At 36.2% G+C, this 72,089-nt stretch overlaps 5 protein-coding genes and 1 pseudogene across 5 annotated transcripts; 4 read left to right on the top strand and 2 right to left on the bottom strand.

Annotated features, from left to right (window-relative positions):
* Positions 1–10,853: 10,853 nt before the first annotated feature.
* On the top strand, positions 10,854–12,110 carry LOC131614394 (F-box/kelch-repeat protein At3g23880-like). Its single transcript, XM_058885984.1, has one exon. The coding sequence runs from the start codon at positions 10,854–10,856 to the stop codon at positions 12,108–12,110; it is 1,257 nt and encodes a 418-aa protein (XP_058741967.1).
* An 899-nt stretch (positions 12,111–13,009) lies between these two features.
* On the bottom strand, positions 13,010–14,314 carry LOC131614393 (F-box/kelch-repeat protein At3g23880-like; annotated as a pseudogene).
* Positions 14,315–28,004: 13,690 nt separating this feature from the next.
* Positions 28,005–28,538, top strand: LOC131614391 (uncharacterized). Its single transcript, XM_058885983.1, has one exon. It carries the CDS (start codon positions 28,005–28,007, stop codon positions 28,536–28,538), a length of 534 nt encoding a protein of 177 aa, XP_058741966.1.
* Positions 28,539–44,542: 16,004 nt separating this feature from the next.
* On the top strand, positions 44,543–45,814 carry LOC131614390 (F-box/kelch-repeat protein At3g23880-like). Its single transcript, XM_058885982.1, has one exon. It carries the CDS (start codon positions 44,558–44,560, stop codon positions 45,812–45,814), a length of 1,257 nt encoding a protein of 418 aa, XP_058741965.1. The 5' UTR covers positions 44,543–44,557.
* A 9,225-nt stretch (positions 45,815–55,039) lies between these two features.
* Positions 55,040–56,293, top strand: LOC131614389 (F-box/kelch-repeat protein At3g23880-like). Its single transcript, XM_058885981.1, has one exon. The coding sequence runs from the start codon at positions 55,040–55,042 to the stop codon at positions 56,291–56,293; it is 1,254 nt and encodes a 417-aa protein (XP_058741964.1).
* A 670-nt stretch (positions 56,294–56,963) lies between these two features.
* Positions 56,964–58,553, bottom strand: LOC131612132 (F-box/kelch-repeat protein At3g23880-like). The gene has a single exon (XM_058883949.1). It carries the CDS (start codon positions 58,493–58,495, stop codon positions 57,092–57,094), a length of 1,404 nt encoding a protein of 467 aa, XP_058739932.1. The 5' UTR covers positions 58,496–58,553; the 3' UTR covers positions 56,964–57,091.
* Positions 58,554–72,089: the final 13,536 nt, after the last annotated feature.

Raw genomic sequence — 72,089 nt, 5'->3', positions numbered from 1 at the left:
CGGAAATTGTGTCGGTGGGCCGTATCTCGATGAGGCGTAGATCGGTTAGGTGGATTGATTCCACGGTTTATTGGTACCACATGCATAGTGTCAGTTGGTCACATGCATCTTTGCCATAACATGATTGAATTGAATTTCAGTGTTATGTTTGGTGTCGTATTTGTTGTAATTGTTGTATTTGTTGTGATTGATGAATGATCATTGAATATCTGAATATATGAAGAATTGGGTGAATGATATATTATGATGTTTTGTTTCTTATGAATGCATAACATTGATTAATTGAGAATGAGACTCACCCTTACTTGTTGACATTTTTCAGATTTGAGAAGTAGCAGCATTAGTGCTCGGTGAGGATGACTCGTAGAGTTTATCCGTTGTTTTGGGTCGTATCGGTCATGCTCTGATCTTGTAACAATGGGGAACGATAGTTTTAGAGTTTTAAGAGATTACTCTATTTTATTTGGTGTGGGATTATATTTCCATTTGGCTGTATTGACGTTGTTTCCCATTCCGCTGTGATAAATATGATTATGTTTTGGTAAATCGTTTCCTAATGAAGCATGACTTCGACCATAATTGGTTTATTTGTTTTTAAATAATTGTGGCACCCTTGTATTTATATTTTTACTCTGATTATTTATTAAAATTTCCGCGGGGTTTAGAAGGGTGTTACACACATCCAATTGGTGTAAATATAAATTCAAAGAATATGCAAGGGCAAGAAGTAACCTTACAGACGTTTGTTTCGCAGCAGGTGAAAAAGTGTCAAGAAAATCAATACCTTAGATTTGTTTGAAATCTTGAGCAACTAATCTTGCTTTATACCGTTCTATGGTACCATCTGAGTTGAATTTAGTTTTGTATACCCACTTACCTCCTATGGCTTTCTTGCCAGGAGGAAGAGTGGTGAACGACCATGTGTTATTAGTTAGACGATAGGAATGGTCTAGAGGGGGTGAATAGACCACCTTTTTCCGACTTAAGAAAATTTTAGCTTTTGAAACGTGACTTCCCTGAATCACTTAATCGTCTCCGAGCGATCGCGTTATCGGGGACCGGATATGTGCAATAAACCGAACGGATGAAAAACGGCGAATAATGAATTACGTTTTAACGAATTTATCAATTACGTCAATTACACACTTAATAGTATATTACTCACAATGAACGTTTATCCCAAAATTTGAACAAAAATTGATTGAGGAATTTTATCGAACACTTGGTGATCGATATTTACCAAACCTTAATTTTTGTTCAACAATGGAAATTTAACAAAACGAATAGAAACAAGATAGAAGTAAGAACGATAAAGAACACGAGATTTGTTAAGAAATTCAAGTGGAGCAAGAGTGAGCCTACACTTTACATCAAGTCCCAAGGTCAGTACACTCTCTTACTCTCTCTATATGTAGACGACCTTATCTACACGGGAAACAATACTAAGATGATGATGGAGTTCAAAGAAGACATGATGAAGACCTTTGAGATGACCGACCTTGGTTTGATGAGTTACTTCCTCGATATAGAGGTAAGTCAGAGAAATGAAGGGATAGTCATCTCGCAAAAGAAATACACAGAAGGCTTACTTAAGAAATTCAAGATGTACGGTTGCAAACCTGTCGCTACTCCACTCATAAAAAATGAGAAACTACAAAAGAATGATGGAGCACCAGAAACTGATGCATCTAAATACAGAAGCCTAATTGGAAGTCTTCTATATTTAACAGCTACACAGCCAGATATAATGTATGCTACAAGTATTCTATCAAGATTCATGCAAAGCCCAAGTCAAATACACTTTAGAGCAGGAAAAAGAATTTTGAGGTATCTTCAAGGAACAAAAGAGTTCGGTATATGGTACACTACCAAAACGAACTACGGATTACTTGGCTACACCGACAGTGATTGGGAAGGTTCACTAGATGACATGAAGAGCACCTCTGGCTATGTTTTCTCTCTAGGATCAAGAATTTTTTTCTTGGGCGTCAAAGAAGCAAGCTACAGTCGCACAATCAACATCAGAAGCAGAGTACGTGGCAGCTGCTGAAGCAACGAGTCAAGCTATATGGCTTCGCAGGATACTCGAAGACATGAGAGAAAAACAAGATGAGCCTACTAAGATCAACTGTGACAACAAATCAGCAATTGCAATGGCAAAAAATCCAGTGCATCACAGCAAAACAAAATACATAGCAATCAAGTATCACTTTATCAGAGAAGCTGAAGCAACTAAAGAGATCAAACTCGACTACTGCAGGACACAAGATCAAATTGCAGATATATTCACGAAAGCGTTGGCGAGACCAAGATTTGAAGAGCTACGAGCTATGCTTGGAGTCACGGAAATTTGCATCAAGGAGGAGTGTTGAAATTGCTACAAATTTCTAGAATATTCTAAATATAATATGTATGAAAATGGTAGAATATCCTAGAATTATAGTGTATAAGAATATGGTAGAATAATCTAGAACTATAGTGTGAATGGATATGGTAGATCAATCTAGAATTATAAGTGTATATAAAATATAGAATAACCTAGAATCATGATGATACTAATCTATCATGAGAATTCTAGAAAGAACTAAAGAGATGTAGAAATATTCACCACCATTGAGAGGTTGGTGACTTGAGCCTATAAATAGGTAATTGCTATCTTGTAATTCATCATCCAAGAAATCAATGACATAGCCTTCTTTCTAAACAACTCTCTAAAACTATCTTTTATCAACTATCAACTAATCAACTACTAACAAAAATCTTCAACTGCAATATCCTTATTAGTTGTGATATTCTTATTGATAAAACTACGGTAACAAAGTTAAAAGCACCACTCAAAATACACACCACTATAGTCATAATTATTGAAATAAAATTCTCCATATTCCAAATTAAAAGGAACAACCGGAAAACTTTCAATATTTCTCCAAACATCATCACCGATACTAAATATTCTCACCTCAGTATTTCAGTTGATTAATGAAACGGGATGCCACCACTTTATAAGTGTTTGTTGAATAATCAAAACCGAACACAAAGCCGAAATGATGATTTTGAAAATCACAAAAATATCCAATTCTTTTAGATATTATCTTGGTGGCTGGATTCCACAATCGAAACTAGTACTCTTTACGGGGACCGATGAAGGAACCACCAGCGAATCAATCCATTACAGGAACCAACTGCATTAAAGCACCCTTTGTTTTCCACATAATAGTAAGGATCATCGAAAAGGGTGAATGAGGGATTATCAAATAAAGTACTTATGGTATATGGAATACACTGGAACCCCGATCGTAGTCCTCGTCGTACCCATTGGGAGACTCTATGGGAATAATCTTCAAGTGAAGCATGATTAGTACGAACATAGGATTTTGTGTTGCTGATCTCTTTAGGTGCAATTTGACGAAGGCGGAGTCGGAAATGAGAGTTCTCCAAGATTTACGGACACACTTAAATCGAAGAAGATATTTGACGGGAAGATAGGAAAGTAATTCGGTGATGAGTTCATCGGGAAGAACAACCGGCGACGGATGCATGATAGAAAGATGCAGTGATGCGGTTGATTATTTGCAATCAACCCAGCGCCGTTGTGGTTTAAGGTTGAAACCCTAATGAATCCATGCAAAACAAAACAAAACAAATAAAAAATAACCGTTGAAGGAGCTAAAGCATATAATAATGTGCTCAATCAATTTTTAAAAGTCATAATCAACAGCTAAAGGTGTGGAAACACAACCTTTTCTAGTAATGGGAATGCAATATAACTACGCTTAGCGATGGGAGTATTTATTTGAAATATTTAAGGCCTTTATTATTGTGTTTTTAATTATAGTTTTTTTAAACTACTTTTTAAATCAATTTTTAAAAGTCATTTTTAAAATAAAAATTATGTTATGAATAATTGGATGATTTGTGTCTCAATAACTTCATTCCTTATTTAATCCATTTGTATTTACTATATTGTCTATACGATGTCTTATAAATAGGACCAATCTCATTGTATACGATTTCACTGATGAAATAATACAAAATCATTATATCTTTCTCTCTTTTCTTTTGTCTTCTTTTTCCTTATAACACGTTATTAGCATGAAACTCTACCAAATTTTTATAAGAGGTAATATCAATTTATTATTTTATTCTTTTTAATTTTCATAACCTGTGGTAAGTTTCTATAATATAATTTATTAAATTATATCAATAATCTATGAAGGATTACAAAACAATGTGTTTGGTATATAGTTCATGAAGAACTTACTATGCATCCCAGAAGGATTGCAAAAAGAATATTAAAATATCCTTGAAATATTTCATAAAGATTGTTTTGTTATATCGATCTTAAAATTTGTAATTTGTAATACGTTCATAAAAAGATTGTCATTTCAGAAGAATGACACCAATTATTTTACCGCATACCAAAAGAATGGTTATGGTTATATTTTTTAGATTGTTTATAACAAACATTTTAATTCATCCCAGAAGGATGATTATATATTTTAGATCATCGTTTATAACAAATATTTTAATTCATCCCAGAAGGATGATTATATTTTTTTAGATCATCGTTTATAATATTAACGAATCACAGAAGATATGATCTATAATATTAATGAATCCTAGAAGGATTTCATCAATTATATATTTTTTTAAAAAAATATTGCATCAATAATAGTGAAGTATCTCAAAAGGAGATAGTAAAAAAAAACTAGATTTAGTTTTCATAACACATTTTCAACTTAGAATAGATAGAGAGAGCTCAAGAGAAGATAAGAGAAAGAGGAGAAAGATAAAACTAGAAGAAGAAGGAGATTCAACCTAAGGTAAGGAGGAGAATCCTCATTATTGTGGGTATATATGTATGCAATTGGTAGCTGTATACTTAGGTTGTTCATCTCTCTACTTCATATATTTCAAATGTTAGGGTCAGTGTTTAATCCATGAGATTTTGGAATTAAATCATGTTTTTATGTCGTTTTAATGTTAACACATGAATAGAAACATGATTAGAAACCTTACATATGTGATTAATTGCTGTTTTGATGAGTTTTTGTTGGTTAAAACAAAATTTGGAAAGTGCTGTCAAAATCTAGTTTTTCTCCAAATACGCAGAGCACGCGTCGCACGGTAGAAGGCGTGCGTAGCACCTAAGTGGGCGCGTAGCGCATCCTGCTATGTAATTTAGTGATTTTTGATTCTTTGTTCATATTTCGAGGGCTTTGGTCTTGTTCGGATTGGAAGCGTGTGTCATACCCCAAAATTTGCCTTCCATATTTCATTCACAATGATTCAAAAATTCAAGATTCAATCCCAAAGCTTGGCTCAAACAATCCCAAAATCCACAGTCAACTGATCCAATCCTAAAGGTCAACTAAAATCAAAGCATGATTCAAACCTATGATCATTGGTCGAATATCAAGCATAGAGGTGCATAACCATCATTTGATCAAATATTGATCATGATTCCATTAATAGAAACTCAGAGATGAACAAATACAAAAAGGTTCAAATTAGGGTTTCTTAGGAGAAAGTCAACCCAACTTTGACTGGGCGTAACTTTCACATGGAGCATAAAAAATGCCCCACTCAAAGCCCATTTTGAAGGAAATTGGATTCCCTACAACTTTGTCTCTCACAAGCCAGGGCTAGAAATGATTCATTTGAGAGATACAGTGCACAAGATTACAGGTCATTTTCAAGCATCCTTCAAAAGCAGTTTTTTGTCAAAGAAGATATGATCAAGATAAAAGCTTCAAATGAAAAATATGTTCCAAAGTGGCTTATAGAGGACTTATTGAGGTTTCCAAAAAGTATTAGAACTCCCTCATAGCTTAAAAATTGAGTGAGATATGCTTGATCAAAGTTGATTGATTTTGGAGGACCAAATATGAAAAAGGAGGGTTCAAATTGAGAAATCTTGCAAATGGGCCTATGTTTTTATGGTACAAACTTGATTCACAAGCCATTAGCTTGTCCAAAACAAAAGGGCACGAAATTTAGCATATTAATTGATTTAATATATTTTTTTATTTCATTTTGTGATTTAATTAAGTATGAAAAATCAAATATTATGGTAAAATATTCATATAGGCCAATTTCAATCAGTATTAATGGCAAAATATATTGTTATTTTCGTGCTAAATCAAATGGAAAGGAGTGATACAATATTTGGACCAAATTAGAAACTTTTTATTCAAGAAACAAATCAAAATTCTCAAAGGAGGAAGATTGGATTCAAAGGCTATTTTGGGTTCTTTGTTAGACCTAATTCTTTCCTCTATAAGTAGACAACATAAAGCATAGGATTAGGGGAGAATTTTCGGAGCAGAGGCACACGTACAAAAAACTCAAAAGTCACCAAGAAATTCAAACTCGGTTTCAAAGAATTTGGAGCTTTCAAAGAGATCTAGGCATTGCAAAAGCTTCATCAAAGGATTCTGAACGTGTCTGGACCTTTGCACTGCAACAACACCCCCAGAATTCCTCCAATTTGCCAAGGTATGCGTCTCTGAATTTTTGGTCGATTAGCATCATTGTGGCATTTATATGTTGAATTGTTCGTGTATTATGCTTTGTGTGGTTGTTATGATCGTTTCTGGATGATTTATTTGAAGTTTTCATGTTTCGTTTGTGTGTTGCCATTGTTGACCGATGTGAGCTTTTAGGGTTTGTGATTAGGGCTTTTCAATAGAGGTGAAATTAGGTTGAATTAATAGCGTAAACACGATCGGAGGGTCGAGACAAAGTGAATAGAAGGGGTGCGCAATATATATTTGGAAGGAGGAGCGATTCGCTGTTTTCGTAGGGGGTTTGCTAAGAACAGTTTAGTAGCCAAACCGTAGCAAAATTTACAGCCTTTTTTTGCAGGTCTGGGGAGGAAGACACTGACGTGTCAACGTCTGAGTCGCCCGTTTGAAAATTGGCGCGCGTTTGTTCATTCATGCCAGGGTTTCTTTTTTGTTTTATTCATTGTGTGTGGTTAACGCATGTGTGTGTGTGGTGTGGTGGTTGCGTGAAGCCATGGTGAGGGAGAGGTCGCAGGTTCGAGCCTCCCCTCCAACGTTTATTTTTCTGAATATTTCCATTACTGATCCTGTGCGCCTATGCCCATGGAGTTCACCATACGCCCTCTCAGATCTAAACCCTTCAATCCACCCACTAGCTAAATCCCACGTCCAGGGTTTATTCCCTATACCATGAGCCATCAAGGCTGCCACACTGGATACTAATCCTATTAAACTAAAATAAATTTAATTAATTATATGTTTTAGTTGATTCTTTTTAATATATTATTTATATAATAATAATTATTTTTATAAATAAATTATTATATGATAATTATATTAAAATGTCAATTTATTGTTCGTGCCGATTAAATTAATTAATCGCTATGGGCAATAGTGAATTTTAGTTAAAATGTTATTTAATTAAAATATAATTAATATCTATTTGGTTAAATGGTTCCGACTATCTTATTAGTCGCGATGATTAACTTTTCTATTTTTCAATTCATTATTCTTTTTTATCGAATCAATCGATTACGAGGGGTAATGATACAAATTAATTATTAAAAATTATTAGAAAATATCCTAATTCGTTATTAGTGATAATCAAATCAATTGATTAAAATTGGTAACGATACAACTTCGAATCTGTTAACCATGGTAATTGAATCAATCGATTATTGCGGTTAATAGTGCATACTAAAACCAGGGTTGTACGCCCAAACCTTTTCAAACCACAATACTAAACTATGGATTTTCATCCTCATCAATTAGACAATTCAAAAACGCTTTTCAAAGCACAAACAAATTCAAACCATTCAAACTCTAACTCTAAGGGCGTACAACCCTTCCCCGAACTACGTTGACTCTGATTCTCCATAAGGAGATACGTAGGCACTTGGCAACAAGGCGAGTCCCCTTCCTCCAAATCTTAATCATGTCTTTAACCCTATTAATTGTTTGTTACCTTTCTTTATGTTTTGCCATAACCCTTATCTTTGCAATGTTAACCTTTAGGAAAGGGTTGAGGGTGCCTAACACCTTCCCTTGACCTGAATATAGTATCTTACCCTGATCTCTATACTGCGTAGGGTTTCCTATTCGCCCTTCAGAATAGGTGGCGACTCTAATCTTTAACTTTTAGGGCAGGTTGCTACAGCGTGGTTCTGATTCTTGAGTATGGAATCGGGAGCGGTGAGCTTGATACTCACATGGTACCACATGCATGAGTCACATTACTTGTATTTGGAGTCACATTGAGTTTACTATGTGATATTTGGATTAATGTGTGCTTATGTGATAATTGGAGATTGTGTTGTGCGCAATAATTGTAGAACTCATTAATTGTGAAGTGTGATGAATTGTTGTATTGTAATAATACTTTATTCATTGTACATATTATATGTATTAATTATGATGTGAATTCTCACCCTTATGTTTGAATGATGTTTTATGCGACATCGTGCATGTTCCAACGAGTAGTGTACTTGCATGAGGATTTAGCCGAGGAGCTTATCGTTTATTTCATTTTGATTTAGGTAGCGAGTCAATGCTTTGATCATGTAACACTATGGGGTATTTGAGCTCATGTTTTGGATGTTGGATTATTGTTATCTTTATTGTATTCGACATGGTATTTTGGATATATTATGTTGATGGCTATGTTGCCTATTGTAGGATTCATATGACATTTAATGAGATGATATTGTTATTATGATTTTGGTAGTTAATTATAGTATGAGATATGATCCTTGAAATGCTTGAGAATTTATTTTCTGTTGCAATATGCATATTAATGAAACATGAAGTTTTCAAATTGTGTTATAAATATGATCAGGTGCATGATTGTACGTTTTTCTTTGATTTTCATTATTATGGAAAAAACATATGATGCCCTTTTATTATATGCATGTTATATTACTATGTGAACGTATGCTATTGTTTGGGGGTTAGAAAAGGGGTGTTACAGCGAGGACATCCTGGAACCATGGCTTGGTAGGCTGCACGAGAGATGCAATCTTCCGGCCGTGGTTGTAGAACTTCTGGGGATCCCTATCCTAAAATTTTCCAAAAAAAAAAAACGCTGTTAATAATAAGCAAAGTTATAAATAATTAATCAGAAACTGAGGACAAAAAGTAATAAGTAATAATTTTAAGAAGTTTTACATCTTCGTCCCAGATATGGTTGGCTCAATGATCTGCATACCCTGTCAACAGGGATAAATCTGAAGGACCCCCTGGGTAAACGACAGGCACCTCAGTCGCATCAGTCTCCTCGTACGGCTCAGGAGGTGGCACCGGAGATCTAGCATACTTCTGCGGGCAGAGGGCATCTGCGAGGAACCCTCACCATCATCCCGAGGCCTCTGAGATGAGAGAGTAGATGTGGAAGGCCCCTCTGCTAGAACAGATGTAACATGTACATCTGTTGGAACGGGGGTATTAGGTGCATCTGCTGGAACGACGGATCCATCTGTCACTTATGACAAGACCTGCATTCGTGCATGTCGCACATAGGCATGTTGTGAAATTCTCCCAGATATAATGCGATCTGGATGGTCGGTCATAATGTCTGCATTGTATTACAAACAAAATCGAGTTAGATACAATTTAGTTATAAAAAAGAAAAGAAAAAACAAATATACTTCCGTACGTACAAATACGAAAATCTTTCGTAGATGTATCTACGGAACAAGCTTACATTTCAAAAAACTGGGTTTGTTCTGTAGTTGCATCTACGAAACTACCTAATGTTTCATTTTTTTCATAGATGCTTACAGAACGTTCTGAAACTCCAAGGACGCGACAATGACGTTTTTCACTGTTCAAGAGGCTTAAAAAACACCATTTTGGCTGCTTGATCGTACGTTTTACACATTCAAAAATACCTAAATTGTCTCAAAACGATGTTTCTAAAAATATCCAATCATTTTTACGGAGATTCATCTACAAAAGCATGAGACATTTTTGACAACACGCATAATGCATAAGAGAATCAAGGAGTGGGGTTAGAGTTTTTCTTTAAAAATAGTTTTTAAAGAATAAATAAAACTTGACCATATTAATGCTGCCTTAATTGTTAAATCTACATTTTATATTTTTCTAATCCAACCAAATTTTAGTTTTAACTCTTATTTGATGTGTTTTATTTTAGACATAAAAAATTTCTAATTTTTTCTAATAATTATAAAAATAAATTCAATAATTTTTTTTAAAATTTTTGGTTATATCCTAAAAAAAATATAGGCTTAATTGCAATTTTGGTCCCATGTTATTTTTTTTTTTTAGTTTTGGTCCCCCTATTTTAAAATTCGGAATTTTAGTCCTTATATTCTAGTTTTTTTTGAGGATTTTAGTCCTTATATTTTAGTTTTTTGAGGATTTTAAACATGTCATCAATGCGAGTTCCATTTCATTAAAAATTGCCTTCGAGTTTACAAGGGGACCAAAATCCTCAAAAAACTAAAATAAAAGGACTAAAATTCAGGATTTTAAAATACGGGACAAAAACTAAAAAAAATAATAATATGGAGACTAAAATTGCAATTAAGCCAAAAATATATATTCAATAAGCTTTATTATTTTTTTTTTACCTCTATCCTAAATTCAAACTATTTTTTAGTTGAGTTAATTAAGTACGAGCGGGCTTTGAATGATTAAAATTGTTGATACAATCACTTAAAATAACTTTGAAAAAAAAAACGCAAACAAATATCAATTTTATTTCCTTTTTAAAATAGTTTTTAAAAACCTAGGCCCTTATTTATATTAGCAGGTTCTTCAGTACTTCCTGCTAAACGGCGCTGGTTTGAGTGCAAAAAATCAACCACATCACTGCATCATTCTACGATGATTCGGTCGCCGATCGTGCTTCACGATGAACTCATCGCCGAAATACTTTCCATTCTTCCTGTCAAATCTCTTCTTCAATTTAAGTGTGTCTGTAAGTCTTGGAAAACTCTCATCTCCGATTCCGCCTTCATCAAATTGCACCTCAAGAGATCAGCAACACAAACTCCGATGTTTGCAATAATCTTGGATCGCTTGAAGATTACTCCTGGCGAGTCTCCCGACGGTAATGACGATGAATATGAAGAGAATTTCAGCGTTTTTCCATATCCTACTCGTAGTTTACTCGATAATTCCTCAATCACCCTTTTTGACGATCCTTACTATGATGTGGAAAACAAAGGGTGCTCTAATGTATTTGCTTCCTGTAATGGATTGATTCTCTTGGCCAGTGTTATCTTCACCCGTCCCCATAAAAAGTACTGGTTTCAATTGTGGAATCCAGCCACCAAGACAATATCTAAAAAGTTTGGATATTTTTGTGCTTTTCAATATCAAAGTTTCACCTTTGGGCTTGGATTTGATGATTCAACAGACACTTATAAAGTGGTGGTGGCGTCCCGTTACATTGGTAATCAACTGAAATCTAATGTGAGAGTTCTTAGCTTCGGTGATGATGTTTGGAGAAGCATTGAAAGTTTTCCGGTTGTTCCTCTTCCTTTTGAACTCAATAACTATAATATCCATGATGGTGTGTATGTTAGTGGTGCTGTTAACTGGTTGGCTATTCGCAACAACATTGACTACCATAGTTGGATTAATATGAAACTCACGATTAATAAGACTATCAAAGTTGAACATTTTGTTATTGTTTCTCTTGATTTGAGGACTGAGACTTATAATCAATATCTTTTGCCCCTTGATTTTGACGAAGTGCCGTCAGCTCAACCAATCATTAGTGTTTTAGGGGGTTGCCTATGTTTTTCTTATTCTTATAAGGAAACTGATATTGTTATATGGCAGATGAGAAAATTTGGAGTTGAAGATTCTTGGACTCAATTTCTTAAAGTTAGTTATCAAAATCTTCAAATAGATTATGACTTGAGTGGCTATATGAAATATCATTTTCAATTGATACCGTTGCTTCTTTTCGAAGATTGTGATACACTTATGCTTAGGAGCTCTCAAAACTTTGAAGCAATTCTCTATAATTGGAGGGATAATAGAGTAAAGCAAATAAAAGTTACTACAACAACAAAAGATTTTGAATTTTGGGACCCTGTTAATTATGTTGAAAGTTTAGTTCGGATTAATTAAAAGTAAGTTTCTCTTATGATTTACTTGTTTGAATTCGTGTGTTCTTTTTAGAATAATGGATGTTGTGGCATTGAATTCTCATTTTTACATTTTGCGGAATTTCATTTTGCCAAAATCTTTTTTTGTTTAAAATTCAATCGTTGAGTTTTCAGTATCCTTTATACTACCCCTTAAAACCATTTTGCTTATAATTTCTTTTTATAATTTTCTTAAACTTTGTTCTTGTCTAGATAAAATATGACGTTTAATCAATCACTATAAGAGTGATCAATGAAAATTAATAATTAGTGTATCCACAAGTTTTTTTAGTTGATGGATATCTATAGATTAAAAGCTCAAATGACTAATCTATTTTTTTCCCTACTAGCTTGAAACCATTAATATTGTGAACAATTTTCTTAAATAACTTTCAGTTTTCCATGACTAACCTTTGATGTAATTAAGAAACGTTCTCAAATAAAATCTTTAACCTGAATCAAGAGAAGCAAAATGAACTTTTCCAGTGGAAAAAAAATCTATTAGTTTAGGCATTTGAATCTATAGCTTGTATTTAATTTTAAAGAAATCTAGCAAAATAATCTAGTGGTGTCCAGTCAACTCATGCGATGTTGTTGGTTGATATATAACGGCAGAAAAATGTGTGCTTTCCTATCTATATGTCCACAATGGTTTTATACAGTGCAAGCAAATATATGGAAAAAACCATCCCAGCATGTTCAAATAGTTATATACAAAGTACAACCCATATACATTTTCTCAATATAAGCCACATGCTCAATATACAATTAACCTAAGAAATAATTAAAAGGAATATTCAAATTGTCGATTATTATGAAAACCACTTATACAAATGAACAAAAATTCCTACAAGTAGTAAACCATGGAAGAGAAACTTACTTTCAAAAAATTGGAACTAAACTTTCAACGAAATCCTTGGCATCCTTCCAAAATACATGATCGCTAGTGCTATTATCGGTAATAGTTCTACTTACAATAACTTGTGTCCGCTGTACTCTATTATGTCTCCAATTATAGAGAATTGCTTGGTTTTCTTCATTGCTTTTAAGTACTAGTGTATCACCATCTTCAGATATAAGCAACGGCACCAATAGAAAATAATTCTTTCTCCAATCAACACTAAAGTCATGATCTATTTGAAGCTGCTGATAACTAATTTTAAGGAATTGAAACCAAGAATCCTCAACCCCAAATTTCTTCATCTTCCATATAACAAAATCAGTTTCTTTATAAGAATAAGAAAAACAAAGACAGCTTCCTAACACACCAATCGTTGGTTCTCTAGGTGGTACTTCATCAAATACACGCTACCAAAAGTAACTGTCCATATGGTTCATAGCCATCCAATTAAGAGTGCCACACAAATACACGCTACCATATATACTAAGACCGCCAAAGTACAAATTAAGAGGAATGACCGGAAAACTTTCAATATTTCTCCAAACATCGCTACCCAAACTAAGAACTCTCACCTCGGTCGTCCATTCATAACAACAAACACGAGATGCCACAACTTTATAAGTACCTGTCGAATTATCAAAACCAAATGCAAAACCAAAACCTTGAGGTGGAGAATTACTAAAATCATTAAAATACCCAAAAGTTTGAGATGTTGTCCTGGTGGCTGGATTCCAAACACGGAGCCAATAGTTATCATCCGGATTGCCGTTCCAACTATCAAAAAAGCATCCAGCCAAAAGAATTAGTCCATTGCATGAACCAACTATATCCGAGCATCCTTTGTCTCTCACATGATAGTAAGGATCGTCAAAAAGGGTAAATGAAGGGTTGTCGAGTAAACTGCGTATAGGGTATGGAACAACACTGTGCTCACATTCCTCGTCACTACCATATAAGGAATCTTCGGGGACATGTCTTATACGATACGTGATTAGTGTGAAGAGAGGATTTCGTGTCGCTGATCTCTTAAGATGCAATTTCACAAAATCGGGACGGGAAATAAGTGTCTTCCAATACTTACTAAGACATCTGAATCGAAGAAGCGATTTGACGGGTAGAAAGGAAAATACCTCGGTAATGAGATCGTCGGGGAGGACCACTGGTGACGGAGTCGTCCTAGGCAGGTGCAGAGATGCGGCTGACTTGATAATGAACTTAATAATGCTGTTGAAACCTAAAAGATTTGTAATGAAACTAAGAAATGCCGCTAGGTGGAGCATTGCCATTTTAACACACCCCGGCTACAAATAATGCAACAATCAGTTTTCTGTCCAACTCTTCATTTCTGGCCGCCCCTTAATACTGATAAGTTATGCTGCAATTTAATGACTTTATTGTTTAGTAACTTGGATAACTTTAATTCATTTTGACTAGAGATAACAGATGAGAGAAAATGATGATTACCATAGAGAAAAAGTCACAAAAGTTACTATCATATTTTAAAGAGAGAAATGGAATAGTTTTTTTGGATGCTTCCTTTTCTTTTACAAAATTAACTTTACGGATATTTTATTGAGAAAATGGGTGATGTACTGAGAGTGTAAAATAGTTTTACACTGTCAACCAATCACAATCATGTATCCAATTAAAACTTTCTTTTATTTTAAAAAACTTTTAATGACATGGCAGATTTGTGATTTTCTATTGGATGACAGTGTAAAATTATTTTACACTGTCAGTGCATATCCATTAAACCCTATTTTATTTGTATTTCTAGAAGATATAAAAAATAAAATATTTTTATAATTAATGTAATATATTTATTTATTTATTTAATATTTGGCACAAGCTTAACCTATATTTATAACTTCTCCCTAACATTATCATCCAACTATATTTTGTTGGAACAACATAAAACATAAAGCCATAATTTTGAAGGTAGTAACAGTGGTGAAAAGAAACTTGAAAGAAGATGAATTGAGAGAGAGAGAGAGAGAATTAGGGTAGAGAGTAATATTTTTTTTGGAGAAGCAAAAAGGGATATATTCAATAATAAAGCTCTAGCATGAGACATGCTAAGATTACATCAGTACAACATTTCTGTTACAAATTACACCTCAAACACACCAGCTCAATAGATATAATTCAACACCAATCTTCACCAAAAAACACCTAATAAACAGATTGCAGTAACTTCACTCCCGGATGCACACGAGAGAGCACTACAATCTCACCCTAAAGCTTCCAGCTTGGATATTAAATACTAGAAATCCCAAACCAGGCACGCAGAAGCATTATCGGCATTAACCGGTTCAGAACAGACATGATCACAGCAGGACAGCAACATAATTGTTAAGTTCAGAACAGACATGATCACAGCGGGGCAGCAACATTAATTTGTTAAACGGTGTCCAAGCTGCCCGAGACGATACTGCCTTTGCTAATGTTTCCGAGTCTTCCACTAGATTAATCACAGCTAAATTCTGGCAACAATATCCCTGCAGAAGGAAAATAAAGACACAGCGCCTAGTCGAGGAATAGCCTTGGATTTAAGAACCACTGGGACAAGTTACAAGCTACTGATTTATTTTTGGTATACAACCAATTCCAGGAGAGTCTCTGGACGACTTCAAGTAATTGCTCCACCGGTGTATTCTTGTTCTTGAATATGCTAGTATTTCGAGCTTTCCATATACTTCAGATGCAAGCAAACCATATGATTCTAACGCGATTAACTGATCTTCTACCACCTCCTATAAGGGCTCCGAATTGCTCGAAGTGTTCCCACCACTCATTCGGGAGCACCGCGTGCACTTTTAGGCATCTGGTAACGTGAGCCCATAAACCTGCAAAATAAGGACAACTAATGACAAAACCAACTAAAGTGCTATGCTGTTAAATTCTGTTATTTTTGAAAACTAACAGCTGTAACTGATTAGCAACAACTTGCTGAACTTTCAAAGAATCAGATTTTTAATAGCTCACAACACACCACCTCACTTTAGTTGCTCCAAGTTCATCATGCTCAAGCTCTTCAACAGTCTCTTGAACACTTCATTTGTCACACCCTTGGTCAACAAATCTACAACTTGGTCCTCGCTTCGGCAATAGCTCAATCTAAGCTTTCCATCACCAACCAATCCTCTCAAGTAATGAAACCGCATCTCAATATGCTTGCTCCTTCCGTGTGCAATCGGATTCTTCGCAAGATTTATCGCGGAAACATTATCCACAAACAGTGTGGTGGCATCATCATCACCACATCCCAATTCCTTCATAAGATTCACTAACCACATAGCTTGGCAAGCACTTAATGATACCGCAATGTACTCGGCCTCACAAGAAGAGAGTGCTACAATCGGTTCCTTCTTCGAACACCATGAGATTGGTGTACTACCGAACATAAAGATGTAACTCGCCGTAGATTTCCGATCATCTTTATCTCCGCACCAATTAGAATCGGTGTAGCCAAGTAAAGTACATTTGTGACCCATATCCGATGTGAGAAACAAAATACCACAACCAAGAGTACCTTTCACATATCTAAGGATTCTCTTGACCGCCGCCAAGTGAGACACCTTAAGTCTCTCCATGAATCTACTCGCAATACCGACACTAAAAGCCAAATTCGGTCGAGTATTGCACAAATACCGTAACGATCCAATCAAACTCCGGTAAAGTGTTGGATCCAAATCGTCCTCATCATCACTTTTGGACAGCTGAACTCTAGCCTCACAAGGTTTATTAGAAGCATTACAATGTTCCATTTCACACCTTTTCAAGATATCTAGAGCATACCTTCTTTGATGCATAAGCAGCCCCACTTTTGACTTGTTAAACTCTATGCCAAGAAAGTATCTCATGACACCAAGGTCCGTCATCTCAAACTCACTCATGAGCTCCACTTTGAACCTTGAAATACTCTTGTCATTGCTGCCCGTAATCAAGAGATCATCAACATACAAGCAAAGTATAATAACACCATCAATAGTATCCGATCTCACATAAACACCATGTTCGGATACACACTGTTTGAAATCAGTGTCAATAAGAAAGCCGTCTATACGTTTGTTCCAAGCTCTCGGAGCTTGTTTCAAACCATACAACGCCTTGTATAGCTTGTAGTACTTCTTCTCTTGATTTTTGATCACGAAACCGGGTGGCTTCCCCACATAAACCTCCTCATCAAGAGGACCATTCAAAAACGCAGATTTCACATCCATTTGGTAAATCACCCAATTGTTGCTATGCGCAATTCCAACAACCAAACGAATAGTCTCCAATCTAGCCACCAGTGCGAATACCTCCTCGTAGTCTATCTCATCACGTTGCAAGAACCCTTTAGCAACTAATCGAGCTTTGTACTTGATTACTTCACCTTTAGGATTTGTTTTGACTTTATAGACCCATCGCACACCAATCGGTTTCTTTCCATGTGGTAAATCGACCAACTCCCAAGTACCATTTTTTTTCAATAGATTCCAGCTCCTCTTTCATTGCACATATCCATTTAGGATCACTTAAGGCTTCCTTCTCATTTACCGGTACGTATTCGGTTATAAGTGTGAAATGAACAAAATCACCATCATTATTCACTTCATTATCTTGGAACCTCTCACAGTCTCGGAGTCTATGAGGCAAGGCTCTTTGCCTCACTGGTCTACCATTATTCACAACATCATTTTCTACTTCATTAGGTGCAGGTACAACAGCATCAAAATTCTCCGGATCAAACAAATCAACAAACTGCTGCTGTTCATCAGGGTGTAACCGATTAGCAACAAACTGCTGCTGTTGTTCACCTACTATTTCAGCAGTTTTTATTTCATCAAACTGCACATCCTGGGTTATCACGATTTTCTGATTCCTCTCATCAAATAGCTTGTAACCTCTCGTAGAGTGATATCCAACAAATATCAATTTCTCACCTTTATCATCCAACTTCTTTCTAAGTTAATTCGGTACATGACGATATGCAATCGATCCAAAAATGCGCAAATGATTCACACTCGGTTTGAAACCACTCCAAACCTCTTCTGGTGTAATCTTCTCCAGCTTCTTAGTAGGACACCTATTCAACAAGTAGGTGGCTGTAGACACGGCCTCACCCCACAATTCCTTAGGCAACTTCTTCCCACAAAGCATACTATGCACCATGTTCATTATTGTACGATTTTTCCTCTCGGCAACTCCGTTTTGTTGAGGCGTATATGGAGGCACCACCTCATGCATAATACCCTCAAGATCACCAAACTTCCCAAACTCACTAGACGTATATTCACCTCCACCATCCGTTTTGAGAATTTTGAGCTTCCGACCGCTTTGACGCTCCACCATGGATTTGAAACTCTTGAACACTCCAAATACCTCATCCTTCCTCTTGATAAGATATGTCCAAAGCTTCTTACTAAATTCGTCAATAAATGTAACAAAATATCGATTGCCACCATAAGTCTCTACTTGCATCGGTCCACAAACATCAGAATACACCACCTCAAGTAAGCCTTTGGTTCTTCGAACCGCATCCTTGCTAAACACATTCTTGTGTTGCTTACTCGTGACACATTCCTCACACAATTCTGTCGAAACACTAATATGTGGCAGCCCTGTTACCATTTCACTTTGTTGCAACATTTTGAGATCCCTAAAATTAAGGTGACCAAGACGGTAATGCCATAACCACTCATCTCTACTTGCCGCGGTAGCTAAACAACGATGCTCCATAACCTTTAACTCAACCTTAAAAGTTCTATTGGCGGCCATCAGCGCTTTTAGAATCAACACACCATTTGAATCTAAAACGCGTAACATCTTGTTCTCCAACCGAATTAAGTAACCTCTTTCAAGTAATTGGTCAATGCTTAAAATATTACACTTAATTCCCGATCTGTACAAGACATCTTTGATCCTAGAATGTCCACCATTCTTTCTTCCGATCAAAACATCTCCTACCCCTTCGGCTCTTAAAGTGGTGTCGTACTGTCGTCAACAAACTTTACTTTACTCTTTGCCGCTTGATTGATTTGCACAAACCAATCCTTTCGAACCGTCATATGTGTTGAACAACCGGAATCCAAGTACCACTCATCTTTACTTTGAACTCCATCACGCATGGTAAGTAATGCATTTTGATCCAAAAGCATTTTTCCACCACTTTCAGAAACTGTACAACTGCTGTCCCGCAGACTATCACTACAGTAGCTGCTGCTCGAAACATCAACAATGCCATAATTCTCTTCCGTAATCATCACAAGAAGGGTATCTTCATCATCTACCTCTTCCCTAGCAACCTTAGCCTCACCCGCATCCTTTTCCTTGCGTTTTGAGCGACAATCTTTCACAAAAAGCCCAAGCTTTTGACAATTATAACACTTCACAGAACTTTTGTCAAACGGTTTGTGGGCGCTTTGATTACCCTCTTTGGAGCTTCCTTCACCCTTTGAATTTTGTGGATCTTTTCCACCAAAATTCTTCTTAATTTTAGAAGTCCACTTCCCTTTCGATCTCTTGTTCTTCTCATGTAAACGCGCTTGCAAAGCGATCTACGCTTTGGCTTTGTCGGCACTTCTCTAATCCATCCTTTGTTCATGCGCCTCTAACGAACTTTGAAACTCATATTTGCTCAAATTTTTTAGATCCTTTGACTCCTCAATAGCCACAACAATGTTATCGAAACGTGATGTTAACGAACGCAACACTTTCGATACAACATTCTGCTCAAGGATCGTTTCGCCACATGACTTGATTTGGTTGACTAACCGGGTAATGCGTGTGATGTAATCGTTGACAGTTTCTTTGTCCTCCATTTGCGTTAACTCGAATTGACATTTGTAAGTTTGTAACCTTACCACCTTCGCTTTGACGGCACCGGCATACGCTTTCTCTAAGATTTCCCATGCTTGTTTTGCGGATTCACAATCACCAACCTTCTCAAAATTGTCGTTATCAACACACGAATGAATCAAGAATAGAGATTTGTAATCCTTCTTCTTTTCTTCCTTGTGTGTAACCCTACGAGCATTGGTAGCATCTGCCACTAACGGTCTAACTCCATTGATGACGGTCTCAAGAACCTCTTGATAACCAAACAGAACCTTCATTTGTTTCGCCCATTTGTCGTAGTTCTTCGAATCAAGATGTCATACCCCAAAATTTGCCCAAGATGTTTTTACTCACCTAACTTGCAATTGCTCAAGACAGTACAAGCTCACTCTTCTCCTAAGCACAAGATCCAAATTAGGGTTTCTGATTTAATCAAGGAATTTGAACTTCTGATACCTTAAATGGATTCCATGGTCTCTCATAAGATTCAAAGCATCCTCATGCCAAGTTTCAAGCCCTGATTCAAAAGATTGCTCACTCAATGGCCCAAACGATCAATAATCGACTGGTTGACCTAAAAGTCAAACTATGGTCAAACCACAGTCAAAACTCCTGATTTTTGGTCAACATCAATATTTTGAAGTCACATCCATCATTTGATCAAGAATTGATCATGATTCATCAAGGAAATCTCAGAAATCATCAAAACCCTAAGTTTCTAAATTAGGGTTTTAAGGAGAAAGTCAACCCAACTTTGACTGATCATATCTCTCTCATACTTTCTCAGAAATTCCCCAACCAAAGCTCATTCTCAAGGAAATTTGATTCTATACAACTTTGATGTTGGGCTCAAGGTCAAGAAATGCTTCCGCATAAGAGATATGAGCCAATACATTACAGGTCCTTCTAAAGGATCGCAAAAAGTCATTTTTTCTCAAAGCTCATAACTTGAACATGGTAAATTCAATTAAGATGAAACAAAAAGGAGGCTTTAGAGGACATCTTGAGCTTTCTAAAAAGGTCAATAACACCTTCATATGATAAAAATTGAAGGAGATACGAGGCTCAGAAGTTGGTCGATTTTCAAGAAAAATACAAAACCTTAATTGCATAATTTTGTGTTTTTGGACTAATGGGCCTAAAACATGGATTCCAAACGTGACCAGGGCCCATATATTGACTCTTAAACCAATTATTTTATTTTTATAATATTTATTATTATTTATTTGAATTTTTATTCACTTAAACATTAATAAATCATATAAAATATGAATAATTTGTTCTAAATCCAAGATTTGATTTTTTAATCAATTTCAATATGTCAAATATATGATCCTAATTTATGGCTAGAGAGGTTTGAGAGAGATGAGCAAGATTGGCTAGATTTAGAAAGAAATAATAATATTTTCCAATCAAATTTTCTTTCAATTCTTTTTCAATCAAAGATTGGATTTCCTCCAAACTTAAAACCCTAATTCACTCCCTATATATATACCTAGTTATCCAACAAGCAGGGGGACGATTTTTGGAGAAAGAAAATTAGGGTTCAAGGTTGCAAAAGTGGTCAAGATATTACGGCACGAACAAGAGAGAGATCCAAGAAGTTTCATGCTGTTTTAAGTCTTTAATCAACCTCCTGAAGATCAGAGGAACCTAACCCAGTTCAAAGGCTAGCCTGAAGCATACAGGGTCGTCCTCCCTCGTATTGAATTTTATACTTCACTTATGGTTTTATTTCTCTCAATCCATGCATCATGAATGACTTCTGTTTGTTTATAACTTCTAATATATGCTATCAGGTTATGTTTGACGTATAAATCTTGAGTTTTAACGCAGGAATTCTTGTATGCCATTGTTAGGGCATAGAGTTCATGAGGCTTTGTATCCAGGGCTACCGGCCGTTTCAGAGCGAGATAATCCCACCACTGAATTCGCAAGGGCTGATATATGGGATCTGGGTTGTTTTCTTTGTTAATGTTGATCGTTTTTGCAGGTTTTGGGCATGCTGAAGAAGGTGACCGGAGCTATACAGCTCCGGTGGTCGTGTGCCTTGACTCTGTTGGTTACTGCGTGGCGCCTTCGTGACTTGTGATTCGCTAGTCAAAGCAAATATGGGGCCCGCACGTTTAATTCTGACTTTCTTTTTTATTTTATTTTTAATATCCGTGCGTTTATTATTTAATCATTGTCTTCCATTCCAGTTACAAATCAACGACGTAGCACAAGCGGTTGAGTCACAGGCTGGTCACCAACAAAGAAGGGGATCGATTCCCAGCGACGTATCCCCCTGGTATTTATTTTTTTAAGTGTGGTTCTTTGCTCCCAGATCCTATGCTTCCATCTCATGCACACTTGTGACATGCCCTCATTACTGGCCAACGGATCGACACTGAAACTTAATCTGAAGGATCAGGATGCAGTCCTCACCATACTCCTCCAGCCACGTACCACACTATATCCCATCAGCTAAGTTTTCTTTTTTTTATTTATTATTTTGTTTTTATACATCTTTTTAAGTATTTCTTTTTCTCAGTTTTTTTATTTGTTTCATTTAAACATCTTTTTTTATCATAATAATTTTCATATAATGATTTATTTTTAATCGAAAACTCGATTGTTCCACAAATTTATCAATAATTATTTTTTAAACAACGAAAATTATTATTTTTATATATACTTTTAATTAATTAATTAATTGAAAATTAATAGTTAATTTTTAGGTTTGTTAACCTCGATTCATTTATAAACCCTAGAATCCTCAGGTAGGTGGTGTTATCCACTAACACATTTTTAAGCCTTATAAACCTTCTTGGTCACAATAAGTTTTCTTAAATAACCCTTTTAAGTTCAGGATTAGGGTTCGTAAACTTTTAGGGTGGATTAGGGTTCGTAAACTTTTAGGGTTTGTAATCAATTAGGGTTTAGATCAGTTAATGCACTAACATTTTTCTTCTTCGTGGTTAATTTTCAGGATTAACCAAGATCCTTCAGCCATGCGCCATCAGATCAAAAAGCTAAGTTTCTAATTCTTTTTCTAATTCTTTTCTTGTTTAAATTTATTTATCATTTTATTTGTGCCTTAAAAAATAAATTAGGGTTTACTTTCATCGTTAATGAATTGGTAATACACTCACCCCTATTATTTTCATTTTAATTTTCAGGGTCAATCAAGGGTTCGAGGAAGATCAAGGCATTCAATGTTTAAGACTAATTATTGATCCCTCTTATTTTCTGCCTTTACTTTCCGCCTTTTAATTTCTGCATTCCCCTACAGGTTTTTATTGTAATTCCCCTTCCCCGCAGGTGTTTATTGTAATAGCGTAGGAATTTATTTTCTGCCTTTAATTTCCGTAATATTAATTGTTGTGGTTAGTAATCCTAGGGAGTGCAAGCCTGCTAAATAACTTAGATCACTAATTACAAGATAAATATCATCGAAGTTAACCACGTGATTGTGGCACCCACACACCTTTAGGGTAATCCCTCTTGTTGACTGTTGCCTTATATTGTTGCCTTGTTGCCTTAATTTTGTTGCCTAAAAATAGTCAAGTCCCTCAATTCCGAGGATACCTAAAGCAATGTTGCCTTCAAAGTTATTGAAACTCCCTCAATGTTGCCTTATAAAAATGATTGTCCCCGATTGCTAAGGTATCCTCGCATGATGCCTAAAAAGATTAATGATTATTATATCCTTCCCTTAGACTACCTACTATCTTTATGGCAAGGGATAGTCTTGTGGCGAACGATAATTTCTCGATGACCCTTCAACATCCAATTGAAAGACTTCCTGCCCTTTTATGGTATGGATAGTCCCTTTCGCCCGAAAGACTAAAAGGACAATTTTTCTAACTTAGGGTAGTTGCTACTAATTGCTTGCTCTAAATTCAAAAACCCTTTTCCCACTCTTTTCCAAAATCAAATTCAAAAAGACTACGCTTATTTACAAGCTAAAGTTCTTCTTCAAAGTTTTTACTATTCACACACGACACTTCAAAATCTTTTCAAACAATTCAAACAAAGTGAGCTAAGCAATTAAGAGCCCATGGATAACCATGGATACAAAGGGTGCTTTACACCTTCCCTTTGTATAACTTACCCCCCGAACTCAATCTCTTTCAAAAAGGTTTTTTCATGTTCTTTTAGCCTTTCTTATTGGATAAAATAAAAGTCGGCGGCGACTCTTGCATACCGCACATTTCTAATAAAGTCAGTTCACCGTATTACACAAGAATTGAGAGATTGGTGGGAATTTGATCATTGGAAACGGTAGCCATTGTTGGTGTTGCAGCGGATTGGGATCAATAACCAGTGCTCTTGATGCCAAATGTTGGAACAACATAAAACATAAAACCAGAATTTTGAAGGTAGTAACAGTGGTGAAAAGAAACTTGAAAGAAGATGAAATGAGAGAGAGAGAGAGAGAATTAGGGTAGAGAGTAATATTGATGAATAAAAAATGGCATTAACTTTGAATTGGGATTACAACAATGTATATATACACAATACACATGAGAGAATAATACAACTAATGTCAAAACCAACTAAAATGCTATGCTGTTAAATTCTGTTATTTTTGAAAACTAACAGCTGTTATTGATTGGCAACAGCTTGCTGAATTTTCAAAGAATCAAATTTTTAACAGCTCACAACATATTTGGCACAAGCTTAACCTATATTTATAACTTCTCCCTAACTTTCGTTTTATAAAACCATGGCATTATTATCCAACTATTTAATGCAATTTTGACTATCCTTACTTCTAAGTAACTGTTACGCTTGAAAATCAACGCTGGGTAAAAGAAAAAACAGAGGAAAAATTGAACAAATAGATGAATTAAGAAGAGAAGAAGAGAAACTAAAATGTGGAAAAAGAGGACAGAATGAGAGAGGAGAGGAGTGGAGAAAAAGTAATGGAATTGTTTGTATTCGTTTGTTAATTTTTTTAGTCATCTTTTTACTTTTCACTCTTCATAACTCATGTCCTTTATTTAGAACAAATAGACATAGATTATATATCGAAAGAAGAAATACAAAAAGTGATATCAATAATTTTTTTTCTTATCTTTTTTGTTCCTTTGCCCAGTGGACAATTATATTTTGAGTGAAACTCTTAGATTTAGTTAGGCATTATTATTTTTTTAGTTGTCAATCAAAGTCTTAATTTTTGGTTTTTGGTTTAGGATTGAAGAATAGTTATAATATTCTATGTCCTTTAGGATTGAGGAGAGGATATGTATTCATTGGATTAGTTGGAGGGAGGTGACTAAACCTATGGAGACGAGGGGTTTAGGCTTAAAAAATATAGAAGATTTCAATTTTTCTCTTTTGTGCAAATGGAGGTGGAAGATTATTCAAGGGGCAGATTCTCTTTGGTATAAGGTTTTAAAGGAGAGATATGGGGACTTAGTGTTGAAGATTATGGGTGGAGTCGTGTGTCCTAAAGAGAGGAGGAGGGCGTCATTCTGGTGGAAGGATTTATTGAAGTTGGGGAGTGACTCTTTTTTTGACCCGTTTGTTTCTTCTTGTAGGTTTATTTTGCGTAACGGCTTTAATATCCCGTTTTGGGATGTTAAGTGGTTGGAAGGGATGGTTCTTAAGGAGGAATTTCCGTGTCTTTATGAAGCATCCCGCTTGAAAACGGTGTCGGTAGCGGCGATGAGAGGTTGGGTGGATAATAAGTGGATTTGGTGGGATTGTGGTATTTCGGGAAATCGGTTGCAAGACCATTTGTTGGCGATCGATTGGGGTGTTTTTCGTGGAATGTTGGAGGATGTGGGAATGATGGGCTCGAATAAGGATGGGGCGGAATGGGTTAGTAAAGGGGGTGATGGCTTCTCGGTGGCTTCGTGTTATGAGGAATATGCTAGGTATCGCACTCCTTTTGGGCCGAATGGTAGACACTTTGAAGCGAAGAATTTGGTTTGGAAATCGGTTGTCCCTTTCAAGGTTAAGGCTTTTGGGTGGAGGCTCCTTGCCAATAGGCTTCCAACAAAAGATCTCCTTGTGCTTAGAGGTATTCCGTTATCTTTTGACATGGTCTTGTGCTCTTTTTGTAAGATTGATCCGGAGAATCGGGATCATTCTTTTTTTGGTTGCTCTTTTGTAAAGAATATTTGGAGGGATATAGCGGTGTGGATAGGTAAAGATGGGATAGGAGAGGAAGAGAGCTTCTCGAGTTTTATGGATTGGCACTCTTTTTGTAAATCAAAAAAAGTTTTGGTTAAGAAAGTAGATATTATTTGGTTGGCTACAACTTGGTCTTTATGGTTAAGTAGGAATGGGGTTTGTTTCTGGGAAGAGGTTTGGAATCTAGATGATTTGATTTGGAACATCAAAGTGTTGGTGTGGAGGTGGTCTTTTTGTGGAGAGAATACACATTCCAACTATTCCTTTTATGATTTTGTCAAAGATCCGATTCGGTTCTTATCATAATCTTTAGTTGGTTTGTATTTTCTTGTCTGGCTGTGTGCCCCCCTTTTGTAAACAGGTTGGAGACCCCTTAGTTCTCTGGTTTATATTATCTTGTTTACTCAAAAAAAAGTTATAATATTCTATGCAAGAATGATGCCTTAGGTTATGTTTGGGAGTTTGGAGGGGAGGGGAAAACGAATTTTTAAAAAAATATTTGACATTTAAAAAAAATGATTTTGTTTAAAATCATAAAAGAGTCATTATCACTCCAAAATTTTTAATTTTCAAAATAGTATAACAACCTAAAAGATATTTGGAAGATTTATGTAAGCCCTCCAAAACCTTCTAAAATCCTCCTTCAATACAATTTTTGAGTTCCCTAATTTTATGGGATTTTTGGTGTTATGAATAAAATCAAATCCTCTAAAACTCTTCTACCCAAAATCTTTTTATTCTTTTCACCCAATTCTTCCTATTTTTCAAAGTCCTCCCCTCCCTCTCCCCCCCTCCAAACTCCCAAACATAACCTTAGAAATGTAGAGAAAAAATTGTTTAGACATTATAATAACATCTTCATGAGTTGTTGCATAGTATCCTCTCAATATAATGAAAAAGTCTATGTTAAATGTATCAATATGGAACAATCGTTCATAGAACTTAATCAACATGCTAATGTATATTTATGTATCATCTATTTTATATATAAAGCATGAATGAATTATTTTTTTAGAAATCTTTGTATATTCTGGTTTATAATGTATGAGAAAAAAAGAATATACATTAACAATGTAACGAATTATAAATGTGTATCTCGTCAAATCACATATAGTAACATTTACGGGATTAATCTTTGTGATGCTAATCTTCAAATGTCATCAACGTTTATGTCTTGTGGTATAGGAGTCACTCCCTTCAAGTTTTTGGGTGTTATGGTGGGGGATAGTCCGAGGAAGACGACAATGTGGGAAGAAGTTATTAAAGATATAAGGAGGTTGGATAAATGGAGAGGGAAATTTCTTTCAATAGAAGGAAGGGTGGTGTTGATCAATTTGGTGTTAAACGCAATTCCTTTATACTCGCTTTCGTTTTACCAAGCCCCAAAGAAGGTGATAAAGGATATCATAAGCATTCAAAGAAACTTCCTTTGGAAAGGAGTGGAAGGAGGAAGAGGCATAAGCTGGGTTAGATGTCATAATGTATGTTAGTCTAAAGAAGAAGGTGGTCTAGGCATAAGAGACGTTAAGAGCATGAATATCTCAATATTAATGAAGTGGAAATGGCAAATATGTACAGAGGAGAATGCAATTTGGTCAGATCTTTTAATCCATAGGTACAAAAATCCGGAGGTTAAAATGTTCGTCAACGACACGGGTGTTATTTCTAGGAGACTCTATATGGTGGCGAGACTTAATCATGATCAGCGATTGCGAAGACTCCAACAGTTTATCTGTTTCTGGTTTATTTCTTTGCAGGGTCAAAAGTAGAGCAATATTGTCCTTCTGGTTCAGCAAATGGGTGGGGAATCAAACTTTGTCGGAAGCGTATCCGGAGCTGTATGATAAAGCTGCAAACCGTTTCATGTCAGTAGCAGAGGCTGGCCATTGGGAGGAAGAGGTTTGGACCTGGGATTAGGACTGCTGGCTGCAAGAAACTGAAGCAGAATATGTGGAATTCTTGAGCTCCTTGCTTCAACAATTGCCGCTGGTCAGCAGCCAAAATTCTGGCAGAGATGAGGTCGTTTGGATGGCGGATGAACAAAAAGGATTCTCAGTTAAAGGTTGCGCCAAGGAAATCAGTCGTCACGATCACAATCCAGAGCTGCAATCTATTCAATTAAGGAGAATCAAATTTGTGTGGAAGATTAGAGTTCCTTCTAAGGTGGGTATATTCGGTTGGAGGTTCGTTTTGGGTAGACTACCGACGAGAGAACAATTGAAAATTAGAGGGATTATAGTGGATGATATAGATTGTTGTTGCGTTTTCTGTTTTCAAGAAATGGAAACCTCTTCTCCTCATTTTGACAGTTGCCCATTTACTAGAAGAATTTGGAACAAAGTGGGACAATGGATAGGGGATAACGTGAACTTGCAAAATGAGGATCTGAGGAATTTCTTGGATCATTTTGATAAGATTAAGGCGGTAAAAGAACGATTAACTGTGGGAGTAATTTGGATAGCGGTCATGTGGAATCTGTGGATGATAAGAAATGCTATTCTCTTCAAAGGTAGCATTTTTAATTTCGACGAGTGTTTCTCCGCTATCGTCCTTAGTTCCTGAAAATGGTTTAGAGTAGTTAATGATTCTTCTAAGGCTTGTAACTTTCACGCTTGGAACACTTATCCTCTTCTCTGTATAAAGAGGTAACGTGATTTCCTTTGTAATTTTGTTCCTTTTGTGAATAATACCATTATTTATTAAAAAAAGAAAAAAAACATATAATATATTATTAAAAAAGGATATATGGTTTTCAATATTTATTTATGATACTTACATCATAGGGGGGAGAGAGGGAGAGAGACCCTCAACTTTTCAAAATTTTATACTTGAAAAATATTATTATTCTTTCTCTCGATTAAATTAACAAATCAATTGTTGAAGATCAAACTCAACATTCTCAAGAAATAAATCATCAAGTGGCATAAAATTTACATATATAAATTATGACTGCAGAAATCTCCTAAGCACTTTGATTGAATTTTAACAAACAAGAGTGGCAAATTGAAATCCCGTAAAATGCAAATGGATGAGAATTCATAAATTGCATCATAGTTAACATTGTTAGAACAAGATTTGTTCTTATCAATTATCTTAGTTTTGATGATAACAATAATATGAATTTTGCTTAAGATAATATGGTACTCTAATCCAATGCAATTTCCCTTTCAGGAAATATATAAAGAGTACGCATAATTCAGCGCTCAGAAGTTGTGTCCCAAATGGTTCAGCGTGCAACATCAGAACATGGTCTGGCAAGACATCAGAAGATGGTCGAAGCAGAATCAGAACATGGGTCTATGGAAGCATCAGAAGAACATGAGATCAGAAGCACTGAAGATCAGAAGATGGTATCACGCTCAGAAGCACTTCAAGGTCAGAAGATCAGAAGATGCTGTGCACCAAGCTGTTTGACTCTGATGATATTCAAACGTCGTATTCACAAACATCAGATCAGAAGGAAGTACACGTGGCAGACTACGCTGACTGACAAAAGGAACGTTAAAGCTACTAAAGGCTACGTCAGTAGACACAGCGTGAACAAGGCTCGAGGTAGTTGACAAAAGCGTATAACATTAAATGCAAAGCTGTACGGAACACGCAAAGCATTAAATGCATTCAACGGTCATCTTCTCAACGCCTATAAATATGAAGTTCTGATGAGAAGCAAGGTTAACGATTTCGCACCAATACAATTCAAATTAACTTGCTGAAACTCTGTTCAAATCTAAACTCAGAATCTTCATCTTCATCAAAGCTCACTACATTGCTGTTGTAATATCTTAGTGAGATTAAGCTTAAATTGTAAGAGAAATATCACAGTTGTGATTATCGCTTTTAAGAAGCATTTGTAAACTCTTGAATAGATTACATTAAGTTGTAAGGAACTAGAGTGATCAGTTGATCAGTATACTCTAGGAAGTCTTAGCTGTTGGCTGAGCAGGAAGTCTTGGCAGTTGGCTGAGCAGGAAGTCTTGGCAGTTGGCTGAGCAGAAAGTCTTAGGAGTGAACTAAGCCTAGAGTGATCGTGTTGATCAGTAGACTCTAGAAAAGTCTTAGGAGTGAACTAAGCAGTTGTTCCTGGAGTGATCAGGTTGTGATCAGAAGACTCTGGAAGACTTAGTTGCGGCTAAGTGGAAAACCATTGTAATCCGTGCGATTAGTGGATTAAATCCTCAGTTGAGGTAAATCATCTCTGCGGGGGTGGACTGGAGTAGCTTCGTTAACAGCGAACCAGGATAAAAATATTTGTGCATTTATTTTTATCGTCCAAGTTTTAAAGTCACACTTATTCAATCCCCCCCTTTCTAAGTGTTTTTCTATCCTTCAATTGGCATCAGAGCGCCGGTTCTAAGGTGCAAGCACTTAACCGTGTTTAGAAAAGATTCAGGAAGAGAAAAACGCTTCATTTAAAAGATGGTTGACGAAAGTGAAAGGACTATACCTACACCTGCATCTACATCTGGCTCTGCTGAGCAATACAACGGTAACAATGGTTATACTAGACCGCCGGTATTTGATGGTGAAAACTTTGAATACTGGAAAGATAAACTGGAAAGTTACTTTCTGGGTCTAGATGGTGATCTATGGGATCTTCTGATGGATGGTTACAAACATCCAGTAAATGCCAGAGGCGTGAAGCTGTCAAGGCAAGAAATGAATGATGACCAAAAGAAGCTTTTCAGGAATCATCATAAATGTAGAACTGTTTTGCTGAATGCTATCTCTCATGCTGAGTATGAGAAGATATCTAACAGGGAAACGGCCTATGACATATATGAGTCCTTGAAAATGACTCATGAAGGAAATGCTCAAGTCAAGGAGACCAAAGCTCTAGCCTTAATCCAGAAGTATGAAGCCTTCAAGATGGAGGATGATGAAGACATTGAAAAGATGTTTTCGAGATTTCAAACTCTTACTGCTGGATTGAGAGTTCTTGACAAAGGATACACCAAGGCTGATCATGTAAAGAAGATCATCAGAAGCTTACCCAGAAGATGGGGTCCGATGGTGACTGCATTCAAGATTGCGAAGAATCTGAATGAAGTTTCTCTGGAAGAGCTTATCAGTGCCTTGAGAAGCCATGAGATTGAGCTGGACGCAAATGAGCCTCAAAAGAAAGGTAAGTCTATTGCATTAAAATCTAATATCAAGAAATGCACTAACGCTTTTCAGGCTAGAGAAGAAGATCCTGAAGAATCAGAATCTGAAGAAGAAGATGAACTGTCCATGATTTCCAGAAGGCTAAATCAACTCTGGAAGACCAAGCAAAGGAAGTTCAGAGGCTTCAGAAGTTCAAGGAAATTTGAACGTGGAGAATCTTCTGATGAAAGAAGATTTGACAAGAAGAAGGTCATGTGTTATGAATGCAATGAGCCTGGACACTACAAGAATGAATGTCCAAATCTTCAGAAGGAAAGTCCCAAGAAAAAGTTTCATAAGAAGAAAGGTCTTATGGCAACCTGGGATGAGTCAGAAGATGATTCAGAAGATGAGCAGGCCAACTGTGCGCTGATGGCGACAGAAGATGACGGATCAGAATCTACATCAGAATCAGATTCTGAAGAGGTATTTTCTGAACTTACTAGAGATGAGTTAGTTTCCGGATTAACTGAACTTCTGGAACTCAAGTCTCAGATTAGTCTCAAATACAAAAAGCTGAAAAAGCAATTTGAATTTGAAACAAAGAAGCTTGAGTTGGAGAATTCTGAATTAAAAGGAAAACTTTTAAAATTATCCAATAATGTTGGATCTCCTTCTGATTCAGAAAAATCCACTCCTAGTCTGAACCATATTCTGAAAGAATATGATTTAAGTTTCAGAAAGTTCTTATCTAGAAGTATTGGCAGAAGTCAGCTAGCTTCTATGATATATGCTGTGTCTGGAAACAAAAGAGTTGGCATTGGTTATGAGGGTGAAACCCCATACAAACTTGAACCTGTTGATGAAATGAAACTTACATACAAGCCATTGTATGATCAGTTCAAGTATGGCCACTCTCATGATATTAGGCACACCTCACATGCACAAAGTTTTCACATAACACACACTAAGAAGCATGTGACACAACCTAGGAAATATCATGAAACTCACATTAAGAATTATCATGCTGTTCCTCCTATTGCTTATAATGTAAAACCCAAGTTCAAACAGAACTTGAGAAAATCTAACAAGAAAGGACCCAAAAAGATGTGGGTACCTAAGGATAAGATTATTCCTATTGCAGATATCCTTGGCTGCAAGAAGGACAAAGCACAACATGTCATGGTACCTGGACTCTGGATGCTCGCGACACATGACAGGAAGAAGGTCTATGTTCCAAGACCTGGTGCTTAAGTCTGGAGGAGAAGTCAAGTTCGGAGGAGATCAGAAGGGCAAGATAATTGGCTCTGGAACTATAAAATCTGGTAACTCTCCTTCCATCTCTAATGTACTTCTTGTAGAAGGATTAACACATAACCTTTTATCTATCAGTCAATTAAGTGACAATGGTTATGATATAATCTTTAATCAAGAGTCTTGCAAGGCTGTAAATCAGAAGGATGGCTCAATCCTATTTACAGGCAAGAGGAAGAACAACATTTATAAGACAGATCTGCAAGATCTTATGAGTCAAAAGGTGACTTGTCTTATGTCTGTTTCTGAAGAGCAGTGGGTCTGGCACAGGAGATTAGGTCATGCTAGTTTGAGAAAGATCTCTCAGATTAACAAACTGAATCTTGTCAGAGGACTCCCTAATCTGAAATTCCAATCAGATGCTCTTTGTGAGGCATGTCAGAAGGGCAAGTTCTCCAAACCTGCATTCAAGTCTAAGAATGTTGTTTCTACCTCAAGGCCATTAGAACTCTTGCACATTGATCTGTTTGGACCAGTCAAAACAGCATCTGTCAGAGGAAAGAAATATGGATTAGTCATCGTAGATGATTATAGCCGCTGGACATGGGTAAAATTCTTGAAACACAAGGATGAGACTCATTCAGTGTTCTTTGATTTCTGCATTCAGATTCAATCTGAAAAAGAGTGTAAAATCATAAAGGTCAGAAGTGATCATGGTGGTGAATTTGAGAACAAATCCTTTGAAGAATTCTTCAAAGAAAATGGTATTGCCCATGATTTCTCTTGTCCTAGAACTCCACAGCAAAATGGGGTTGTAGAACGAAAGAATAGGACTCTGCAAGAAATGGCCAGAACCATGATCAATGAAACCAATATGGCTAAGCATTTCTGGGCAGAAGCAATAAACACTGCATGTTATATTCAGAATAGAATCTCTATCAGACCTATTCTTAATAAGACTCCCTATGAATTGTGGAAGAATAAAAAGCCCAACATTTCATATTTCCATCCTTTTGGATGTGTATGCTTTATTCTGAACACTAAAGATCATCTTGGTAAGTTTGATTCCAAAGCTCAAAAGTGTTTCCTTCTTGGATACTCTGAACGCTCAAAAGGCTACAGGGTATACAATACTGAAACATTGGTTGTAGAAGAATCAATCAATATCAGGTTTGATGATAAGCTTGGTTCTGAAAAACCAAAGCAAGTTGATAATTTTGCAGGTTGTGATATTGACATATCAGAAGTTGCTGAGCCAAGAAGCAACGCATCAGAAGCAGAGCTCCTCAGAAGCAAAGAATCTGAAGATCAAGTAACAGCTTCTCTGGAGGATCTAAGTATTTCTGAAGAACCATCTGTCAGAAGATCATCCAGACTCATCTCTGGTCATTCAGAAGATGTCATTCTTGGAAAGAAGGATGATCCAATCAGAACAAGAGCATTCCTTAGGAACAATGCAGACTGTCAATTAGGTCTTGTATCTTTGATCGAGCCAACTTCTGTTGATCATGCTCTAGAAGATCCAGACTGGATAATTGCTATGCAAGAAGAACTAAATCAGTTCACAAGGAATGATGTTTGGGATCTTGTTCCTAGACCAGATGGATTCAATATAATTGGTACAAAATGGGTCTTCAGAAACAAGCTTAGTGAGAAAGGTGAAGTGGTAAGGAACAAAGCCAGACTGGTGGCTCAGGGTTATAGTCAGCAAGAAGGGATTGACTACACAGAAACCTTTGCACCAGTGGCCAGGTTAGAGTCTATTCGTCTATTAATTTCTTTTGCCACTCAACATAACATCACTCTCTATCAGATGGATGTTAAGAGTGCCTTCTTAAATGGTTATATAGATGAAGAAGTTTATGTCCATCAACCTCCTGGTTTTGAAGACTCTATGTCTCCTAATCATGTTTTTAAACTTAAGAAATCATTGTATGGATTGAAACAGGCTCCCAGAGCTTGGTATGAACGCTTAAGTTCTTTCCTTCTAGATAATGGTTTCACTAGAGGAAAAGTGGACACTACTCTCTTTTGTAAAACCTTTGAAAAGGATATTTTAATTTGTCAAATATATGTAGATGATATTATTTTTGGAACATCTAATGCTACACCTGGAAAGGAGTTTGCTAAGTCTATGCAGGCTGAGTTTGAAATGAGCATGATGGGAGAACTCAAGTATTTCCTTGGAATACAAATAAATCAAACATTAGAAGGAACGTATGTTCACCAAACCAAGTATGTGAAGGAACTTCTGAAGAAGTTTAATCTTCTAGACTGCAAAGAAGCCAAAACTCCTATGCATCCAACATGCATCCTAGGTAAGGATGAGGTAAGTAAGAAGGTAGATCAGAAGCTATACAGAGGTATGAATGGATCTCTTCTATATCTGACTGCTTCTAGACCTGACATTCTGTTCAGTGTTTGTTTGTGTGCTAGATTCCAATCGGATCCTAGAGAATCTCATTTAACTGCTGTTAAGAGGATTCTAAGGTATCTGAAAGGTACTACTAATGTTGGTTTAGTTTACAGAAAATCTAAAGAATACAACTTAGTAGGATTCTGCGATGCTGATTATGCTGGAGACAGAATTGAAAGAAAAAGTACTTCAGGAAGTTGCCAATTTCTTGGAAGTCACTTAATCTCCTGGTACAGCAAGAAGCAAGCAACCATTGCTCTATCAACCACAGAAGCAGAATATGTCGCAGCTGCTGGTTGTAGCACACAGATGCTCTGGATGAAAAGTCAGTTAGAAGATTATCAGATATTTGAGAGTAACATTCCTATATTCTGTGATAATACTTCTGCTATATGTTTATCTAAGAATCCTATTCTTCATTCTAAAGCTAAACATATTGAGATAAAACATCATTTCATAAGGGACTATGTTCAGAAGGGTGTTATATCTTTAAACTTTGTTGATACAGACCATCAATGGGCTGATATCTTTACAAAACCCCTGGCTGAAGATAGGTTTAAGTTCATTCTGAAGAACATCAGTATGGATTTATGCCCAGAATGAGAAGATGAGAATTTCTCATATATGAGTATCTTCTGAAATGAATGTGGAACATTTTTTTTTAATCAGAAGTTCTGATTGAATTCGTTTAGAAATTATGATTCGGTTATTACTAACGTTTCATTGTCTAAGTTGATTCAGAACCTCTTTTAAAGCAAAACAGCTGTTACGCTTTATCTCGGGATGGTAAACCTGTCGTTACTATTCATGGATAAGCGCGCGTGCAGTTGAAGGGACGCCGACCATAGGTAACTGTGCTAGTCACCTCATTCGTCTTTATTATCTCTCCTCACGTCACGTAACATTAAATGCTTTTCATCATTCGTTTCATTTTATTTTCCTTTAAATACTCTTCAAAATGGTTTTCGGTTTCCTATCTCTTTGTTTTCCTCTTAAAATTTTTTTTCTCTCTCTCTCTCGTTTTTCTTTTCTTCTCTCAAAACCTAGCATTCACCTCAAGCCTGTTGAAGCTCCATGACTCAAAGGCGACAGATCTCTGTGCATCTCGGGATGGCTCTTCTAATACCGCTCAAGTCAGATCCTTCTTTGATGTTGTTATCAACTTTCATCCAAAGACAGAAGACTTTCTTGAGTTGTGGGAAGATAGGCTCAACGTCTATGTTGAGGGAAAGCCCCGTTTGCAACATTAGCTCTCTGTCTGTGAACTGTCCCTCACTTCCTCCTTGGTTCTGGGATCTCTCCTACAGTGGAGGTTTCAGTCTGGAAGACAAGAAGTCCTCCGGGATTCTTGATGGGTTGACACAGAGCGTGTCTAGCTAGGGCTCTGTTTTTATTTTTTGTAGTGATTTCCTTTTTGGAAATCCTTTTTTGTATTTGCTAGGAATGTTTTTCATCTTGTTAAACATAGGAACCTTTTGTAATATCTTTTGATTATCAATGAAAAAGTTTCCTTGTGTTTTACATTCCAGTAAATGTTTTTCTTTTGTCGTTTTTTTACATCTGAATCTTTTTAGATATTCTTTTTGATGTTATGACAAAAAGGGGGAGAAAGATAAATGATAAATGATTTGATTAAATCTATCAGTTGCTGGGTAAAGGCTCCCACACATTCACTAACAAGAACTGCAAGTTCTATATGGTTTAAGTGTTTTGCAGGTACAAAGAAGTGAAGTGAATCTTCAAAGCAAACACTAGAAGCAAAACCATGGAAACTGAAGCAAGCTGAGTGCTATCAAGCTTCAGAGATCAGAAGCAAGAAAGAAGAATGAATCAGAAGCACTGATAATAGAATTTGAATATCATTGTCTATCCTGTTATGACAAAATTCTATTTGCCTTGATACACATAATGTTATGGCTCTGATACATTATTTGCTCTGATACATGTTTTTAGCCTAAAATGCTCTGATACATTTGGCTCTGATACATATCATGTATTTGAATATACATTTTATGTTCTAACTCGTTCATGCTGACTTTTGTCGTTTAGTTTTTGTTCTGTAACATTTCAGGATGTAGAGATGCTCAAATGATGCTCTGGTACATTCAACAATGTTCTGATACAAATCTAGCATGAAGTAATGTTGGTAGACATTCAAAGTTCTGAAGCTATCCGAGGGAAGCAGAAATCAGAAGATGTGAATGTTCCAAAAGATCCAGTAATTCAAGTTCTGAAGCTATCCGATGGAAGCAGAAGTCAGAAGCTGTGAATGTTCTGAAGATCAAAGAAATTCAAGTTCTGAAGCTGTCCTGAATGGAAGCAGAAGTCAGAAACTGTGAATGTTCTGAAGATCAAAGAAATTCAAGTTCTGAAGCTGTCCAATGGAAGCAGAAGTCAGAAGCTATGAATTCTCTGAAGGCAGAAGCTCATATGATCGTCTCTACCGAAATAATCAGGGAAGTCTTTTATTAAAGTTCTTCGAGTATTTATTTCAGGGGGAGATTATTTATCTCAGGGGGAGATTGTTAATCTCAGGGGGAGACATATTCATATGCTTATGCTATAGCTGTGTAATTTGTCTTTTGCCGTCTACTCTTTCTGATCGCAAATTCATATCATTTATATATGTTTTTGTCATCATCAAAAAGGGGGAGATTGTTAGAACAAGATTTGTTCTTATCAATTATCTTAGTTTTGATGATAACAATAATATGAATTTTGCTTAAGATAATATGGTACTCTGATCCAATGCAATTTCCCTTTCAGGAAATATATAAAGAGTACGCATAATTCAGCGCTCAGAAGTTGTGTCCCAAATGGTTCAGCGTGCAACATCAGAACATGGTCTGGCAAGACATCAGAAGATGGTCGAAGCAGAATCAGAACATGGGTCTATGGAAGCATCAGAAGAACATGAGATCAGAAGCACTGAAGATCAGAAGATGGTATCACGCTCAGAAGCACTTCAAGGTCAGAAGATCAGAAGATGCTGTGCACCAAGCTGTTTGACTCTGATGATATTCAAACGTCGTATTCACAAACATCAGATCAGAAGGAAGTACACGTGGCAGACTACGCTGACTGACAAAAGGAACGTTAAAGCTACTAAAGGCTACGTCAGTAGACACAGCGTGAACAAGGCTCGAGGTAGTTGACAAAAGCGTATAACATTAAATGCAAAGCTGTACGGAACACGCAAAGCATTAAATGCATTCAACGGTCATCTTCTCAACGCCTATAAATATGAAGTTCTGATGAGAAGCAAGGTTAACGATTTCGCACCAATACAATTCAAATTAACTTGCTGAAACTCTGTTCAAATCTAAACTCAGAATCTTCATCTTCATCAAAGCTCACTACATTGCTGTTGTAATATCTTAGTGAGATTAAGCTTAAATTGTAAGAGAAATATCACAGTTGTGATTATCGCTTTTAAGAAGCATTTGTAAACTCTTGAATAGATTACATTAAGTTGTAAGGAACTAGAGTGATCAGTTGATCAGTATACTCTAGGAAGTCTTAGCTGTTGGCTGAGCAGGAAGTCTTGGCAGTTGGCTGAGCAGGAAGTCTTGGCAGTTGGCTGAGCAGAAAGTCTTAGGAGTGAACTAAGCCTAGAGTGATCGTGTTGATCAGTAGACTCTAGAAAAGTCTTAGGAGTGAACTAAGCAGTTGTTCCTGGAGTGATCAGGTTGTGATCAGAAGACTCTGGAAGACTTAGTTGCGGCTAAGTGGAAAACCATTGTAATCCGTGCGATTAGTGGATTAAATCCTCAGTTGAGGTAAATCATCTCTGCGGGGGTGGACTGGAGTAGCTTCGTTAACAGCGAACCAGGATAAAAATATTTGTGCATTTATTTTTATCGTCCAAGTTTTAAAGTCACACTTATTCAATCCCCCCCTTTCTAAGTGTTTTTCTATCCTTCAAACATAATATTAAAACCATAATCTTTCGTGTAGAAGTGTTGTAGATTAACATTTGGCTAATAGAATCTAATACACCAATACTCTAGTTCATTGATTATGCCACAGAAGAAGAATGGATTACCAATAATCTAGTTCCCCCGTTTGGAATAGCTTTTTCTTGACCCCCAACGCGCCATTAAATGCCATTTCACCTTGAATTTTCACCTTGATTTGAATTTTCACCTTGTAGAACCATGAGTGCTTTTATAGACTTCCAAAAACCTCTTCAATATGGCACAGCTGTTCCGCTCCAGCACCCTGTAACAAGTAGTTGAAAATCAAAAGTGAAACCTAAACAAACACCAAAACCACAATTACACACAAAAAGAAAAAGCAACATCCATCCATTATTCTATAAAGAAAACACGAATTCAAACAAGTAAATCATAAGAGAGGAACTTACTTTTAATTAATTGGAACCAGACTTTCCACATAATCTTTGACACAATCCCAACCTAAATAATTTCTCGTTCTACTTGTAGTAATTTGTATCTGTCGTACTCTATTATCTCTCCAATTATAGAGAAATGCTCGGGCATCTCGATTGCTTTTAAGCATAAGTGTATCACGATCTTCAAAAAGAAGAAACGGTTTCAATTGAAAATGATACTTTTTATAGTCACTAAAGGCATAATCTATTTCAAGATTTTGATAACTAATTTTAAGAAACTGGATCCAAGAATCTTGGACTCCAAATTTCTTTCATCTGCCATATAACAAAATCAGTTCCCTTAACAGAATATTTTGTTAAATTTAGTAGACAATGAAATTATTTTGTTATAAATTATTCAATTAAATTATGTTGCGATTAAACTTTTGTTTATATTTTATAATTATGTACTATTTGATTGTGTGTGGTACTTATGTGTAAAATTTGAATTTAAATTATGAACTTGTGAATTTTTTTATAATATGATGTTTTCAAAAAATTTAAGTACTAGTTATATTTTGTAGGGACTGAATCATACGGTTCGACAGATTTTACACCTATATAATTTTGTTATAACGACCGGTCTATTCAACCGAGTTATCTGGTTTAACCCGGTTTAGTCATGTGGTTCGACCAGTGACCCAGTGGTTCGACCAATAAACCAGTGACCCAGTACCCTCACCGGTTTGATGTCCGGTCCGGTTTTTAAAACACTGGTTGTAACAACCAAATGGGGCGGTGATGATATAGTGTGAAATTAGTACGTGCAAGGTACATTTTTACCGTTTCTTTAAGATACCATGATTTTGATGCTTTTAGTTGTACAAATTAGATGTAACATTTTCTTTGGTAAAAATAATTCAAATTTGAATCACTTTAGTGCTAATATTTAGTATGAGGAGATTTTCCATTGTATATATATTATTTTTGTGGATACCAACAATGTGCGTTTAACTCGTGTTTATTATGTTTAATTGTGAGTTTTTATTTAATTATGTAAAGCATGAAGGTGATCAAGGAGTTTTGTTTCAAATTACGAGTATAACTTCTCTACCAAAAATAACCTACCCGGTGAGTGTGTGAGTATTTGCTAACCATTTAGAACCGTTTTGCCAAGATTCAATCGGTATCATTTCCTTATTGTCAATTGGTTATCATTACCGATTTTTGATTTGAATCTTGATGACTTTCTTTTAACCTTGAAGAGCTACCATGAAATGTGGTTAGGATTGATTCCTTTTTGCCTTAGAATAGGGAGCATTCTTAATTATGTGATGGTGATATTCAAGTTGGGGAGAAATAAAAAAAAAGAGAAGATGTAATGGTATGGAGAAGAAAATAATTAATTGCTCAAGAGTGAAAACAAAAAAAAAAAAAGAAGAAAAGAAAAAGAAAAGAAAAGAAAAAGTAGAATAAAAGCTAATAGCTTTGTGAATCTAAAGTGTAAGATGACCTCTTGAGCAATAAAAGAATGAGACCGGTTGGTAAGGATGTGTGGATTGAATTGTGATATTGAATGCTCTCTTAGGTATTGACACTTTCGTTTCAATGGCCGTGAGAAATGACACTTCCTTGTTAACCAAGCCAAGCTACAACCTTAAAGTCCTTTGTGATTCATGCTTTTACGCTTTTTGAATATTCGTGCTTAGATGAATGCATAATTAATTCTGGATGTTGGCGTCATTGTTGTGTGAGTGTTAGGATCCTCATTTGTGTTCTCTTACAAGAGAAGTGTGTAGATTGTGATTCATTCTTGAACTTCTTTTGCTTTAGAAATTGTTGACATAGAATTTGTATATAGCCTTAGTATCTTAATCATGGTGTTATTATGGTAAGGGAAAGATGTTGCTATGTGTGCTTTTGGAATTTGAACCACCCATTTGTTCTTGTTTTAATTTGCGATCTTGTGGTTGTTTTATGTTCCTTGTAATTTATCATGTTTTTTTGTTGAGGACAAACAAGGTTTTAAGTTGGGGAGAGTTGTTAGGTGCCAAATTGTGTTAATATTTTCTCTTGTATTTGGTACCTTTCGATCATTTTTTATCGCATATTCTTGGATCCCCGTTTATTTTGAAGTAAATAATAGTATTTTAGTTAATTTAGCTTTCATTTTCTGTTAATCTATTTTTCAGTGATTTTTGTACAGGTTTTCTTTTGTGGATGGAACTTGAGGCTTGGATTGAGGAAAGTATTGCAAAGGCAAAGTTTCAAAATCTGCTCAAGGGCGCGTCGCGAGCTGGAGCGTGCGCCGCGCGCTGTAAGGAAAAACAAAGTTCAAAATCCAGTGGCTTCCGCGCGTCGCGAGTAGAGGAGCGCGCAATGCGCGCGTCGCAAGTTTGGGCGCGCGTCGCGCGCTGGACAGAAACTGAATTTTGTATAAAGGGGACAATTTTGTTTTTGAGAAAGGTGACATCATTTGAAGAGCTTAAGAAATCCTAATTTCAGTATTTCAACATATAATCGAAGAATCGGAGCATTGATCGTCGAGAAATCACCGTTGATGCTTGCTATCCTTCCTACATTCCTTCTTGTGCAAGCTACCATGTCAATGGATAGCTAAACACTTTTGGTGTCAAGGCTTTGATGTAATCCTCCTTACTTTTTGTATGTTTTTCTTATGAATATTGTTTATGAACAAGTTATTAATCAATATAGATGATCTAGTTGTTTATTCTTGAATTTTTATGGTTTAAATATTTGTGAAATACAATATTTAAATCTTGATCTAACTCTATCATCTATCAAACATGAAGTCTAGACATAGAATTAATGGTTGATAATCACTTTGTATCGGTTTATAAACGTTATTTGTATTGTTCAATCGGTTGAGAAATCGTTGGTTGAACAATAAGCTAAATCTTGCTATAACGTTGCGGAAACGAACAGTATAGACGGACGATACTTGAAGTATTGGTTGAAAACGAATTCATACGCATGTTTGTAGGAAGACATACAATTTTAGGTCGATTTAATCAAGTCTTGATACTTTTCTTTAAACTTAGAACTTTCCTAATTTTACTCTTTGCTACTAAATTTGTGAATGATCTTTTACCAAACCAAACCCAAAGTAACTTTAACTCAAGACAACATAAACTATAGAACGACGGTGATATCGCACCAATCCCTGTGGAAACGATAAACTAAAAGTACTCCAATATACTATCAACAATTTACTATGTGATATTTGGACTAGTGTGTGCTTATGTGATAATTGGAGATTGTGTTGTGGCAATAATTGTAGAACTCATTAATTGTGAAGTGTGATGAATTGTTGTATTGTAATAATACTTTATTCATTGTACACATTATATGTATTCATTATGATGTGAATTCTCACCCTTCTGTTTGAATGATGTTCTATGCGACATCGCGCAGGTTCCAACGAGTAGCGTACTTGCATGAGGATTTAGCCGAGGAGCTTATCGGTTATTTCATTTTGATTTAGGTAGAGAATCAATGCTCTGATCATGTAACACTGGAGGGGTATTTGAACTCATGTTTTGGATGTTGGATTATTGTTATCTTTATTGTATTCGATATGGTATTTTGGATATATTATGTTGATGGCTATGTTGCCTATTATAGGATTCATATGACATTTAATGAGATGATAATGTTATTATGATTTTGGTAGATGATTGTAGTATGAGATATGATCATTGAAATGCTTGAGAATTTATTTTCCGTTGCGATATGCATATTGATGAAACATAAAATTTTCAAATTGTGTTATAAAAATGATTAGGTGCATGTTTGTACGTTTTTCTTTGGTTTTCATTGTTATGGAAACAACATGTGATGCCCTTTTACTATATGCATGTTATATTACTCTGTGAATGTATGCTATTATTTGGGGGTTAGAAAAGAAGTGCTACAAAGAGGACATCCTGGAACCATGGCTCGGTAGGCTTCATGAGAGAGGCAATCTTCCGGCCGTGGTTGTAGAACTTTTGGGGATCGCTATCCTGAAATTTTCCAAAAGAAAACGTCGTTAATAATAAGCAAAGTTATAAATAATTAATCAGAAACTGAGGACAAAAAAGTAATAAGTAATAAGTCTAAGAAGTTTTACATCTCCGTCTCAGATATGTCTGGCTGAATGATCTGCATACCCTGTCAACAAGGATAAATTTGAAGGACCCCCTGGGTAAACGACAGGCGCCTCAGTCGCATCAGTCTCCTTGTGTAGTTCAGAAGGTGGCACCAGAGATCTAGCATCCTTCTCCGGCGGTGGCACAGGAGTAGAAGAAGTGTTCCGGCAACTACTGCGGGCAGAAGGCGTCTGTGAGGAACCCTCACCATCATTCCGAGGCCTCCAGGATGAGAGAGTAGATGTGGAAGGGCCCTCTGCTAGAACAGATGTAACATGTACCTCTGTTGGAACGGGGGTATTAGGTGCATCTGCTGGAACGACAGATCCATCTGTCACTTATGACAAGACCTGCATTAATTCGTGCATGTCGCACAGAGGCATGCTGTGAAATCCTCCAAGATATAATGTCTGGATGGCCGACCATAATGTTTGCATTGTATTACAAATAAGAAAAGAAAAAAAAACAAATTTACTTCCGTACGTACAAATACGGAAATCTTCCGTAGATGTATCTACGAAACAAGCTTACATTTCAAAAAACTGGGTTTGTTCTATAGTTGCATCTACGAAACTACCTAATGTTTCATTTTTTTCATAGATGCACCTACAGAACGTTCTGAAACTCCAAGGACGCAACAATGACGTTTGTCACTGTTCCAGAGGCTTAAAAAACCCCATTTTGGCGGATTGATCGTACGTTTTACACATCCAAAAAATACTTAAATTGTCTGTAAACTATGTTTCTAAAAATATTCAATCATTTTTACGGAGATACATCTACAACAGCAGAAGAAATTTTTGACAACGCGTATAATGCATAAGAGAACCAAGGAGTGGGGTTAGATATTCTCTTTAAAAATAGTTTTTAAAGAATAAATAAAACTTAGCTAGCCATATTTTATGTAAATGCCGCCTTAATTGTTAAATCTACATTTTATATTTTTCTAATCCAACCAAATTTTATTTTAACTCTTATTTGATGTGTTTTATTTTATACATTAAAAATTTCTAATTTTTTCTAATAATTATAAAAATAAATTCAATAATTTTTTTTAAAATTTTGGTTATATCCTAAAAATATATATATTAAATAAGCTTTATTATTTTTCTTTACCTCTATCCTAAATTCAACCTATTTTTTAGTTGAGTTAATTAAGTACTTAGGGCTAGATTCAAATCCGTGATTAAAATTGTTGATACAATGACTTAAAATAACTTTGAAAACAAAATGTCAAACAATATTTAATTTTATTTCCTTTCTTAAAATAGTTTCTTCAGTACTTCCTGCTAAACGGCGCTGGGTTGAGTGCAAAAAATCAACCACATCACTGCATCATTCTACGATGATTCGGTCGCCGATCGTGCTTCACGATGAACTCATCGCCGAAATACTTTCCATTCTTCCCGTCAAATCTCTTCTTCAATTTAAGTGTGTCTGTAAGTCTTGGAAAACTCTCATCTCCGATTCCGCCTTCATCAAATTGCACCTCAAGAGATCAGCAACACAAATTCCGATGTTTGCAATAATCTTGGATCGCTTGAAGATTACTCCTGGCGAGTCTCCCGACGGTAATGACGATGAATATGAAGAGAATTTCAGTGTTTTTCCATATCCTACTCGTAGTTTACTGGATAATTCCTCAATCACCCTTTTTGACGATCCTTACTATGATGTGGAAAACAAAGGGTGCTCTAATGTATTTGCTTCCTGTAATGGATTGATTCTCTTGGCCAGTGTTATCTTCACCCGTCCCCATAAAAAGTACTGGTTTCAATTGTGGAATCCAGCCACCAAGACAATATCTAAAAAGTTTGGATATTTTTGTGCTTTTCAATATCAAAGTTTCACCTTTGGGCTTGGATTTGATGATTCAACAGACACTTATAAAGTGGTGGTGGCGTCCCGTTACATTGGTAATCAACTGAAATCTAATGTGAGAGTTCTTAGCTTCGGTGATGATGTTTGGAGAAGCATTGGAAGTTTTCCGGTTGTTCCTCTTCCTTTTGAACTCAATAACTATAATATCCATGATGGTGTGTATGTTAGTGGTGCTGTTAACTGGTTGGCTATTCGCAACAACATTGACTACCATAGTTGGATTAATATGAAACTCACGATTAATAAGACTATCACAGTTGAACATTTTGTTATTGTTTCTCTTGATTTGAGGACTGAGACGTATAATCAATATCTTTTGCCCCTTGATTTTGACGAAGTACCGTCGGCTCAACCAATCATTAGTGTTTTAGGGGGTTGCCTATGTTTTTCTTATTCTTATAAGGAAACTGATTTTGTTATATGGCAGATGAAAAAATTTGGAGTTGAAGATTCTTGGACTCAATTTCTTAAAGTTAGTTATCAAAATCTTCAAATAGATTATGACTTGAGTGGCTATATGAAATATCATTTTCAATTGATACCGTTGCTTCTTTTCGAAGATTGTGATACACTTATGATTAGGAGCTCTCAAAACTTTGAAGCAATTCTCTATAATTGGAGGGATAATAGAGTAAAGCAAATAAAAGTTACTGCAACAACAAAAGATTTTGAATTTTGGGACCCTGTTAATTATGTTGAAAGTTTAGTTCGGATTAATTAAAAGTAAGTTTCTCTTATGATTTACTTGTTTGAATTCGTGTGTTCTTTTTAGAATAATGGATGTTGTGGCATTGAATTCTCATTTTTACATTTTGCGGAATTTCATTTTGCCAAAATCTTTTTTTGTTTAAAATTCAATCGTTGAGATTTCAGTATCCTTTATACTACCCCTTAAAACCATTTTGCTTATAATTTCTTTTTATAATTTTCTTAAACTTAGTTGTTGTCTAGATAAAATATGAAGTTTAATCAATCAACTATAAGAGTGATCAATGAAAATTAATAATTAGTGTATCCACAAGTTTTTTTAGTTGATGGATATCTATAGATTAAAAGCTCAAATGACTAATCTATTTTTTTCTCTACTAGCTTGAAACCATTAATATTGTGAACAATTTTCTTAAATAACTTTCAGTTTTCCATGACTAACCTTTGATGTAATTAAGAAACGTTCTCAAATAAAATCTTTAACCTGAATCAAGAGAAGCAAAATGAACTTTTCCAGTGGAAAAAAAATCTATTAGTTAAGGCATTTGAATCTATAGCTTGTATTTAATTTTAAAGAAATCTAGCAAAATAATCTAGTGGTGTCCAGTCAACTCATGCGATGTTGTTGGTTGATATATAACGGCACAAAAATGTGTGCTTTCCTATCTATATGTCCACAATGGTTTTATACAGTGCAAGCAAATATATGGAATCAACTATAGTTGTCCCATGAATGAGTAGGTACGCAATCAACTATAAAATATTTGATAGTTACTCGTATTTCAATGTTGTTCTTGTGGCTGATTTGCTCAGGTGGAATCAAGGTTTTCGGTTGTGGCTTCAGGTGTAAATCATCAAGTTTTATCAAGAGAGCTTCAACATACATCATTGGTATGGCTTCTTACTCGATATCATTGGTATTTCCCGTGTTATATGTTGTGTTCACAACTAAATTGTTTTGTTGTTTTAGATTATATCAACTTGTATAGTGTTAGATAATTGCTAATAGGTTGGGTTTAAGAGTTGTTTATATGGTGAGCTTATAGTCAAACTTTATAAGTTATAATACACATTATCCCTTGACTGACAAAAAAAAATTGTAGTAAAATAATATAGGTTACTTTCATCTAGACCGCCTTCAAAGAGCACTTGATTAGATGCTCGGGAATTAATAAAGCAATGGTTAGGATGAAATTTAAGATAGACCATAATTTTTTTAGAGAACTTGGAAACAGATATTAAGTTTCGAGTAATGTAAGGAACAAAAAGCAAGTCATTGAGTTTTAATAAGTGATTTGACATAAAAGTAGAAGCAAACGAAGAACATCCTATTGACTTGACCTCTACACATTGTCTATAACCAATTATAACCTTGTTTGGTCCTACATTTGATGCAATAATTTTTAAATGCAAAAGTTGTGAGATGTTATATGATGAGAAGTACCCCAGTTTGCAAACCAAGCTTGTTTTTCAAGATCGTGAGGTATTTGCAGTTGCTCATGGTGTGCTAAGTAGGTTGTCCAACCTGCCTGCGATACTCTGTTGGATCTTGCAAAGGGGTGCCATCAGTTGAATCTTGCAAAGGGGTGCCATCAGTTGATTGTATTCGAGTGTCACGAGCCGTTGAGTATTAAGCTGGTTTGCAATCGAGTAAGCCAGTGTTGGAGAGCAGATCAAACGTATATTTCCTCTGTTAAATGTTTATACCAGAGACATTCCTGGATACTTGAAGTCCTAAAGAAATACTTCAATGTGCCAAGGTCCTTAATTTTGAAATGATGATGCGGAATGACTTTTGTGTTATTAATGATGTTTATATTATTGTGTGCAAACAGAAGATCATTGACATATATTAAAATGCATTGTTTGAAATTATGTTTGAGTAAAAATGTAGATAACTTGTCAAACTGTTGTCGTCTGGATTTTTTAATTTAAACAATAGATATTTGAGAAGTTTACATGTTTGATTTGGAGAGGTGGATGTTATATCTTTAGGTAAACTCATGTACAATTCCTCGTCAAAATCACCATTTAAAAAGACATCATGCACATCCAATTGGTGTAAATATAAATTCAAATAATATGCAAGGGCAAGAAGTAACCTTACAGACGTTTGTTTCGCACCAGGTGAAAAAGTGTCAAGAAAATCAATACCTTAGATTTGTTTGAAATCTTGAGCAACTAATCTTGCTTTATACCGTTCTATGGTACCATCTGAGTTGAATTTAGTTTTGTATACCCACTTACCTCCTATGGCTTTCTTGCCAGGAGGAAGAGTGGTGAACGACCATGTGTTATTAGTTAGACGATAGGAATGGTCTAGAGGGGGTGAATAGACCACCTTTTTCCGACTTAAGAAAATTTTAGCTTTTGAAACGTGACTTCCCTGAATCACTTAATCGTCTCCGAGCGATCGCGTTATCGGGGACCAGATATGTGCAATAAACCGAACGAATGAAAAACGGCGAATAATGAATTACGTTTTAACGAATTTATCAATTACGTCAATTACACACTTAATAGTATATTACTCACAATGAACGTTTATCCCAAAATTTGAACAAAAATTGGTTGAGGAATTTTATCGAACACTTGGTGATCGATATTTACCAAACCTTAATTTGTGTTCAACAATGGAAATTTAACAAAACGAATAGAAACAAGATAGAAGTAAGAACGATAAAGAACACGAGATTTGTTAAGAAATTCAAGTGGAGCAAGAGTGAGCCTACACTTTACATCAAGTCCCAAGGTCAGTACACTCTCTTACTCTCTCTATATGTAGACGACCTTATCTACACGGGAAACAATACTAAGATGATGATGGAGTTCAAAGAAGACATGATGAAGACCTTTGAGATGACCGACCTTGGTTTGATGAGTTACTTCCTCGATATAGAGGTAAGTCAGAGAAATGAAGGGATAGTCATCTCGCAAAAGAAATACACAGAAGGCTTACTTAAGAAATTCAAGATGTACGGTTGCAAACCTGTCGCTACTCCACTCATAAAAAAATGAGAAACTACAAAAGAATGATGGAGCACCAGAAGCTGATGCATCTAAATACAGAAGCCTAATTTGAAGTCTTCTATATTTAACAGCTACACAGCCAGATATAATGTATGCTACAAGTATTCTATCAAGATTCATGCAAAGCCCAAGTCAAATACACTTTGGAGCAGGAAAAAGAATTTTGAGGTATCTTCAAGGAACAAAAGAGTTCGGTATATGGTACACTACCAAAACGAACTACGGATTACTTGGCTACACCGACAGTGATTGGGCAGGTTCACTAGATGACATGAAGAGCACCTCTGGCTATGTTTTCTCTCTAGGATCAAGAATTTTTTCTTGGGCGTCAAAGAAGCAAGCTACAGTTGCACAATCAACAGCAGAAGCAGAGTACGTGGCAGCTGCTGAAGCAACAAGTCAAGCTATATGGCTTCGCAGGATACTCGAAGACATGGGAGAAAAACAAGATGAGCCTACTAAGATCAACTGTGACAACAAATCAGCAATTGCAATGGCAAAAAATCCAGTGCATCACAGCAGAACAAAACACATAGCAATCAAGTATCACTTTATCAGAGAAGCTGAAGCAACTAAAGAGATCAAACTCGACTACTGCAGGACACAAGATCAAATTGCAGATATATTCACGAAAGCGTTGGCGAGACCAAGATTTGAAGAGCTACGAGCTATGCTTGGAGTCACGGAAATTTGCATCAAGGAGGAGTGTTGAAATTGCTACAAATTTCTAGAATATTCTAAATATAATATGTATGAAGATGGTAGAATATCCTAGAATTATAGTGTATAAGAATATGGTAGAATAATCTAGAACTATAGTGTGAATGGATATGGTAGATCAATCTAGAATTATAAGTGTATGTAAAATATAGAATAACCTAGAATCATCATGATACTAATCTATCATGAGAATTCTAGAAAGAACTAAAGAGATGTAGAAATATTCACCACCATTGAGAGGTTGGTGACTTGAGCCTATGAATAGGTAATTGCTATCTTGTAATTCATCATCCAAGAAATCAATGACATAGCCTTCTTTCTAAACAACTCTCTAAAACTATCTTTTATCAACTATCAACTAATCAACTACTAACAAAAATCTTCAACTGCAATATCCTTATTAGTTGTGATATTCTTATTGATAAAACTACGGTAACGAAGTTAAAAGCACCACTCAAATACACACCACTATAGTCATAATTATTGAAATAAAATTCTCCATATTCCAAATTAAAAGGAACAACCGGAAAACTTTCAATATTTCTCCAAACATCATCACCGATACTAAATATTCTCACCTCAGTTTTCAGTTGATTAATGAAACGGGATGCCACCACTTTATAAGTGTTTGTTGAATAATCAAAACCGAACACAAAGCCGAAATGATGATTTTGAAAATCACAAAAATATCCAATTCTTTTAGATATTATCTTGGTGGCTGGATTCCACAATCGAAACCAGTACTCTTTACGGGGACCGATGAAGGAACTACCAGCGAATCAATCCATTACAGGAATCAAGTGCATTAAAGCACCCTTTGTTTTCCACATAATAGTAAGGATCATCGAAAAGGGTGAATGAGGGATTATCAAATAAAGTACTTATGGTATATGGAACTACACTGGAACCCCGATCGTAGTCCTCGTCGTACCCGTTGGGAGACTCTATGGGAATAATCTTCAAGTGAAGCATGATTAGTACGAACATAGGATTTTGTGTTGCTGATCTCTTTAGGTGCAATTTGACGAAGGCAGAGTCGGAAATGAGAGTTCTCCAAGATTTACGGACACACTTAAATCGAAGAAGATATTTGACGGGAAGATAGGAAAGTAATTCGGTGATGAGTTCATCGGGAAGAACAACCGGCGACGGATGCATGATAGAAAGATGTAGTGATGCGGTTGATTATTTGCAATCAACCCAGCGCCGTTGTGGTTTAAGGTTGAAACCCTAATGAATCCATGCAAAACAAAACAAAACAAATAAAAAATAACTGTTGAAGGAGCTAAAGCATATAATAACGTGCTCAATCAATTTTTAAAAGTCATAATCAACAGCTAAAGGTGTGGAAACACAACCTTTTCTAGTAATGGGAATGCAATATAACTACGCTTAACGATGGGAGTATTTATTTGAAATATTTAAGGCCTTTATTATTGTGTTTTTAATTATAGTTTTTTTAAACTACTTTTTAAATCAATTTTTAAAAGTCATTTTTACAATAAAAATTATGTTATGAATAATTGGATGATTTGTGTCTCAATAACTTCATTCCTTATTTAATCCATTTGTATTTACTATATTGTCTATACGATGTCTTATAAATAGGACCAATCTCATTGTATACGATTTCACTGATGAAATAATACAGAATCATTATATCTTTCTCTCTTTTCTTTTGTCTTCTTTTTCCTTATAACACGTTATTAGCACGAAACTCTACCAAATTTTTATAAGAGGTAATATCAATTTATTATTTTATTCTTTTTAATTTTCATAACCTGTGTAAGTTTCTATAATATAATTTATTAAATTATATCAATAATCTCTGAAGGATTACAAAACAATGTGTTTGGTATATAGTTCATGAAGAACTTACTATGCATCCCAGAAGGATTGCAAAAAGAATATTAAAATATCCCTGAAATATTTCATAAAGATTGTTTGGTTATATCGATCTTAAAATTTGTAATTTGTAATACGTTCATAAAAAGATTGTCATTTCAGAAGAATGACACCAATTATTTTACCGCATACCAAAAGAATGGTTATGGTTATATTTTTTAGATTGTTTATAACAAACATTTTAATTCATCCCAGAAGGATGATTATATATTTTAGATCATCGTTTATAACAAATATTTTAATTCATCCCAGAAGGATGATTATATTTTTTTAGATCATCGTTTATAATATTAACGAATCACAGAAGATATGATCTATAATATTAATGAATCCTAGAAGGATTTCATCAATTATATATTTTAAAAAATATATATATAATCAATAATAGTGAAGTATCTCAAAAGGAGATAGTAAAAAAAAAAACTAGATTTAGTTTTCATAACACATTTTCAACTTAGAATAGATAGAGAGAGCTCAAGAGAAGATAAGAGAAAGAGGAGAAAGATAAAACTAGAAGAAGAAGGAGATTCAACCTAAGGTAAGGAGGAGAATCCTCATTATTTTGGGTATATATGTATGCAATTGGTAGTTGTATACTTAGGTTGTTCATCTCTCTACTTCATATATTTCAAATGTTAGGGTCAGTGTTTAATCCATGAGATTTTGGAATTAAATCATGTTTTTATGTCGCTTTAATGTTAACACATGAATAGAAACATGATTAGAAACCTTACATATGTGATTAATTGCTGTTTTGATGAGTTTTTGTTGGTTAAAACAAAATTTGGAAAATGCTGTCAAAATCTAGTTTTTCTCCAAATACGCAGAGCACGCGTCGCACGGTAGAAGGCGTGCGTAGCACCTAAGTGGGCGCGTAGCGCATCCTGCTATGTAATTTTGTGATTTTTGATTCTTTGTTCATATTTCGAGGGCTTTGGTCTTGTTCGGATTGGAAGCGTGGTTCTGATTCTTGAGTATGGAATCGGGAGCGGTGAGCTTGATACTCACATGGTACCACATGCATGAGTCACATTACTTATATTTGGAGTCACATTGAGTTTACTATGTGATATTTGGATTAATGTGTGCTTATGTGATAATTGGAGATTGTGTTGTGCGCAATAATTGTAGAACTCATTAATTGTGAAGTGTGATGAATTGTTGTATTGTAATAATACTTTATTCATTGTACATATTATATGTATTAATTATGATGTGAATTCTCACCCTTCTGTTTGAATGATGTTCTATGCGACATCGTGCATGTTCCAACGAGTAGTGTACTTGCATGAGGATTTAGCCGAGGAGCTTATCGTTTATTTCATTTTGATTTAGGTAGCGAGTCAATGCTTTGATCATGTAACACTATGGGGTATTTGAGCTCATGTTTTGGATGTTGGATTATTGTTATCTTTATTGTATTCGACATGGTATTTTGGATATATTATGTTGATGGCTATGTTGCCTATTGTAGGATTCATATGACATTTAATGAGATGATAATGTTATTATGATTTTGGTAGTTGATTATAGTATGAGATATGATCCTTGAAATGCTTGAGAATTTATTTTCTGTTGCAATATGCATATTGATGAAACATGAAGTTTTCAAATTGTGTTATAAATATGATCAGGTGCGTGTTTGTACGTTTTTCTTTGATTTTCATTATTATGGAAAAAACTTATGATGCCCTTTTATTATATGCATGTTATATTACTATGTGAACGTATGCTATTGTTTGGGGGTTAAAAAAGGGGTGTTACAGCGAGGACATCCTGGAACCATGGCTCGGTAGGCTGCACGAGAGATGCAATCTTCCGGCCGTGGTTGTAGAACTTCTGAGGATCCCTATCCTAAAATTTTCCAAAAAAAAAACGCTGTTAATAATAAGCAAAGTTATAAATAATTAATCAGAAACTGAGGACAAAAAGTAATAAGTAATAATTTTAAGAAGTTTTACATCTTCGTCCCAGATATGGTTGGCTGAATGATCTGCATACCCTGTCAACAGGGATAAATCTGAAGGACCCCCTGGGTAAACGACAGGCACCTCAGTCGCACCAGTCTCCTCGTACGGCTCAGGAGGTGGCACCAGAGATCTAGCATCCTTCTGCGGGCAGAGGGCATCTGCGAGGAACCCTCACCATCATCCCGAGGCCTCCGAGATGAGAGAGTAGATGTGTAAGGCCCCTCTGCTAGAACAGATGTAACATGTACATCTGTTGGAACGGGGGTATTAGGTGCATCTGCTGGAACGACGGATCCATCTATCACTTATGACAAGACCTGCATTCGTGCATGTCGCACATAGGCATGTTGTGATATCCTCCCAGATATAATGCGATCTGGATGGTCGGTCATAATGTCTGCATTGTATTACAAATAAAATCGAGTTAGATACAATTTAGTTATAAAAAAGAAAAGAAAAAACAAATTTACTTCCGTACGTACAAATACGAAAATCTTTCGTAGATGTATCTACGGAACAAGCTTACATTTCAAAAAACCGGGTTTGTTCTGTAGTTGCATCTATGAAACTACCTAATGTTTCATTTTTTTCATAGATGCTTACAGAACGTACTGAAACTCCAAGGACGCGACAATGACGTTTTTCAGTGTTCAAGAGGCTTAAAAAACACCATTTTGGCTGCTTGATCGTACGTTTTACACATTCAAAAATACCTAAATTGTCTCAAAACGATGTTTCTAAAAATATCCAATCATTTTTACAGAGATTCATCTACAAAAGCATGAGACATTTTTGACAACACGCATAATGCATAAGAGAACCAAGGAGTGGGGTTAGAGTTTTTCTTTAAAAATAGTTTTTAAAGAATAAATAAAACTTGACCATATTAATGCCGCCTTAATTGTTAAATCTACATTTTATATTTTTCTAATCCAACCAAATTTTAGTTTTAACTCTTATTTGATGTGTTTTATTTTAGACATCAAAAATTTCTAATTTTTTCTAATAATTATAAAAATAAATTCAATAATTTTTTTTTTAAATTTTTGGTTATATCCTAAAAAAAATATAGGCTTAATTGCAATTTTGGTCCCATGCAATTTTGAGGGTTTTGGTCCCCCTACAAATTCGAAGATAATTTTAAATGAAATGACGCTCATATTGATGATGTATCAATGTCAATTCAGCAGTGAGATGTTCAAAAAAAACTAATTTTATTTAAGATTTATGTTAAACATGTCATCAATGCGAGTTTCATTTCATGAAAAATTGCATTCGAATTTACAAGGGGACCAAAATCCTCAAAAAAATTAAAATAAAGGGACTAAAATTCAGGATTTTAAAATACGGGACCAAAACTAAAAAAAATAATAATATGGAGTAGATTAAGTACGAGCGGGCTAGATTCAAATCCGTGATTAAAATTGTTGATACAATCACTTAAAATAACTTTGAAAAAAAAAACGCAAACAAATATCACTTTTATTTCCTTTCTTAAAATAGTTTTTAAAAACCTAGGCCCTTATTTATATTAGCAGGTTTCTTCAGTACTTCCTGCTATACGGCGCTGGGTTGAGTGCAAAAAATCAACCACATCACTGCATCATTCTACGATGATTCGGTCGCCGATCGTGCTTCCCGATGAACTCATCGCCGAAATACTTTCCATTCTTCCCGTAAAATCTCTTCTTCAATTTAAGTGTGTCTGTAACTCTTGGAAAACTCTCATCTCCGATTCCGCCTTCATCAAATTGCACCTCAAGAGATCAGCAACACAAATTCCGATGTTTGCAATAATCTTGGATCGCTTGAAGATTACTCCTGGCGAGTCTCCCGACGGTAATGACGATGAATATGAAGAGAATTTCAGCGTTTTTCCATATCCTACTCGTAGTTTACTCGATAATTCCTCAATCACCCTTTTTGACGATCCTTACTATGATGTGGAAAACAAAGAGTGCTCTAATGTATTTGCATCCTGTAATGGATTGTTTCTTTTGGCCAGTGTTATCTTCACCGGTCCCCATAAAAAGTACTGGTTTCAATTGTGGAATCCAGCCACCAAGACAATATCTAAAAAGTTTGGATATTTTTGTGCTATTCAATATCAAAGTTTCACCTTTGGACTTGGATTTGATGATTCAACAGACACTTATAAAGTGGTGGTGGCGTCCGGTTACATTGGTAATCAACTGAAATCTAATGTGAGAGTTCTTAGTTTCGGTGATGATGTTTGGAGAAGCATTGAAAGTTTTCCGGTTGTTCCTCTTCATTTTTACCCCAATAACTATAATATGGATGATGGTGTGTATGTTAGTGGTGCTGTTAACTGGTTGGCTATTCGCAACAACATTGACTACCATAGTTGGATCAATAAGACTATCACAATTAATAAGACTATCACCGTTGAAGATTTTGTTATTGTTTCTCTTGATTTGAGGACTGAGATGTATAATCAATATCTTTTGCCCCTTGATTTTGACGAAGTGCCGTCAGCTCAACCAATCATTAGTGTTTTAGGGGGTTGCCTGTGTTTTTCTTATTCTTATAAGGAAACTGATTTTGTTATATGGCTGAAGAAATTTGGAGTTAAAGATTCTTGGAGTCAATTTCTTAAAGTTAGTTATCAAAATCTTCAAATAGATTATGACTTGAGTGGCTATATGAAATATCATTTTCAATTGATACCGTTGCTTCTTTTCGAAGATTGTGATACACTTATGCTTAGGAGCTCTCAAAACTTTGAAGCAATTCTCTATAATTGGAGGGATAATAGAGTAAAGCAAATAAAAGTTACTGCAACAACAAAAGATTTTGAATTTTGGGACCCTGTTAATTATGTTGAAAGTTTAGTTTCAATTTATTAAAAGTAAGTTCTCTCTTATGATTTACTTGTTTGAACTCATGTGTTCTTTTTAGAATAATGGATGTTGTGGCATTGAATTCTCATATTTGCATTTTGCTGAATTTCAATTTGCCAAATTTTTTTTTTGGGTTAAAATTCAGTCGTTGAGATTTCAGTATCCTTTATACTACCCGTTAAAACCATTTTGCTTTAAGTATCCTCTATAGATAAAAAGCTCTAATGACTAATCCATTTTTTTTCTCTACTAGCTTGAAACCATTAATATTGTGAACAATTTTCTAAAATAACTTTCAGTTTTCCATGACTAACCTTTGACGTAATTAAGAAACGTGCTCAAATAAAATCTTTTATCTGAATCAAGAGAAGCAAAATGAACTTTTCCAGTGGGAAAAAAATCTAATAGTTTGTATTTCATATTAAAGAAATCTAGCAAGATAATCTAGTGGTGTCCAGTCCACTCATGCGAAGTTGTTGGTAGATGATAATGTTGTTGGTCGATATATATCAGCAGAAAAATGTGTGCTTTCTTATCTCTAAAAGGAGATAATTTTAAATCTGTCCACAATGGTTTTATACCGTGCAAGCAAAATATGTGGAAACAACTATCCCAACATGTTCATATAGTTATATACAAAGTACAACCCATATAAATGTTCTCAATATAAGCCACATGGTCAATATACAATTAACCTAAGAAGTCAATAAAAAGAATATTCACATGGTCGATTATTATGAAAACCACTTATACAAATGAACATAAATTCCAACAAGTAGTAAACCATGGAAGAGAAGCTTACTTTCAGAAAATTGAAACTAAACTTTCAACGTAATCCTTGGCATCCTTCCAACATACATGATCGCTAGTGCTATTATCGGTAATAGTTCTACTTATAATAACTTTTGTCCGCTCTACTCTTTTATGTCTCCAATTATAGAGAATTGCTTGGTTTTCTTCATTGCTTTTAAGTACTAGTGTATCACCATCTTCAGATAGAAGCAACGGCACCAATTCAAAATAATTCTTTCTCCAATCAACACTAAAGTCATGATCTATTTGAAGTTGCTGATAAGTAATTTTAAGGAATTGAAACCAAGAATCTTCAACCCCAAATTTCTTCATCTTCCATATAACAAAATCAGTTTCTTTATAAGAATAAGAAAAACAAAGACAGCTCCCTAACACACCAATCGTTGGTTCTCTAGGTGGTACTTCATCAAAACCATGTGGCATTGGATACAGCTTGTATGTCTCTGTCCCCAAATCAAGAGAAACAATAACAAACTGTTCAACTGTAATATCCTTATGGTAATGAGAATACCCAAAGTAACTGTCCATATGATTAATATGATTAATAGCCATCCAATTAAGAGTGCCACACAAATACACGCTACCATATATACTAAGACAGCCAAAGTCCAAATTAAGAGGAATGACAGGAAAACTTTCAATATTTCTCCAAACATCGCTACCCAAACTAAGAACTCTCACCTCGGTCTTCCATTCATAACAACAAACACGAGACGCCACAACTTTATAAGTACCTGTTGAATTATCACAACCAAATGCAAAACCAAAACCTTGAGGTGGAGAATTACTAAAATCATTAAAATACCCAAAAGTTTGAGATGTTGTCCTGGTGGCTGGATTCCAAACACGGAGCCAGTAGCTATCATGCCGATTGCCGCCCCAACTATCAAGACAGCATCCCGCCAAAAGAATTAGTCCATTGCATGAACCAACTATATTCGAGCATCCTTTGTCTCTCACATGATAGTAAGGATCGTCAAAAAGGGTAAATGAAGGGTTGTCGAGTAAACTGCGTATAGGGTATGGAACAACACTGTGCTCACATTCCTCGTCACTACCATATAAGGAATCTTCGGGGACATGTCTTATACGATACGTGATTAGTGTGAAGAGAGGATTTCGTGTCGCTGATCTCTTAAGATGCAATTTCACAAAATCGGGACGGGAAATAAGTGTCTTCCAATACTTACTAAGACATCTGAATCGAAGAAGCGATTTGACGGGTAGAAAGGAAAATACCTCGGTAATGAGATCGTCGGGGAGGACCACTGGTGACGGAGTCGTCCTAGGCAGGTGCAGGGATGCGGCTGACTTGATAATGAACTTAATAATGCTGTTGAAACCTAAAAGATTTGTAATGAACCTAAGAAATGCCGCTAGGTTGAGCATTGCCATTTTAACACACCCCCCGGCTACAAATAATGCAACAATCAGTTTTCTGTCCAACTCTTCATTTCTGGCAGCCCCTTAATACTGATAAGTTATGCTGCAATTTAATGACTTTATTGTTTAGTAACTTGGATAACTTTAATTCATTTTGACTAGAGATAACAGATGAGAGAAAATGATGATTACCATAGAGAAAAAGTCACAAAAGTTACTATCATATTTTTAAGAGAGAAATGAAATAGTTTTTTTCGATGCTTCCTTTTCTTTTACAAAATTAACTTTACGGATATTTTATTGAGAAAATGGGTGATGCACTGAGAGTGTAAAATAGTTTTACGCTGTCAACCAATCACAACCATGTATCTAATTAAAACTCTCTTTTATTTTAAAAAACTTTTAATGACATGGCAGATTTGTGATTTTCTATTGGATGACAGTGTAAAATTATTTTACACTGTCAGTGCATATACATTAAACCCTATTTTATTTGTATTTCTAGAAGATATAAAAAATAAAATATTTTTATAATTAATGTAATATATTTATTTATTTAATATTTGGCACAAGCTTAACCTATATATATAACTTCTCCCTAACATTATCATCCAACTATATTTTGTTGGAACAACATAAAACATAAAGCCAGAATTTTGAAGGTAGTAACAGTGGTGAAAAGAAATTTGAAAGAAGATGAATTGAGAGAGAGAGAATTATGGTAGAGAGTAATATTTTTTTTGGAGAAGCAAAAAGGGATATATTCAATAATAAAGCTCTAGCATGAGACATGCTAAGATTACATCAGTACAACATTTCTGTTACAAATTACACCTCAAACACACCAGCTCAATAGATATAATTCAACACCAATCTTCACCAAAAAACACCTAATAAACAGATTGCAGTAACTTCACTCCCGGATGCACACGAGAGAGCACTACAATCTCACCCTAAAGCTTCCAGCTTGGATATTAAATACTAGAAATCCCAAACCAGGCACGCAGAAGCATTATCGGCATTAACCGGTTCAGAACAGACATGATCACAGCAGGACAGCAACATAATTGTTAAGTTCAGAACAGACATGATCACAGCGGGGCAGCAACATTAATTTGTTAAACGGTGTCCAAGCTGCCCGAGACGATACTGCCTTTGCTAATGTTTCCGAGTCTTCCACTAGATTAATCACAGCTAAATTCTGGCAACAATATCCCTGCAGAAGGAAAATAAAGACACAGCGCCTAGTCGAGGAATAGCCTTGGATTTAAGAACCACTGGGACAAGTTACAAGCTACTGATTTATTTTTGGTATACAACCAATTCCAGGAGAGTCTCTGGACGACTTCAAGTAATTGCTCCACCGGTGTATTCTTGTTCTTGAATATGCTAGTATTTCGAGCTTTCCATATACTTCAGATGCAAGCAAACCATATGATTCTAACGCGATTAACTGATCTTCTACCACCTCCTATAAGGGCTCCGAATTGCTCGAAGTGTTCCCACCACTCATTCGGGAGCACCGCGTGCACTTTTAGGCATCTGGTAACGTGAGCCCATAAACCTGCAAAATAAGGACAACTAATGACAAAACCAACTAAAGTGCTATGCTGTTAAATTCTGTTATTTTTGAAAACTAACAGCTGTAACTGATTAGCAACAACTTGCTGAACTTTCAAAGAATCAGATTTTTAATAGCTCACAACACACCACCTCACTTTAGTTGCTCCAAGTTCATCATGCTCAAGCTCTTCAACAGTCTCTTGAACACTTCATTTGTCACACCCTTGGTCAACAAATCTACAACTTGGTCCTCGCTTCGGCAATAGCTCAATCTAAGCTTTCCATCACCAACCAATCCTCTCAAGTAATGAAACCGCATCTCAATATGCTTGCTCCTTCCGTGTGCAATCGGATTCTTCGCAAGATTTATCGCGGAAACATTATCCACAAACAGTGTGGTGGCATCATCATCACCACATCCCAATTCCTTCATAAGATTCACTAACCACATAGCTTGGCAAGCACTTAATGATACCGCAATGTACTCGGCCTCACAAGAAGAGAGTGCTACAATCGGTTCCTTCTTCGAACACCATGAGATTGGTGTACTACCGAACATAAAGATGTAACTCGCCGTAGATTTCCGATCATCTTTATCTCCGCACCAATTAGAATCGGTGTAGCCAAGTAAAGTACATTTGTGACCCATATCCGATGTGAGAAACAAAATACCACAACCAAGAGTACCTTTCACATATCTAAGGATTCTCTTGACCGCCGCCAAGTGAGACACCTTAAGTCTCTCCATGAATTTACTCGCAATACCGACACTAAAAGCCAAATTCGGTCGAGTATTGCACAAATACCGTAACGATCCAATCAAACTCCGGTAAAGTGTTGGATCCAAATCGTCCTCATCATCACTTTTGGACAGCTGAACTCTAGCCTCACAAGGTTTATTAGAAGCATTACAATGTTCCATTTCACACCTTTTCAAGATATCTAGAGCATACCTTCTTTGATGCATAAGCAGCCCCACTTTTGACTTGTTAAACTCTATGCCAAGAAAGTATCTCATGACACCAAGGTCCGTCATCTCAAACTCACTCATGAGCTCCGCTTTGAACCTTGAAATACTCTTGTCATTGCTGCCCGTAATCAAGAGATCATCAACATACAAGCAAAGTATAATAACACCATCAATAGTATCCGATCTCACATAAACACCATGTTCGGATACACACTGTTTGAAATCAGTGTCAATAAGAAAGCCGTCTATACGTTTGTTCCAAGCTCTCGGAGCTTGTTTCAAACCATACAACGCCTTGTGTAGCTTGTAGTACTTCTTCTCTTGATTTTTGATCACGAAACCGGGTGGCTTCCCCACATAAACCTCCTCATCAAGAGGACCATTCAAAAACGCAGATTTCACATCCATTTGGTAAATCACCCAATTGTTGCTATGCGCAATTCCAACAACCAAACGAATAGTCTCCAATCTAGCCACCAGTGCGAATACCTCCTCGTAGTCTATCTCATCACGTTGCAAGAACCCTTTAGCAACTAATCGAGCTTTGTACTTGATTACTTCACCTTTAGGATTTGTTTTGACTTTATAGACCCATCGCACACCAATCGGTTTCTTTCCATGTGGTAAATCGACCAACTCCCAAGTACCATTTTTTTTCAATAGATTCCAGCTCCTCTTTCATTGCACATATCCATTTAGGATCACTTAAGGCTTCCTTCTCATTTACCGGTACGTATTCGGTTATAAGTGTGAAATGAACAAAATCACCATCATTATTCACTTCATTATCTTGGAACCTCTCACAGTCTCGGAGTCTATGAGGCAAGGCTCTTTGCCTCACTGGTCTACCATTATTCACAACATCATTTTCTACTTCATTAGGTGCAGGTACAACAGCATCAAAATTCTCCGGATCAAACAAATCAACAAACTGCTGCTGTTCATCAGGGTGTAACCGATTAGCAACAAACTGCTGCTGTTGTTCACCTACTATTTCAGCAGTTTTTATTTCATCAAACTGCACATCCTGGGTTATCACGATTTTCTGATTCCTCTCATCAAATATCTTGTAACCTCTCGTAGAGTGATATCCAACAAATATCAATTTCTCACATTTATCATCCAACTTCTTTCTAAGTTAATTCGGTACATGACGATATGCAATCGATCCAAAAATGCGCAAATGATTCACACTCGGTTTGAAACCACTCCAAACCTCTTCTGGTGTAATCTTCTCCAGCTTCTTAGTAGGACACCTATTCAACAAGTAGGTGGCTGTAGACACGGCCTCACCCCACAATTCCTTAGGCAACTTCTTCCCACAAAGCATACTATGCACCATGTTCATTATTGTACGATTTTTCCTCTCGGCAACTCCGTTTTGTTGAGGCGTATATGGAGGCACCACCTCATGCATAATACCCTCAAGATCACCAAACTTCCCAAACTCACTAGACGTATATTCACCTCCACCATCCGTTTTGAGAATTTTGAGCTTCCGACCGCTTTGACGCTCCACCATGGATTTGAAACTCTTGAACACTCCAAATACCTCATCCTTCCTCTTGATAAGATATGTCCAAAGCTTCTTACTAAATTCGTCAATAAATGTAACAAAATATCGATTGCCACCATAAGTCTCTACTTGCATCGGTCCACAAACATCAGAATACACCACCTCAAGTAAGCCTTTGGTTCTTCGAACCGCATCCTTGCTAAACACATTCTTGTGTTGCTTACTCGTGACACATTCCTCACACAATTCTGTCGAAACACTAATATGTGGCAGCCCTGTTACCATTTCACTTTGTTGCAACATTTTGAGATCCCTAAAATTAAGGTGACCAAGACGGTAATGCCATAACCACTCATCTCTACTTGCCGCGGTAGCTAAACAACGATGCTCCATAACCTTTAACTCAACCTTAAAAGTTCTATTGGCGGCCATCAGCGCTTTTAGAATCAACACACCATTTGAATCTAAAACGCGTAACATCTTGTTCTCCAACCGAATTAAGTAACCTCTTTCAAGTAATTGGTCAATGCTTAAAATATTACACTTAATTCCCGATCTGTACAAGACATCTTTGATCCTAGAATGTCCACCATTCTTTCTTCCGATCAAAACATCTCCTACCCCTTCGGCTCTTAAAGTGGTGTCGTACTGTCGTCAACAAACTTTACTTTACTCTTTGCCGCTTGATTGATTTGCACAAACCAATCCTTTCGAACCGTCATATGTGTTGAACAACCGGAATCCAAGTACCACTCATCTTTACTTTGAACTCCATCACGCATGGTAAGTAATGCATTTTGATCCAAAAGCATTTTTCCACCACTTTCAGAAACTGTACAACTGCTGTCCCGCAGACTATCACTACAGTAGCTGCTGCTCGAAACATCAACAATGCCATAATTCTCTTCCGTAATCATCACAAGAAGGGTATCTTCATCATCTACCTCTTCCCTAGCAACCTTAGCCTCACCCGCATCCTTTTCCTTGCGTTTTGAGCGACAATCTTTCACAAAAAGCCCAAGCTTTTGACAATTATAACACTTCACAGAACTTTTGTCAAACGGTTTGTGGGCGCTTTGATTACCCTCTTTGGAGCTTCCTTCACCCTTTGAATTTTGTGGATCTTTTCCACCAAAATTCTTCTTAATTTTAGAAGTCCACTTCCCTTTCGATCTCTTGTTCTTCTCATGTAAACGCGCTTGCAAAGCGATCTACGCTTTGGCTTTGTCGGCACTTCTCTAATCCATCCTTTGTTCATGCGCCTCTAACGAACTTTGAAACTCATATTTGCTCAAATTTTTTAGATCCTTTGACTCCTCAATAGCCACAACAATGTTATCGAAACGTGATGTTAACGAACGCAACACTTTCGATACAACATTCTGCTCAAGGATCGTTTCGCCACATGACTTGATTTGGTTGACTAACCGGGTAATGCGTGTGATGTAATCGTTGACAGTTTCTTTGTCCTCCATTTGCGTTAACTCGAATTGACATTTGTAAGTTTGTAACCTTACCACCTTCGCTTTGACGGCACCGGCATACGCTTTCTCTAAGATTTCCCATGCTTGTTTTGCGGATTCACAATCACCAACCTTCTCAAAATTGTCGTTATCAACACACGAATGAATCAAGAATAGAGATTTGTAATCCTTCTTCTTTTCTTCCTTGTGTGTAACCCTACGAGCATTGGTAGCATCTGCCACTAACGGTCTAACTCCATTGATGACGGTCTCAAGAACCTCTTGATAACCAAACAGAACCTTCATTTGTTTCGCCCATTTGTCGTAGTTCTTCGAATCAAGATGTCATACCCCAAAATTTGCCCAAGATGTTTTTACTCACCTAACTTGCAATTGCTCAAGACAGTACAAGCTCACTCTTCTCCTAAGCACAAGATCCAAATTAGGGTTTCTGATTTAATCAAGGAATTTGAACTTCTGATACCTTAAATGGATTCCATGGTCTCTCATAAGATTCAAAGCATCCTCATGCCAAGTTTCAAGCCCTGATTCAAAAGATTGCTCACTCAATGGCCCAAACGATCAATAATCGACTGGTTGACCTAAAAGTCAAACTATGGTCAAACCACAGTCAAAACTCCTGATTTTTGGTCAACATCAATATTTTGAAGTCACATCCATCATTTGATCAAGAATTGATCATGATTCATCAAGGAAATCTCCGAAATCATCAAAACCCTAAGTTTCTAAATTAGGGTTTTAAGGAGAAAGTCAACCCAACTTTGACTGATCATATCTCTCTCATACTTTCTCAGAAATTCCCCAACCAAAGCTCATTCTCAAGGAAATTTGATTCTATACAACTTTGATGTTGGGCTCAAGGTCAAGAAATGCTTCCGCATAAGAGATATGAGCCAATACATTACAGGTCCTTCTAAAGGATCGCAAAAAGTCATTTTTTCTCAAAGCTCATAACTTGAACATGGTAAATTCAATTAAGATGAAACAAAAAGGAGGCTTTAGAGGACATCTTGAGCTTTCTAAAAAGGTCAATAACACCTTCATATGATAAAAATTGAAGGAGATACGAGGCTCAGAAGTTGGTCGATTTTCAAGAAAAATACAAAACCTTAATTGCATAATTTTGTGTTTTTGGACTAATGGGCCTAAAACATGGATTCCAAACGTGACCAGGGCCCATATATTGACTCTTAAACCAATTATTTTATTTTTATAATATTTATTATTATTTATTTGAATTTTTATTCACTTAAACATTAATAAATCATATAAAATATGAATAATTTGTTCTAAATCCAAGATTTGATTTTTTAATCAATTTCAATATGTCAAATATATGATCCTAATTTATGGCTAGAGAGGTTTGAGAGAGATGAGCAAGATTGGCTAGATTTAGAAAGAAATAATAATATTTTCCAATCAAATTTTCTTTCAATTCTTTTTCAATCAAAGATTGGATTTCCTCCAAACTTAAAACCCTAATTCACTCCCTATATATATACCTAGTTATCCAACAAGCAAGGGGACGATTTTTGGAGAAAGAAAATTAGGGTTCAAGGTTGCAAAAGTGGTCAAGATATTACGGCACGAACAAGAGAGAGATCCAAGAAGTTTCATGCTGTTTTAAGTCTTTAATCAACCTCCTGAAGATCAGAGGAACCTAACCCAGTTCAAAGGCTAGCCTGAAGCATACAGGGTCGTCCTCCCTCGTATTGAATTTTATACTTCACTTATGGTTTTATTTCTCTCAATCCATGCATCATGAATGACTTCTGTTTGTTTATAACTTCTAATATATGCTATCAGGTTATGTTTGACGTATAAATCTTGAGTTTTAACGCAGGAATTCTTGTATGCCATTGTTAGGGCATAGAGTTCATGAGGCTTTGTATCCAGGGCTACCGGCCGTTTCAGAGCGAGATAATCCCACCACTGAATTCGCAAGGGCTGATATATGGGATCTGGGTTGTTTTCTTTGTTAATGTTGATCGTTTTTGCAGGTTTTGGGCATGCTGAAGAAGGTGACCGGAGCTATACAGCTCCGGTGGTCGTGTGCCTTGACTCTGTTGGTTACTGCGTGGCGCCTTCGTGACTTGTGATTCGCTAGTCAAAGCAAATATGGGGCCCGCACGTTTAATTCTGACTTTCTTTTTTATTTTATTTTTAATATCCGTGCGTTTATTATTTAATCATTGTCTTCCATTCCAGTTACAAATCAACGACGTAGCACAAGCGGTTGAGTCACAGGCTGGTCACCAACAAAGAAGGGGATCGATTCCCAGCGACGTATCCCCCTGGTATTTATTTTTTTAAGTGTGGTTCTTTGCTCCCAGATCCTATGCTTCCATCTCATGCACACTTGTGACATGCCCTCATTACTGGCCAACGGATCGACACTGAAACTTAATCTGAAGGATCAGGATGCAGTCCTCACCATACTCCTCCAGCCACGTACCACACTAAATCCCATCAGCTAAGTTTTCTTTTTTTTATTTATTATTTTGTTTTTATACATCTTTTTAAGTATTTCTTTTTCTCAGTTTTTTTATTTGTTTCATTTAATCATCTTTTTTTATCATAATAATTTTCATATAATGATTTATTTTTAATCGAAAACTCGATTGTTCCACAAATTTATCAATAATTATTTTTTAAACAACGAAAATTATTATTTTTATATATAATTTTAATTAATTAATTAATTGAAAATTAATAGTTAATTTTTAGGTTTGTTAACCTCGATTCATTTATAAACCCTAGAATCCTCAGGTAGGTGGTGTTATCCACTAACACATTTTTAAGCCTTATAAACCTTCTTGGTCACAATAAGTTTTCTTAAATAACCCTTTTAAGTTCAGGATTAGGGTTCGTAAACTTTTAGGGTGGATTAGGGTTCGTAAACTTTTAGGGTTTGTAATCAATTAGGGTTTAGATCAGTTAATGCACTAACATTTTTCTTCTTCGTGGTTAATTTTCAGGATTAACCAAGATCCTTCAGCCATGCGCCATCAGATCAAAAAGCTAAGTTTCTAATTCTTTTTCTAATTCTTTTCTTGTTTAAATTTATTTATCATTTTATTTGTGCCTTAAAAAATAAATTAGGGTTTACTTTCATCGTTAATGAATTGGTAATACACTCACCCCTATTATTTTCATTTTAATTTTCAGGGTCAATCAAGGGTTCGAGGAAGATCAAGGCATTCAATGTTTAAGACTAATTATTGATCCCTCTTATTTTCTGCCTTTACTTTCCGCCTTTTAATTTCTGCATTCCCCTACAGGTTTTTATTGTAATTCCCCTTCCCCGCAGGTGTTTATTGTAATAGCGTAGGAATTTATTTTCTGCCTTTAATTTCCGTAATATTAATTGTTGTGGTTAGTAATCCTAGGGAGTGCAAGCCTGCTAAATAACTTAGATCACTAATTACAAGATAAATATCATCGAAGTTAACCACGTGATTGTGGCACCCACACACCTTTAGGGTAATCCCTCTTGTTGACTGTTGCCTTATATTGTTGCCTTGTTGCCTTAATTTTGTTGCCTAAAAATAGTCAAGTCCCTCAATTCCGAGGATACCTAAAGCAATGTTGCCTTCAAAGTTATTGAAACTCCCTCAATGTTGCCTTATAAAAATGATTGTCCCCGATTGCTAAGGTATCCTCGCATGATGCCTAAAAAGATTAATGATTATTATATCCTTCCCTTAGACTACCTACTATCTTTATGGCAAAGGATAGTCTTGTGGCGAACGATAATTTCTCGATGACCCTTCAACATCCAATTGAAAGACTTCCTGCCCTTTTATGGTATGGATAGTCCCTTTCGCCCGAAAGACTAAAAGGACAATTTTTCTAACTTAGGGTAGTTGCTACTAATTGCTTGCTCTAAATTCAAAAACCCTTTTCCCACTCTTTTCCAAAACAGACATGATCACAGCGGGGCAGTAACATTAATTTGTTAAACGGTGTCCAAGCTGCCCGAGACGATACTGCCTTTGCTAAGGTTTCCGAGTCTTCCACTAGATTAATCACAGCTAAATTTTGGCAACAATATCCCTGCAGAAGGAAAATAAAGACACAACGCCTATTCGAGGAATAGCCTTGGATTTAAGAACCACTGGGACAAGTTAAAAGCTACTGATTTATTTTTGGTATACAACCAATTCCAGGAGAGTCTCTGGACGACTTCAAGTAATTGCTCCACCGGTGTATTCTTGTTCTTGAATATGCTAGTATTTCGAGCTTTCCATATACTCCAGATGCAAGCAAACCATATGATTCTAACGCGATTAACTGATCTTCTACCACCTCCTATAAGGGCTCCGAATTGCTCGAAGTGTTCCCACCACTCATTCGGGAGCACCGCGTGCACTTTTAGGCATCTGGTAACGTGAGCCCATAAACCTGCAAAATAAGGACAACTAATGACAAAACCAACTAAAGTGCTATGCTGTTAAATTCTGTTATTTTTGAAAACTAACAGCTGTAACTGATTAGCAACAACTTGCTGAATTTTCAAAGAATCAGATTTTTAATAGCTCACAACACACCATCTCACTTTAGTTGCTCCAAGTTCATCATGCTCAAGCTCTTCAACAGTCTCTTGAACACTTCATTTGTCACACCCTTGGTCAACAAATCTACAACTTGGTCCTCGCTTCGGCAATTGCTCAATCTAAGGTTTCCATCACCAACCAATTCTCTCAAGTAATGAAACCGCATCTCAATATACTTGCTCCTTCCGTGTGCAATCGGATTCTTCGCAAGATTTATCGCGGAAACATTATCCACAAACAGTGTGGTGGCATCATCATCACCACATCCCAATTCCTTCATAAGATTCACTAACCACATAGCTTGGCAAGCACTCAATGATACCGCAATGTACTCGGCCTCACAAGAAGAGAGTGCTACAACCGGTTCCTTCTTCGAACACCATAAGATTGGTGTACTACCGAACATAAAGATGTAACTCGCCGTAGATTTCCGATCATCTTTATCTCCGCACCAATTAGAATCGGTGTAGCCAAGTAAAGTACATTTGTGACCCATATCCGATGTGAGAAACAAAATACCACAACCAAGAGTACCTTTCACATATCTAAGGATTCTCTTGACCGCCGCCAAGTGAGACACCTTAAGTCTCTCCATGAATCTACTCGCAATACCGACACTAAAAGCCAAATCCGGCCGAGTATTGCACAAATACCGTAACGATCCAATCAAACTCCGGTAAAGTGTTGGATCCAAATCGTCCTCATCATCACTTTTGGACAGCTGAACTCTAGCCTCACAAGGTTTATTAGAAGCATTACAATGTTCCATTTCACACCTTTTCAAGATATCTAGTGCATACCTTCTTTGATGCATAAGCAGCCCCACTTTTGACTTGTTAAACTCTATGCCAAGAAAGTATCTCATGACACCAAGGTCCGTCATCTCAAACTCACTCATGAGCTCCACTTTGAACCTTGAAATACTCTTGTCATTGCTGCCCGTAATCAAGAGATCATCAACATACAAGCAAAGTATAATAACACCATCAATAGTATCCGATCTCACATAAACACCATGTTCGGATACACACCGTTTGAAACCAGTGTCAATAAGAAAGCCGTCTATACGTTTGTTCCAAGCTCTCGGGGCTTGTTTCAAACCATACAACGCCTTGTGTAGCTTGTAGTACTTCTTCTCTTGATTTTTTATCACGAAACCGGGTGGCTTCCCCACATAAACCTCCTCATCAAGAGGACCATTCAAAAACGCAGATTTCACATCCATTTGGTAAATCACCCAATTGTTGCTATGCGCAATTCCAACAACCAAACGAATAGTCTCCAATCTAGCCACCGGTGCGAATACCTCCTCGTAGTCTATCCCATCACGTTGCAAGAACCCTTTAGCAACTAATCGAGCTTTGTACTTGATTACTTCACCTTTAGGATTTGTTTTGACTTTATAGACCCATCGCACACCAATCGGTTTCTTTCCATGTGGTAAATCGACCAACTCCCAAGTACCATTTTTTTCAATAGATTCAAGCTCCTCTTTCATTGCACATATCCATTTAGGATCACTTAAGGCTTCCTTCTCATTTACCGGTACATATTCGGTTATAAGTGTGAAATGAACAAAATCACCATCATTATTCACTTCATTATCTTGGAACCTCTCACAGTCTCAGAGTCTATGAGGCAAGGCTCTTTGCCTCACTGGTCTACCATTATTCACAACATCATTTTCTACTTCATTAGGTGCAGGTACAACAGCATCAAAATTCTCCGGATCAAACAAATCAACAAACTGCTAATGTTCATCAGGGTGTAACCGATTAGCAACAAACTGCTGCTGCTGCTGTTCACCTACTATTTCAGCAGTTTTTATTTCATCAAACTGCACATCCTGGGTTATCACGATTTTCTGATTCCTCTCATCAAATAACTTGTAACCTCCCGTAGAGTGATATCCAACAAATATCAATTTCTCACCTTTATCATCCAACTTCTTTCTAAGTTAATTCGGTACATGACGATATGCAATCGATCCAAAAATGCGCAAATGATTCACACTCGGTTTGAAACCACTCCAAACCTCTTCTGGTGTAATCTTCTCCAGCTTCTTAGTAGGACACCTATTCAACAAGTAGGTGGCTGTAGACACGGCCTCACCCCACAATTCCTTAGGAAACTTCTTCCCACAAAGCATACTACGCACCATGTTTATTATTGTACGATTTTTCCTCTCGGCAGCTCCATTTTGTTGAGGCGTATATGGAGGCACCATCTCACGCATAATACCCTCAAGATCACAAAACTTCCCAAACTCACTAGACGTATATTCACCTCCACCATCCGTTTTGAGAATTTTGAGCTTCCGACCGCTTTGACGCTCCACCATGGATTTGAAACTCTTGAACACTCCAAATACCTCATCCTTCCTCTTGATAAGATATGTCCAAAGCTTCTTACTAAAGTCGTCAATAAATGTAACAAAATATCGATTGCCACCATAAGTCTCTACTTGCATCGGTCCACAAATATCATAATACACCACCTCAAGTAAGCCTTTGGTTCTTCGACCCACATCCTTGCTAAACACATTCTTGTGTTGCTTACTCGTGACACATTCCTCACACAATTCTGTCGGAACACTAATATGTGGCAGCCCTGTTACCATTTCACTTTGTTGCAACATTTTGAGATCCCTAAAATTAAGGTGACCAAGACTGTAATGCCATAACCACTCATCTCTACTTGCCGCGGTAGCTAAACAATGATGCTCCATAACCTTTAACTCAACCTTAAAAGTTCTATTGGCAGCCATCAGCGCTTTTAGAATCAACACACCATTTGAATCTAAAACGCGTAACATCTTGTTCTCCAACCGAATTAAGTAACCTCTTTCAAGTAATTGGTCAATGCTTAAAATATTACACTTAATTCTCGGTCTGTACAAGACATCTTTGATCCTAGAATGTCCACCATTCTTTCTTCCGATCAAAACATCTCCTACCCCTTCGGCTCTTAAAGTGGTGTCGTACTGTCGTCAACAAACTTTACTTTACTCTTTGCCGCTTGATTGATTTGCACAAACCAATCCTTTCGAACCGTCATATGTGTTGAAAAACCGGAATCCAAGTACCACTCATATTTACTTTGAACTCCATCACGCATGGTAAGTGATGCATTTCGATCCAAAAGCATTTTTCCACCACTTTCAGAAACTGTACAACTGCTGTCCCGCAGACTATCACCACAGTAGCTGCTGCTCGAAACATCAACAATGCCATAACTCTCTTCCGTAATCATCACAAGAAGGGTATCTTCATCATCTACCTCTTCCCTAGCAACCTTAGCCTCATCCGCATCCTTTTCCTTGCGTTTTGAGCGACAATCTTTCGCAAAAAGCCCAAGCTTTTGACAATTATAACACTTCACAGAACTTTTGTCAAACGGTTTGTGGGCGCTTTGATTACCCTCTTTGGAGCTTCCTTCACCCTTTGAATTTTGTGGATCTTTTCCACCAAAATTCTTCTTATTTTTAGAAGTCCACTTCCCTTTCGATCTCTTGTTC

Source organism: Vicia villosa, linkage group LG6 (genome assembly GCF_029867415.1).
Source record: "Vicia villosa cultivar HV-30 ecotype Madison, WI linkage group LG6, Vvil1.0, whole genome shotgun sequence".
NCBI classification, from domain to species: Eukaryota; Viridiplantae; Streptophyta; class Magnoliopsida; order Fabales; family Fabaceae; genus Vicia; species Vicia villosa.
The sequence above is the reverse complement of the archived record's forward strand: the minus strand, read 5'-3'. Positions and strand labels throughout refer to the sequence as shown.

What these genes read in the sequence shown, in the direction of transcription:
- LOC131612132 (XM_058883949.1), bottom strand. Translation starts at nt 58,495, where the DNA reads ATGGCAATGCTCAACCTAGCGGCATTTCTTAGGTTCATTACAAATCTT.
- LOC131614389 (XM_058885981.1), top strand. Translation starts at nt 55,040, where the DNA reads ATGATTCGGTCGCCGATCGTGCTTCCCGATGAACTCATCGCCGAAATA.
- LOC131614391 (XM_058885983.1), top strand. Translation starts at nt 28,005, where the DNA reads ATGGCGGATGAACAAAAAGGATTCTCAGTTAAAGGTTGCGCCAAGGAA.
- LOC131614390 (XM_058885982.1), top strand. Translation starts at nt 44,558, where the DNA reads ATGATTCGGTCGCCGATCGTGCTTCACGATGAACTCATCGCCGAAATA.
- LOC131614394 (XM_058885984.1), top strand. Translation starts at nt 10,854, where the DNA reads ATGATTCGGTCGCCGATCGTGCTTCACGATGAACTCATCGCCGAAATA.